Source organism: Dipteris shenzhenensis, chromosome 21 (genome assembly GCF_047967505.1).
Source record: "Dipteris shenzhenensis isolate YYH24624 ecotype China chromosome 21, Dip_SZ_1.0, whole genome shotgun sequence".
Lineage (NCBI taxonomy): Eukaryota > Viridiplantae > Streptophyta > Polypodiopsida > Gleicheniales > Dipteridaceae > Dipteris > Dipteris shenzhenensis.
Genome location: NC_141616.1, coordinates 44,806,032 through 44,878,120, shown reverse-complemented (window position 1 = coordinate 44,878,120; position 72,089 = coordinate 44,806,032). Strand labels below are relative to the sequence as shown.

At 40.9% G+C, this 72,089-nt stretch overlaps 1 protein-coding gene and 1 pseudogene across 1 annotated transcript; both read left to right on the top strand.

The window, feature by feature from the left end:
- The first annotated feature begins 39,653 nt into the window (after nucleotides 1-39,653).
- LOC147888919 (uncharacterized) lies at nucleotides 39,654-40,296 on the top strand (annotated as a pseudogene).
- Nucleotides 40,297-44,908: 4,612 nt separating this feature from the next.
- Nucleotides 44,909-48,752, top strand: LOC147888918 (uncharacterized). The gene is made up of 3 exons (XM_087392391.1): nucleotides 44,909-45,523; nucleotides 45,675-46,651; nucleotides 47,173-48,752. Exons 1-3 carry the CDS (start codon nucleotides 44,982-44,984, stop codon nucleotides 48,750-48,752), a joined length of 3,099 nt encoding a protein of 1,032 aa, XP_087248517.1. The 5' UTR covers nucleotides 44,909-44,981.
- The last annotated feature ends 23,337 nt before the right edge of the window (nucleotides 48,753-72,089 follow it).

The window sequence follows — 72,089 nt, the reverse complement described above, 5'->3', positions numbered from 1 at the left end:
CATACTTAGCTTACAAGCACTTGTATTACATGTTCCTTTGTGTTCTAGAGTTCCATAAGACTAAAGATAACACCTATTTCATTAATTTTGGACTTTTTGTGTTGTTTTTGGACGAAGCCCAAAAATCCTTCCCAAATGAAAACTTTACTTTGTGAAAATATCCTTCCCAAATCAAAATTTAACTTTCTGAAAATATTCTTCCCAAATCAAAAGTTCACTTTGTGGCACTATCATATTCACATAAAAATATGGTTTTTTCAATCTATACTTTTGCACCAACATGCAAAAATTTGAAATAATCCTATATTAGAAATTGTAGCTATATCTAAGTTATTTGTTAATTTAATTATTTTTAATATTTTTCCTTGACGTTTTTCCTTGACGTGATAAATTTATAAATCCATGAAAGGAGACTTAAATATTTCATGAAAATAACATTGTCACTCGCAATATGCACAAAATTTTTAAAACTTTTAATAAATAGAAAAAAGACATGATGCCATAAGACGTCCAAGTTTTGTATTGAACCAAAGAGGTATAATACCAATTATAGCTATTATTATATGATTACATTGAGAGACGTTGCTCTCAGCTAGAGTCTTTATATCCAAAATGATATAGATTGAACATATGTTTACAATTTAAATTGTTGCTCTTAAAGAGCCTCAATTTGTGCCATCTGCATAATTTGACTCCCCATTGTCTTATTGCTCAATGTCATGACAGTCCCTTGCCAGGTGCCATCTGCATAATTTGACTCCCACTTGTCTTGCCAAGCCTTGGCCCTTGGGTGCATTGACTCCCCATTGTCTTATTGCTCAATGTGATAGTCCCTTGCCAGGTGCCATCTGCATTAACTCCCTATTGTCTTGCCAAGCCTTGACCCTTGGGTGACATCCAGTGCAAAATACAGGTGCCATCTGTATTAACTCCCACAAGTTGTCTTGCCAAGCCTTGCCCCTTGGGTGCATTGACTTCCCATTGTCTTATTGCTCATGTGATAGTCCCTTGCCAGGTGCCATCTGTATTAACTCCCTATTGTCTTGGCAAGCAAGTACCCTTGGGTGACATCCAATGCATATTTTGACTCTCATTTGACATAGGAGGTGATGACTCTGATTACAATTGTCTTGGATTGGCTTCTTGCCTAGTACCCAAATAAAATCCGTCAATGGACTTCAATACAAAGCTTTAATCATGGACATTCTTCATTTGCGCTGTCTCCTTCTACTTCCTCCATGGCGAGCATCCTTAAAAATTCGTGTATATGCAAAATAGTTTGCTGTGGTATTTTTATTTTTCCTTCTACCTCATATCCCATGCGCTTCTTTGATTTCTTTGCCCTTGAATGCCAAGACACTATGATTGTCTCCGTCGAAACTTGAGAGACCGCTTCATCATTTGGGACCTTGGGGGGGTCACTCATCATATGTAACCCTATCACGTGAGTTCAACAGAAGGATTTTTTTTATTTCTAAAATTTACAGAAATAAATATACATAAGGAACTATTTAAAATAGTTTTGGGAAAAATTTACAGATTTGTATAGAAAAGGGGTACATTTTATTAATGAAATTTTTTATAGATAAGGGACTTTAAATATAGGCCTTGAATGCATGTGATATAGAGAGTTTATACATAGTGACCCCCCCGAGTTTGGGACCCACTCCTTCATTATACAATTAGTATACAATGTGTTGTTATCCATATTCTCCTTCCTACCCTTTGGCTCATACCATACCGCTGTAAATGTTGTAGCTCTCCCTTGGTCATCTCTTTGCACATCAACTACTTTTGCAACCCAAAACTTTACATTCTCATATTCATCATCCGATGGCCGAACCACAACAAAACAATCGACCTCTATATCTACTTGTGGCATAAACTCTCTCTTCTTCGGTCCACAACATGGATGTGGGAGTAATGATACAAATTTATATTCAAAGACTGGAGCTGGGCACAAATCGTTATGAACATTTGGCCAAAACATATTGCATTCTTCCTTGACATCCTTTGAGCCTCGCATTCTCTCAAGGTCCTTTATTAAATTTCGTGTCTTGTTAATTATAGTGGTAGTGTGTTCTCTCCAAGTAGGCTTCGAATCAGGATATCTCTAGAGCATTTCCTCTTTGTATGTAATAAATGCTTTTAATCCTTCTATTTCACAGTTAGACCTCTCATTGAATTCTTGTATAGGAGCCCATGTTGGATACCTTTCCTTGCTGGGAATTGAAGTTAAGAGACTGTAAGGTTCTTCAGGTTCCCATTTTGTATCATGAGAATACTATTGCCATTGCATTATAGGCTTTTCATCTTTTAAAAAAAAATGAAAGTAGTGTGGATTGGTATGACCTATCAATGCATCACCACCCACTTGTATGAAAGGTAGAATGAAGCTCTTCCAATCATACATTCTTTCGAGCCTCTCATATACTGTACTTTCCTTACGTCCACCAACTTGCCTGCCACATCTTCTTACCAAGTCATCTATTGTCTCCACATCCTTGCATTTAAACTCCCTTGAGACTGTGCTAAAAACCTGATCGATATCCTCATGTGTATGCCCAACATAAAAAAATCCACATTCAACCTCATTGAAGATTCGATGAGCAACTAGCTTGGAGCAGAATGCAAACATGAGTACATTCTTATTTTCTCGCCAGCAATTATCAGTTTGTATTCTCAAAGTCGGTGGTAGGCGACCTTTTTCTACATGTATATTGCAAATTGCCTTCATAATAGATGTTACAACTTGATTGCTATCATGTGGATGCAAGGAATCAATCCATATATCTGCAAAGAACTTAATTCCATGCACTAACACTCCACATATATGTGTCTTTAGAAAGTGCTTTCCTTGTAATTTAGGTGGAGTGGCAACAAAACGAGGCAATGTTTTGTATTCTGATCCATGCCATCTACAATAAGGCACATGTAGTCATCGGGATGCGAAATAGCTTGCTTCTTCCAAAATGCATATTTTTGTCTGGAATGTCGAATAAGGTCATGATGAGATTTTCAGTTTTTTTTGTATAATTCCCTTTGATTTGGATATGTTGCACTCTCAATCGCTCGCTCTAAATCATCACAGACATTGCACTTTGACATTTTTTGCCTCCTTGGGATTTTAACATATCCAAAGTTCTTCTTCCAAAGAGTATACAAAGTATGAGAAGAAGCTACGGCATCCCCTCTTTGCCTTTGCTTTTCTACAATAGAGTCAAATACTTTGAGCTTTGTCAAGCCCATTGGAAGGTGCATTTCAGTGATCGCGTCACCGTTAGGGAGTTTGTAGATATATGGGGTTGAGGTAAAGCATTTTCATGTATGAAGTCTTGCAAAATTGCTGCTACCCTGACAGTTGAGATTCTTGATTTGGACCTTCCTCTATTACCGTGAATGCTAAATTTGTTGCCGCCCTTTGCCTTGGTGACTAAATCCCAATATGTACCATGGGATAATCCAGTAATATTGCGATATGCCTTATTGCAAATCCTTTTTCCATTTACGAGAGGTTTTACCTTTTGTCTTGAACTTAGTCTTTTATTGCCATTCTAAAGAAAGCAAGAGACACTTGTGAGAAGGTATTCATTTCTTTCGCTTCCTCTTCTTTGCCACACGTGTCCTCTACATTCCCTGATGTTTGCAAGATCAATGAAGCGCATACATCTTTGCTTGCAACATAGATATCCCAATGCATTCAACATGTTATCCTCCTTCATTACTCTTTTCCTCTTTGGTTGCTTTTGTGGATCTGCCTAGATTCGCTTTCTCTCATACATATGTATGACCGTTTCGTGCACGTTCTTATATGTATTTATGCACTTCTTCTCCTCACATTTGTTTGTAACCAAGCATCCATGATTGGTCGTTGCATCCTTGTCCATATCACAATCAAAGTTAAATATTGAATAATCCTCTATTGATCTCATCCTCATTTTTAACATACTCTTAGGACCATTCAATGAATTCAATATTCTACGAGAGTATTGAGAACCTTGAAAATCTTCCACTCATGAGAGAACATCACTCATTGGGACATCTTGCATGGCTTTCACAAATCCACAAGCTTGATTGACACCAGGTTTGTTAATATGCATGAACTCATCCACACTTGACAAGACATCGCTATCGAAACCTTTGCCCTTCTCACTGTGCAAGAATTCATCTACCCCAGATAAGGCTTCGCTTCTAAAATCATTTTGTTTCTCGGAACCAATGAACTCATCCACTCCAGATAAGATGTCACTTCTATAATTGAGTATATTGAAATCATCCACATTTGAAGTGATAGAGCCTGGCACATGGGCACACTTTTTAGGTCCTTTGATATTGTAGTATACCTTGTCTTTATCATTGAAAACCACGTGCCTCTTTCTCATGTTTAAAAATTGCATGCTCCATCTCATATTCTTGCCTACCTCATAGTAGGGATCACATAAGGATGTTATGTTATCAACCATACCATCATCAATGACTTTTAGAATCCTCATCTGTGCAAATGACCATTGCTCCACTTGTTCAAATCCCAATACTTCACCTTCAGCTACAGTCTTATTTGCAAATGATCTCATTTGTAAAATGTCCCCTAGAGTAAAATCCAAGGTGGCGCACTTTGTATTCTTGATAATGTCTGTTGCATAAGTCTCATCTTTGTCCCATGTTATAAATGATTTGTTGGATGTATTGTAGGGCATAACATCTCCAAGTGTTTCCATATCTCCACATTTATACTTCAGCTCAACATGTGCGCTAAGAATCTTTGATACAGTAACTGCCACCTTATCTTCGCCAAGTTTTCGAAAGTGGCAAACTGAATTGGGATCACTATCATGGATTGTAGCAAATGAAACTACTCTTTTGCTACATAAAATCACATCCATCTCTGGAACAAAATCTATAGCCATCTCCTTTGTGAGAGTCCTTCACAAGCAAGCTGCAGTAGCAACAATTACATAAATATTAGTCTCTTTTTAATAATCTACTCATTTATTGTAAATTTTAATTAGTACTTAATTTATTGGTGAGAGAAGTTATCCGATCAAGTACTCATCAGATGGACACACCAAGTTATCCTTTGCATGGTCGATCGAGCATTAAATACTATTTTTGCTCTAGTGTCATGCACATCCATAAAAAAACACGAGCCTGCTAGGTATGTTATCCAATCAAGCACTTATGGGATGGGTGTGCCACTTTGCATGTAAGTTGATTCCACCTAGTTGAAGGTGTGTGCAAAGTATTGTGCCCATCGGATATGCTTTGCATTGTCGATCAAGCATAAAACACCGTTTTGGCCTTAGTGTCATGCACAACCATGAAAAAACACAGTCCTAAGAGTGTTAATCAAACAAGTACTTATTGGATGGGGGCTTCACTTTTCACGCAAGTCCGTTTCAACTAGGTTGAGATGCGTACAAAGTATTGTCACCATCGGATATGCTTTGCATGGTCGATTATGCATTATACAATGTTTTTCCCGTAGTGATATGCACATCTACAGAAAAACACGCCCTTAGGTATGTTATCTGACCAAGTACTTATCAGATGGGTGTGCCTCTTTGACAAAATTTCAATACCACCTAGGTTAAGGCATAGGAAAAGTATTATTCCCATCGGATATGCTTTGCATGGTCGATCAAGCATTAAATACTATTTTTGCTCTAGTGTCATGCACATCCATAAAAAAAATAGGCTACTAGGTGTGTTATCCGATCAAGTACTTATGCGATGGGAATGCCACTTTGCATGTAAGTCAATTCCAACTGGTTATAGGTATGTGTGCAAAGAATTGTGCCCATAGGATATGCTTTGCATTGTGGATCAAGCATAAAACACCGTTTTTGCCTTAGTGTCATGCACAACCATATAAAAACACTGCCCTAGGTGTGTTATTCAAACAAGTACTTATCAGATGGGGGCTCCACTTTGCACGCTAGTCTGTTTCAACTAAGTTGAGGTGGTGCAAAGTATTGTCACCATCGGATATGCTTTGCATGGTCGATCATGCATTATACACCACTTTTTCCCGAGTGATATGCACATCCGCAAAAAAACACGCCCTTAGGTGTGTTATCTAACCAAGTACTTATCCGATGGGTGTGCCTCTTTGAGAACATTCCAATACCACCTAGGTTGAAGCATACAAAAAGTGTTGTGCCCATCAGATATCCTTTGCATGATCGATCGAGCAATAAATACTACTTTTGCTCTAGTGTCATGCACATCCGTAAAAAAACACGCTGCTAGGTATGTTATCTGATCAAGCACTTATGGGATGGGAGTGCCACTTTACATGTAAGTCAATGCCATCTAGTTGAAGGTGTGTGCAAAGTATTGTGGTCATCGGATATGCTTTGCATTGTCGATCAAGCATAAAACCATGTTTTTGCCTTAGTGTCATGCACAACCATGAAAAAACACGGTCCTACGTGTGTTACTCAAATAAGTACTTATAGTATGGGGGCTCCACTTTGCACGCAAGTCCATTTCAACTACGAAAAGTGTTGTGCCCATTGGGTATCCTTTGCATGGTCGATCAAGCATTAAATACTATTTTTGCTCTAGTGTCATGCACATCTGTAAAAAAACACGCTGCTAGGTATGTTATCCGATCAAGCAATTATGGGATGGGCGTGCCACTTTGCATGTAAGTGAATTCCACCTAGTTAAAGGTGTGTGCAAAGTATAGTGTCATGCACATCTGTAAAAAAACACGCTGCTAGGTATGTTATCCGATCAAGCAATTATGGGATGGGCGTGCCACTTTGCATGTAAGTGAATTCCACCTAGTTAAAGGTGTGTGCAAAGTATTGTGCCCATCGGATATGCTTTGCATTGTCGATCAAGCATAAAACACCGTTTTTGCCTTAGTGTCATGCACAACCATGAAAAAACACGGTCTTAGGTATGTTATTCAAACAAGTACTTATTAGATGGGGGCTCCACTTTGCAAGAAAGTTTGTTTCAACTATGTTGAGGTGCGTGCAAAGTATTGTCACCATCGGATATGCTTTGCATGGTCAATCACGCCTTATACACCATTTTTTCTCTAGTGATATGCACATCCGCAAAAAAACACGCCCTTAGGTGTGTTATCTGACCAAGTACTTATCGGATGGGTGTGCCTCTTTGAGAACATTTCAATACCACCTAGGTTGAGGCATACAAAAAGTGTTGTGCCCATCGAATATCCTTTGCATGGTCGATCGAGCATTAAATACTATTTTTGCTCTAGTGTCATGCACATCCGTAAAAAACACGCTGCTAGGTATGTTATCCGATCAAGCACTTATGGGATGGGAGTGCCACTTTGCATGTAAGTCAATTCCACCTATTTGAAGGTGTGTACAAAGTATTGTGTCCATTGGATATGCTTTGCATTGTCGATCAAGCATAAAACACCGTTTTTTGCCTTGGTGTCATGCACAACCATGAAAAAACATGGTCCTAAGTGTGTTAATCAAACAAGTACTTATCGAATGGGGGCTCCACTTTGCATGTAAGTCCTTTTCAACTACATTGAGATGTGTGCAAAGTATTGTCACCATCGGATATGCTCTGCATGGTCAATTACACATTATACAACGTTTTTCCCGTAGTGATATGCCCATCCAAAAAAAAACATGCCCTTAGGTATGTTTTTTGACCAAGTACTTTTTGGATGGGTGTGCCTCTTTGAGAAAATTCCAATACCACCTAGGTTAAGGTATAGGAAAAGTATTGTGCCCATCAAATATGCTTTGCATGGTTGATCGGGCATTAAATACCATTTTTGCCTTAGTGTCATGCACATCCGGTCCTAGGTGTGTTATTCAAACAAGTACTTATCGAATGGGGTCTTCACTTTGCATGCAAGTCTATTTCAACTATGTTGAGGTGCGTGCAAAGTATTGTCACCATCGGATATGCTTTGCATGGTCAATCACACATTATACACCACTTTTTCCCTAGTGATATGCACATCCGTAAAAAAACACGCCCTTAGGTGTGTTATCTGACCAAGTACTTATTAGATGGGTATGCCTCTTTGAGAACATTTCAATACCACCTAGGTTGAGGCATACGAAAAGTGTTGTGCCCATCTTATATCCTTTGCATGGTCGATCGAGCATTAAATACTATTTTTGCTCTAGTGTCATGCACATCCGGAAAAAAACACGCTGCTAGGTATGTTATCCGATCAAGCACTTATGGGATGGGCATGCCACTTTGCATGTAATTCAATTCCACCTAGTTGAATTTGTGTGCAAATTATTGTGCCCATCGGATATGCTTTGCATTGTCGATCAAGCATAAAACACCGTTTTTGCCTTAGTGTCATGCACAACCATATAAAAACACGGTCCTAGGTGTGTTATTCAAATAAGTACTTATCGGATGGGAGCTCCACTTTGCACACAAGTCCATTTCAACTATGTTGAGGTTCATGCAAAGTATTGTCACCATCGGATATGCTTTGCATGGTCGATCATGCATTATACACCATTTTTTCCCTAGTGATATGCACATCCACAAAAAAACACCCCTTAGGTGTGTTATCTGACCAAGTACTTATCGGATGGGTGTGCCTCTTTGAGAACATTTCAATACCACCTTGGTTGAGGTTTACAAAAAGCGTTGTGCCCATCGGATATCCTTTGCATGGTCGATCGAGCATTAAATACTATTTTTGCTCTAGTGTCATGCACATCTGTAAAAAAACACGCTGCTAGGTATGTTATCTGATCAAGCACTTATGGGATGGGCGTGCCACTTTGCATGTAAGTAAATTTCAACTAGTTGAAGGTGTGTGCAAAGTATTGTGCCCATCGGATATGCTTTGCATTGTCGATCAAGCATAAAGCACCCTTTTTACCTTAGTGTCATGCACAACCATTAAAAAACACGGTCCTAGGTGTGTTATTCAAAGAAGTACTTATTTAATGGGGGCTCGACTTTGCACACTAGTCCGTTTCAACTACATTGAGGTGCATTCAAAATATTGTCACCATCGGATATGCTTTGCATGGTCGATCATGCACTATACACCATTTTTTCCCGAGTGATATGCACATCCGTAAAAAAACACGCCCTTAGGTGTGTTATCTAACCAAGTACTTATCGGATGGGTGTGCCTCTTTGAGAACATTCCAATACCACCTAGGTTGAGGCATACAAAAAGTGTTGTGCCCATCGAATATCCTTTACATGATCGATCGAGCAATAAATACTATTTTTGCTCTAGTGTCATGCACATCCGTAAAAAAACACGCTGCTAGGTATGTTATCCGATCAAGCACTTATGGGATGGGAGTGCCACTTTGCATGTAAGTCGATTCCATTTTTTTCCTAGTGATATGGACATCTGTAAAAAGACACGCCATTAGGTGTGTTATCTGACCAAGTACTTATTGCATGGGTGTGCCTCCTTGAGAAAATTTCAATACCACCTAAGTTGAGGCATACAAAAAGTGTTGTGCCCATCGGATATCCTTTGCATGGTCGATCGAGCATTAAATACTATTTTTGCTCTAGTGTCATGCACATCCGTAAAAAAACACGCTGCTAGGTATGTTATCTGATCAAGCACTTATGGGATGGGTGTGCCACTTTGCATGTAAGTCGATTCCACCTAGTTGAAGGTGTGTGCAAAGTATTGTGCCCATCGGATATGCTTTGCATTGTCGATCAAGCATAAAACACCGTTTTTGCCTTACTGTCATGTATAACCATGAAAAAACACGGTCCTAGGTGTGTTATTCAAACAAGTACTTATTAGATGGGAGCTCCACTTTGCACGCAAGTGTGTTTCAACTAGGTTGAGGTGCATGCAAAGTATTGTCACCATCGGATATGCTTTGCATGGTCGATCATGTATTCTACACCATTTTTTCCCAAGTGATATGCACATCTGCAAAAAAGCATGCCCTTAGGTGTGTTATCTGACCAAGTACTTATCGAATGGGTGTGCCTCTTTGAGAACATTTCAATACCACCTAGGTTGAGGCATACGAAATGTGTTGTGCCCATCGGATATCCTTTGCATGATCGATCGAGCAATAAATACTATTTTTGCTCTAGTGTCATGCACATCTGTAAAAAAACACGCTGCTAGGTATGTTATCCGATCAAGCACTTATGGGATGGGAGTGCCACTTTGCATGTAAGTCAATTCCACCTAGTTGAAGGTGTGTACAAAGTATTGTGCCCATCGGATATGCTTTGCATTGTCGATCAGGCATAAAACACCGTTTTTGCCTGTGTGTCATGCACAACCATGGAAAAACACGGTCCTAAGTGTGTTAATCAAACAAGTACTTATCGGATGGGGGCTCCAGTTTGCACGCAAGTCCGTTTCAACTATGTTGAGATGCGTGCAAAGTATTGTCACCATTGGATATGCTCTGCATGGTCGATTACACATTATACAACGTTTTTCCCATAGTGATATGCACATCCGCAAAAAAACATGCCCTTAGGTATGTTATCAGACCAAGTACTTATCGGATGGGTGTGCCTCTTTGAGAACATTTCAATACCACCTAGGTTCAGGTATAGGAAAATTATTATGCCCATCAGATATGCTTTTGCATGGTCGATCGAGCATTAAATACCATTTTTGCCTTAGTGTCATGCACATCCGTAAAAAAACACGCTGCTAGGTGTGTTATCCGATCAAGTACTTATGCGATGGGAATGTCACTTTGCATGTAAGTGAATTCCACCTAGTTAAAGGGTGTGTGCAAAGTATTGTGCCCATCGGATATGCTTTGCATTGTCGATCAAGCATAAAACACCGTTTTTGCCTTTGTGTCATGCACAACCATATAAAAACACGACCGTAAGCGTGTTATTTAAATATGTACCTATCGGATGGGGGCTCCACTTTGCACGCAAGTCTGTTTGAACTATGTTGAGGTGCATGCAAAGTATTGTCACCATCGGATATGCTTTGCATGGTCGATCAGGCATTGTACACCATTTTTTCCATAGTGATATGAACATCCATAAAAAAACATGCCCTTAGGTGTGTTATCTGACCAAGTACTTATCGGATGGGTGTGCCTCTTTGAGAACATTTCAATACCACCTAGGTTGAGGCGTACGAAAAGTGTTGTGCCCATCGAATATCCTTTGCATGGTCGATCGAGCATTAAATACTATTTTTGCTCTATTGTCACGCACATCCGTAAAAAAACACGCTGCTAGGTATGTTATCCGATCAAGCACTTATGGGATGGGCGTGCCACTTTACATGTAAGTCAATTCCACCTATTTTAAGGTGTGTGCAAAGTATTGTGCCCATCGAATATGCTTTGCATTGTTGAACAAGCATTAAACACTATTTTGGCCTTAGTGTCATGCACAATCGTCAAAAAACGCGGTCCTAGATGTGTTATTTGACTAAGTACTTATGGGATGGGCATGCCACTTTGCATGTAAGTCAATAATACCTTGGTTGAGATGTGTGCAAAGTAGTGTGATGATCGCATATGCTTTGCATTGTCGATTAAGCATAAATCAGCGTTTTTGCCTTAGTGTCATGGACAACAACCAATAAAAAATATGGTCCTAGGTGTGATATTCTAAAAAGTACTTATTGAATGGGCATTCCACTTTGCATGAAATACCATACCACCGCTTTTGAGGCACGTGCAAAGTATTGTGCCCATCGGATATGCTTTACATGGTAGATTGAGTATTAAATACCGTTTTTGGCCTTGGTATCATGTACAATGGTCAAAAAACACGATCCTAGGTGTATTTTTCAAACAAGTACTTATCGGATGGGGATGCCACTTTGCACACAAGTCAATACTGACTAGGTTGAGGAACGTGCAAAGTCTTGTGTCCATTGGATATGCTTTGCATAGTCGATCTCACATGATATACCATTTTGTTCCTAGTGTTATGCACTATCGTCATAAAATACGTTTGGAGGTGTGTTATCCGAACAAGTACTTATGGGATGGGTGCACCACTTTGTATGCAAGTCAATACGACCTAGGTTGAGGCGTGTACAAAGTTTTGTACCCATCGAAGAAATGTAGATGCGATAATATTAGAAAATTCTCGGTATGTGTATATGTGTGTGTGTGTGGCAAATAATTTTGATACAACAAAGTAAACACCTAGTGCACAAATTATGCACTTCATACGTTGAGTAAATAAGCTTGTTGATGAGGATAAATATGCCCTTGAATAAAAGCACAGTTGTTGTATGACCACAATAGGATCGCTTTGACACCTGTGATTTTGCCCACATGTAAGTTTGCAAATAGTATAAAAAATCATATAATAATAAATTAATAGTTTGCAAATGTGTATAGCAAGTGAGTAATGGGAAGTGGAAGTGGGAGTGTGGAGGGAGGAGTGGAATGGGAGAGGGAAGTAATAGGGGTGTATGATAATAAGTATAAAAAATAGTATAATAATATATTAATAGTTTTCAAATGGCAAGTGAGTAATGGGAAGTGGAAGTGAGAGTGGGGAGGGAAGAATGGAATGGGAGAAGGGAAGGTAATAGGGGAGTAGGATAATAAGGGAGTGAAATGAGTGAGGAAGTGAATAGGGGATGAAAAAGAGGAGGGTGAGATGGGGAAATATAGGATTTTGGGAAATGGGAGGAGTATGGGACGTGGTGGAAATGTGGGATGGGAGTGGTGGCAATGGGGAGGAAGAAGAAATGGATGGATGGGGGGAGGGCTAATGGAAGATTGGGATGAGGGATGGGGGTCCAATGGGAGAGGGGGAGTAATGGGAGCCAATGGGAGAGGGGATAAATGAAAAGCCAATAGGAGAGAGGGGAGGAATGGAAAGCCAATAGGAGACGAGGAGGGAAACCCAATTTTTCTTATATATAGTCTTCCTTCTTCATTCATTCTCCCCTCATTTCATTCATTGAAGCAAGAAAGCAAGGACGATCAAGAAAGCAAGGAAGGAAGAGCAAGAAAGAGCAAACTTACAAACTTTTTCTAGGTACTTGCAAATTTTTTTGATTAATTCTTTATCTAGATTTTTTTTAAAAAATTTGAAGAGAGAGGAACTAGAAAGAGAAAGGTTGAGGGGAGGAGAAAAAGATGGAGGGGCTGGAGGGAAGGTAGGAGGAAGGGAGGGAGAGGCGGGGGCGGAGTAGAGGGGGGAAAGGAGGAAGAAAGGGGGGCAGGGGGGGGAAGGGGGGGAAGGGGGGAAGGGGGGGGGGGGGCTGGCAGAAGGGGGAGAGGGGGGGGGGACGGGCGGGGGGGAAGGGGGGAGGGGGGGGAAGGGGGGGGGGGGCGAGGGTGAAGGGGGGGGAGGGGGAAGGGGGTGGGAGGGGCTGGCGGCCACGGCTGCCAACCCGAGGGAAGGGGGGGGGAAGGGGGGGTGGGGAAGAGGGGGGGGGAAGGGCTGAGAGGGGGGGGGGCTAGGGGGCTGGTGGTCGTAGCCGCCAGCCTAGGGGAAGGGGGGAGGGGGGGGAGAGGGGGCAAGGAGGGGGGGCGGGGGAAGGGGGGGGGAAGGGGGGGTGGGGAAGAGGGGGGGGGGAAGGGCTGAGAGGGGGGGGGGTGCGAGAGGGGGGGGAAGCACTGAGAGGGGGGGGTGCGAGGGGGTGAGAGAGGGGGGGAAGGGCTGGCAGCCGCAGTCACCAGCCCATGGAGGGGGGGGCGGGGGTGAAGGCGCGGGAGGGGGAAGGGGGTGTGAGGGGGTGGAAGGGGGTGCGAGGGGGGGGAAAGGGCTGGCAGCCGTTGAGGGGGGGGCGGGGGTGAAGGGGGGGGATGGGGAAGGGGGTGGGAGGGGCTAGCGGCTACGGCCGCCGGCCCAAGGAAAGGGGGGGGGAAGGGGGGGTGGGGAAGAGGGGGGGGAAGGGGCGGTGGGGAAGAGGGGTGGGAAGGAGGTGGGAGGGGGATGGGGAAGGGGGTGGGAGGGGATGGGGAAGGGGGTGGGATGGGAAGGGGGGGGATGGGGAAGGGGGTGGGAAGGGCTGGCGGCCGCGGCCGCCAGCCCGAGGGAAGGGGGGGGGAAGGGGGGGGGGAAGAGGGGGGGGAGGGCTGGCGGCCGCCAGCGCATGGAGGGGGGTGGGGAAGAGGGGGGGGGGGAGGGGGGGGGGGAGGGCTAAGAACGGGGGGGGGGCTGGGGGGCTGGCGGCTGCGGCCACTAGCCCGGGGGAAGGGGGGAGGGGGGGGGGAAGGGGGGGGTGGGGGGGAAGGGGGGGGAGGGGGAAGGGGGTGGGAGGGTTGGTGGCCGCAGGGAAGGGGGGGTTGGGGAAGGGGAGGGAGGGCTGGCAACCATGGCTGCCAGCGCGTGGAGGGGGGGGGGGAAGGGGGGGTGGGGAAGAGGGCTAAGAGGGGGGGGCTGGGGGGCTGGCGGCCCCGGGGGAAGGGGGGAGGGGGGGGAATGGAGGGGGGAGGGGGAAGGGGGTGGGAGGGGCTGGCGGCCGCAGTCGCCAGCCCGAGGGAAGGGGGAAGGGGGGGTGGGGAAGGGGGGGGGAGGGCTGGCGGCCACGACCACCAGCCCGGGGGAAGGGGGGGAAGAGGGGGGGAAGGGCTGCACGTGAAAGGGGGGGGAAAGGGCTGGGGAAGAGGGGGGGGAAGGGAGAAGAGTAGGGAGCGGGAGGGGAGGGGGGGGGGAGGGGCCGAGGGGGGGGCAGAGGGGGGGGGGGGTTCTGGCGGCAGAGGGAGGGGAGGGGAGGGCGGGGTCGAGGGGGGGAGGGAGGGGGGAGGGGAGCAGAATGAGAGAGAGGAGAGAGAGAGAGAGAGAGAGAGAGAGAGACAGAGAGAGACAGAGAGAGAGAGAGAGAGAGAGGGAGAGGAGAGGAGGGAGCCGAAGGAGAGAGAGGGGAGAGGAGGGAGGGGAGTGAGAGAGAAAGTGAGGGGAGGGAGAGAGAAAGAGAGACTTACTAGAAGAAAGTATCAAGAAGAATGTTGAACACAAATTTGAATTCTTACAACAAAGAGTAGAACTATCACGGGCAAGAGCGACAAATAAGATTCTTGCTCAAAAAATATTTGACTTACTATCACGAGCAAGAGCGACAAATAAGATTCTTGCTCAAATAAGATTACTATCACAAGCAAGACCGACAAATAAGATTTGACTTACTATCACGAGCAAGAGCGACAAATAAAATTTGACTTAGAAGAATGAAAGGGACTTACGAGAATAATGAAAGGGACTTACGAGAAGAAAGAAGAATGTTGAACACAAATTTGAATTCAAAAGGAACATACGAGAAGAAAGTATGAGAAGAATGTTGAACACAAATTTGAATTCAAATTTACAATGAATTCAAATTTCCCTCTCTTTTTTGAGAATTCAAATTTATGCGTAGGAGGAGTGGGCTAGTTTTTCTTATATGTACTCTTCTTTCCATTCATTCATTCTCACTCTCTCCTCATTTCATTGAAGCAACCAAGAGCTGAAGAGAAAGGATAAGCGGAGCCTTACTTTGTTCACTTTTTCCAGGTACTTGCATTCTTTTTCATTCGTCTTGTAATTCTTTTTCTTTACTTACAATTCTTTTTCAATTAGTTTCTTGTTAAAGTTTTTGAGTTCTATTTCTTAAAATTCGTCTTGTAATTCTTTTTCTTTACTTACAGTTCTTTTTCAATTAGTTTATTGTTAAAGTTTTTGAGGAGGGGGGTCTTTTAGAAGGCATTACAATTCTTTTTAAATTAGTTTCTTATTTGAGTTTTTGAGTTCTATTTTAATTAGTTTCTTATTTATATTTGAGTTTGTAAATTTGAGAAATGAGAGAATAGGGATGGAGAGAGAGAGAGGAGAGAGGAGAGAGGGAAAGAGAGAAATTAAGAGAGAGAAGAGGGGCTCTGAGCGGCCGTGGCCGCCAAAGGAAGAGAGAGAATGAGAAATGAGAGGAGTAGGGAGGGAGAGAAAGAGAGAGAGGAGAGAGGGAGAGAGAGACTCTTGGCAGCCGTGGCTGCCAAAGGGAGAGAGAGAATGAGAAATGTGAGGAGTAGGGAGGGAGAGAAAGAGAGAGAGAAGAGAGGGAGAGAGAGAGAGAGATTCACAGAGAGAAGAGAGGCTCCTTAAATGAGAGAGAAGAGTAGGGAGGGAAAGAAAGAGAGAGGAGAGAGGCAGAGAGAGATTAAGAGAGAGAAGAGGGTCTCCTGGCAGTCGTGGCTGCTTGAGGGAGGGAGAGAGTAGGGAGAGAGAGGGAGAGAGAGGGAGAGAGAGAGAGAAAGAGAGAGAGGGAGAGAGAGAGAAAGAGAGAGAAAGGGAAAGAGAGAGAGGGAGAGAGAGAGAAAGAGAGAGAGAGAGAGAGAGGGAGAGAGAGAGAGATGTTTATCAGAATGAAACGTGGCGAGAGGAGAGAGGGAAAGAGAGAAATTAAGAGAGAGAAGAGGGGCTCTTTGGGGCCGTGGCCGCCAAAGGGAGAGAGAGAATGAGAAATGAGAGAGAAGAGTAGGGAGGGAGAGAGACAAGAGATTAAGAGAGAGAAGAGGGGCTCCTTAAATGAGAGGTCACTTGTTGACATGTTAGCAAGTCCACATCATTAGTGCCACATCACCATCCATGTCATGAAAACACCACAACGGGGTCACATCAGCATACTACCACATGGCGTAGCCCTCGCTAGGCATAGTCACTCCTCTACAAGAACACTTTGAATGCTTCATGTGCACCTAGCTGCCACCTAGGCATAGTCCTCTTCACAAGCACACTTTTGCTCTCTACATGTGAATCCATCGGCCACATCATCATTTCTTCTTTTTTTTCACTCCACCTAGATCAAGCCGTATCTCTTCATCCAAGAAGAATTTGAGGGTGCTCCTCAATTTTTTGTGCTCTACACGCTGTTCACATCATGCACACATTTTGGCTCATGTATCACACAGTTTATAGCCTGGACATCAAATCCAATGCTTACACATGTTTCAACCTCTACATCGATGCATCTGACCCAACACGTAAAAGGAACAAAAGAAAAAGAAACTATTTGTTGCATTTCATTACTCGATGGTTGGTCTAGCTCTAGATCATATTATATTCGTTCATACATAGAGGAGAGAACTCCAAAGCAACCAATTGAAGCCATGCTTAAAAATTCCCGACTAGTTCCTACTTAGAGTTAGTCCTTATGCTCACATGCGGTTTCACATCATCACGTTCTGAAACTTGACCATCTACACATCAATGAGAGTAAATTCTAGAGTATTCAGAGGTATTGGGTAGATTGTTCACAGACAAAAGATTGCAAATCATTTCATTTTGCACTCACATGCCACCATTGTAAAGCCTTATAGGCTATTTTTCTGGCATTGTGCATGCTATTTTGAGCCTTGTAAAGCCTCTTGGCTATTCCCGACATAAGAATGATTTTGTGAGAAGTTATGTGATATTCTTTTCCTAGTAGATCTCCTTGCTTGGGACAAGTCTTTCATTTGCAATTACACATGTAGGACTTTCTTTATAGATAGAGGATTGAATCTGTAACCTTGCCAGCTCTCGTAAGATTCCAACTGATTGTAGGAAGTAAACAATTTATGTATTCAATGTTTTAATACTAGAAATCACCAAGAAAAACCTTTATAATTTAGAAGATGGAGGTGTCATGTATGTGCAAGTATGTCACAGCATCTACTCCTTACTTTGTGAGGGAGTCTAAGAGATTTAAACTCATATACATTTTTGCTCCGGAAAAGAGCTTACCCTATACCAATGTAGTGTTTGGCATAAGGATGGGGTTGTCACGACAGCCTCAATATTAGGATCCTTCATCTCTCTAAGCTCTATACTACACTCATCATCTTTGTGAGATTTCATTGCTATAGGCATTTCTACTGTTGTTTGGATTCCTCACTTCAAAGAGGGAAATTTTTTATATTGGCTCCTAACTATGCTTGCTCTGCTACTTCTAGTAATTTGTATTGATAGCAGTTGCAATAATTTTGACTCTTCCATTAGTCCTTTTGCATGCCATGAGTATAATTTGTTTTCTATATGCAAGGGATATTGATTTAGCAATACTAAGATTATGTTAATATCATGACAGAATGACTTGCCTTCCAATAGCTCCAAAAAGACTCATCCCTCCCATTAAATATTTTATCCCTTTGACTTGATTCCAATTCTCCAAATCTATATTGGATTTTTCTTTGGTAATGTTGCATCATGTTATGAAACATGGTGTTGATTGTCCTAATATATATCTTAGCTTCCATTACTGACTAGAGAATATGTGTTACCTTATTGTTTTATTGCATAGGATTCAGGATAAGACTTTTTATGCTTAATAATAAAGCATTAATTGCAAGTTGATGCCCCAAAATGAAAGGAAGACATGAATTATTTTTAGCTATAGGTTTTTTATGATAATGCTACCTAATATGCTACTTTTATTTGGCATTATTGTTGATAGGCCATTTTTTGCATATGGTCACTAACTAATAACTCCTTGATTGCTACTAAAGGAAATGGTTATGAGAATAACTACATAAATGCAAGCAAGATACAATTGATGATAGGCCCTGCAACTTTTATTCCTAAAATTTTGAGACAAGTATAATTGTCATGTTTGTTTAGAATGAATATGTGGTGATCTCATTATCCCATATTATTTTGTGATGTCTTTTTAAGGCATCAATCTGCTCTAAAAGTTAGCAAAGTATGTACTATGTAGTAATATGTCACTAAATGTAGGTGACTTCAGTATATTATAATTATCATAATGTCAAATAAATGCTTGGATTTTAACTCTAACATAGTCACCAATGTGATTCTAGGCTATTATGCAAGGTTTAATGGCAGTCCACTGTACTTCATTTAGCCAAAAATATGGTAGTGATTCATGCATGAGACATGGTGCTAGTTGTCCCTATATATGGTATCGTCTCTTACTAATTAATGAATGTTTTTTTACCATACTAATTTTTATTAAGATAGTATTTAGCATGGGGTATTTTTTACATGGCATTATACTTAATGAATGAAATATTAACTACAGGTTGATATCCAAAGTCATAGGATTGCATGAATTACTTCTTTAAGGCCTTTTTGGGGTTGGTATATTTACTTCTTTATGCTTGTTTGGGGCTCATATAATTTCTTCTCTGTGATTGTTTGGGGCTGATATCACTAGTACCATTAGCTCCTTTTACGATGCATATTACTTAGTTTTTGGGCCAAGAATCATTCTGTCAATATTACAGCAAAAAAACCATAATGTTTATAATTTTGTCGATATTAGCGTCTAGATTAGTGCTATCTGCTGGATTAGCATCGATATTTCATTCAAAAAATCCTCTAGAAAAAACACACATCGTCAAAAAAGGCGTCGATAGTCATCCTTGGTAAACCTTCCAAAATTCAAATCAAATTGAAATCTTTTCACATTGCAACATATATTAGATCAATGTTGTTCTCCGTTTATTAATCAATTGAAGCGCCATTGGAATCGCCATTGTGAGATTGATGCTCATCCTCTCAATCATCCGTGGCCAAGTCTCACACATCCTCAACATGTAAATCGAGGTCTCCCAAATCAGTATCTCTGAGAAACCCTCTAAGGTAGTGCTAGTGTTTGACCATCCATGAATCTCTTGTAAATTCAAGATCAAAAGAATGGAGGCAAGAATAGAATGGCTTGCCCCTTTGTACAACATGGTGCTTGCTGCATGTCGTGAGCTCTCCTCTTCAGGACTCATAATATCCTCCCTATTCACTTCACATCTTCATCTCTTTCATTTTGTGGTGAAGGAGCATCAAAGTAAGTGTTTATCATGTTGTGCATTATTTTATCCTCATTCAGGGCATCTTCCTCTTCACTAACTCTGTTATGTTTCTCTTCCAGCTCTCCATCTTTCCTTATAGTGTTTCGATATCCTTGGGTCAACATCGACTCATAAGGAAGATAAAGCATGACTTCTACCTCATCGTTCAACTATATCTCTGGTAAGGGTTAAAAGTGACCATATCTCTTTATGTGTGTTTTTAATATGTTGCATAATCTCCTTAATGATCATCACATAAATTTGGATGTTAAGTCACATAAATGCATTATGGTTGGCTACAGTGAAGAAATCAAAGCATACAAGCTGTATGATCCCATCAATCAAAAGGTCACAATGTTTAGAGATGTAACTTTTGATGAGGAATCAAAATCAAAGACATCAAGTACATAAGAGACTACCACACTAATAACTCAGCCGTCGAATGAAAAGGTTGATGAGGAGAAGAAAGAATTGCCAGAGTCACCCCAAGAAGAGCACCAACAACTCAAACTGTCTACCAAAGAAAGAAGACCACTAGCCAGATTGACATATGCTCAGAAAGGCAAAGAAATCTGAGATTGAAACCACCAATTATGCTCTTATGACTACCATCATGGCTATGGAAGAGCTAGGGCGCTTCGAAGATGCGATTAACAAGCCAGAATGGCAAATGGCTATGAATGAAGAAATGGAAGCTTTGTACAAAAACAAAACTTGGGATTTATGCGACCTTCCACCAGGAAAGAAGGCCATTGCAAACAAATGGGTTTACAAAGTGAAGTACAATCCACATGGAAGCATTGAAAGATGCAAAGCCAGTCTAGTTGTTACAAAAGGATTTGCCAACAATACATTCAAGATTATGATGAGACTTATGCTAAACGACAGTCAACAGCTATGTTGAACTAGGGAAAGAGCATCAGGTTTACCATCTCAAGTAAGTCTCTATGGCTTAAAGCAACACCTTGAAGTTGGTGGGCATTTATAATTTTTGAGCAAAACCATCTGAGCATTTGAGCAAATTGGATTAGAATGTAGGATTTTTGTGTCAAAGTTTATGAAAACAGTCCAAGTGTATGGACCCCTTTTGTGAATAAAGGGGTCATATTGCTTAAGAAATGAAATAGATATCCTAAACAAGTTTTCTACCTCTTGAAGTTCATGAAATGAGGCCATGATTATGAAACCGTTTTGTAAATGAAGGGTCCATATTGCTCAATAAAAGAAGTGGTTAACCTTGTAAACTAATAAACCATAACAACCAATAACCAAAAAACAAATCTTGAAGTTGCTAGACCCCTTTTTTGATTAAATGGGATGTATAGTCCACCAAAAAAAAGAAAGATTACGTTCGACCTTAGCAAAATCCAGTATTTAGCATCTTTGTTACACTAGCTCATAGTTTTCTAATTATTCTATATTGACAATTATAATATGTTTCCAACCTACATCACTACAAATGAAGATATGATTTATCACATAAAAGACAAGTTCAAAGTTTTGTGATTGTAAAATCATCCTACAAGGCGTCCCATCATAATTATCACAATTATCAAGTATCCAGTATAGAAATAGCCCAAAGTTTCCATAAGGAGTATTGAAAAAGACTCCAAAACATTATTTTGGTGGTTCAAAATCTCCATCGCAAAAAGTATTATTATAATAGTCCTTTCAAATTTTGTTCAACATCATGAAGGTGTGCAATGTGCAAAAACCAAGCCTTGAGGCATGCAAGATAATGTTGTGAAGATCTCTTTTGTACTCAAGTTAGCTTGGTGACCAAAAATATTATCTTTTCTATCCATATAAATAATATGTTTAATATAGCCCAAGTTTAAGTCAAATACACTCACAATATTTTCTATTTTGTTATTTGTTGTATATTCCAATACATGTTCATATTATTTCAAATAAGTTTTCAACCTATGCAAATGAAAATGAAGACATAATTTATCATAGAAGACATGTTCAAACTTTTGTGATGTAAAATCATGCTTCAAAATGTCCTACCACAATTATCAAATTACTCATGGAAAAAAGGATTTCTTATATCCAATCCAAGGTACAAAAGGAAATGTAACAAATATAGCCAAATTTTAAGTCAATATTTTACTCATAGTTTGGTATTTGGCTACTAGATGTGTTGAGTTCATGTTATTTCAAATAAGTTTTCTACAAAGCGTCCTGCCACAATTATCAACAAGTAGAGAAACAAACTAAAATTTTACACAAGGAGAAATGCAAAAGGCTCCAAAAACATTATTCTTGTGGTTCAAAATCTTCATGGAAAAAAGGATTATAGATATCTTTTCATTTTGTATTCAACATCATGAAGGTTCAGTCCTCAAAAAAATACCATTTTTGTGGTTCAAAATCCTCATGGAAAAAGGATTATTATAATAGCCCTTCCATTTTCTGTTGACCATCATGAAAGTACAGTCTCCAAAAACTAAACCTCAAGGCATGCGGGACAATGCATGGAATATCTCTTTTTTACTCAAGGTGGCTTGGTGAACAAACATTATTTCTACTATCCAATCCAAGGTATGAAAGGAAGATGTAATAAATATGTTTGCATGGAATATAGGCATCCAATTTGCATGATCGTCCAGTGAAGTCTTCACAATTGCAAGAAGGAAATGGAGAAATGTCAACCTTGTATTCAATACCTTTTTGCATTGATCCTTCTATAGAAACAATGAACTCAGCATGCTCCATGGCCTTCAGACTGTTGTATCCTTAACAATGCATTTCATGACCAATGACCTCTGAATTCTATCTTCCATTTCTTTGGAGATTTTGTTTCGCCATCTGATTGCTTTGCCATCTCGACGCCGAGGTCGATCTTCATGTAATACTATTGTTTCATCATGGGCTTGAATTGGTGAAGCACAAGTTGCATGCACCATCGGAGTTGACACTCCTAATATGACAAACCCCGAGCTTGTCAACCTGGCAATCTCTACACTTGTCAAGGATGTTCCTAATTGAACCTTCCACCTTCCTGGTGATGGTCCTGGAATACCTGTAATGCTAGTTGATGGCTTCCACGTGTGGGTTACATCATTTCCACAAAACCAAATCATTTGGGAGCGCACTCCAATTGGTGTTTGAATCCTCCCAAAGAATGATGGTGCAACAACTCCATGTCGATTTTCACGATCCTTTATATTGACAAGCTTGTTACATTTTCCTCCTTGTCCAAGCTAGGCCTGGCAACGGACTTGGCTTGTTACAGGAACTCTTCGTAATGCCCAATTTGCATCATGCACTTCATATTCTTGTACACTCTTGGAATCATCATCCTCAAAACTCTCTGTTGCAAATTTAGTACTAGATTTTGGAGACATGGAGTATCTTTTCTTATTTGCATAATTGTACTCAGGGCGGTGACTATCATCCTCACATATATTTGAAGGCATTGACTTTGGCCTTTTCCTTCGCATAGTCTTGTCATCTCCATCATTAAAACATACTTTAGATACAACACCCATTTCCTTTGCAACATTACTTGTTAGATCAACAACTGTTTTGGCACTAATGTCAATCCGTGATTTTGAAGATCTTTTTTTTAAGGTCTCTAGACTCGGCCCACTTCTGATAAACTGGCCCTTCAAAAAAGATGTGTATCTAGAGCTTTGTAAAATTGCATTTGAGAGGTCACTGATAGAGGCATTGTAGAGACCAACATATTTGACATGGTTCAATCCAGCCCTCCAACTACCATGAATAGACTCTGCTAGATTTGTTCGAGGTATCAAGTACTTCTCGTTATCTAGCATACTCTACAAACCAAGCATTGCAGAATATTGTAATGGCAAAATTACATTATAAACATGATAAAAAAAATTCAAGAGAAATACAAAACCAACCTCTATAATGTAGTGGCCCCAATGGGAAATCCTAGCATGCCACCATGTAAACCAAGTTTCAAGCCTTGGCAAGTCTGAATCACTTGCATGGCTTGCATTCCACCATGACCTTAGGCTTCTCATTTCGACTTCTGCAGCTTGCTCTATAGAGGCATCCTTCTAGCGTCTACATCGGATTTTAAATTCCTCTTGGCTGCCAACTTTTATACATACCTTTGCATGGGAATGAAGACTTTGCTCCCAATGGAAAAGGCAAGAACGCTCTTTCCCTTCCATTATATTGTCAGGGCCACCATTGAAAGTGGCACGTATAGCTCTCCAGTTGGCTTGGGCCTCATCTGCCATGAACCCTTTGAATTTAGCATTGTCAAACCCTTCTGAAACCATTACTTTGTTGAGAGTATCCCAAAATGGAATTTGTGCGTCAGTATCTTCCACCTTGAAGTCACAAGTTGCAATTGTTTGCAACTCTTGGATAAAAGGATTATACACATGGCAAGCCTTGGTAGTCCAATCTTTCATTCGCTTCACAAAGTTAAACAACACCCAACAATGACCCAATTCTCCTCTAGGTCTCATTTCATTTACCAAATCAACCCCTGAACTAGAACCTTGGGTAGACATTTTAAATACATGACACTTGTTGAATGAACTATGTTGCAATTGTCTAGGAAACACTACAATTTGGAAATAATTATATCTACGATGTCTTTTCAAGTATAAAAGTCCATCTAGCCCATCTGACACAGGTCGAGAGTCACGTCGACCCTCCTCGATCCACCATCTTGATAATCTATACATAGACATAAGGTTGGTCAATATTCATTATCAATAACATAATTTAATAAACCAATGCAATAACAAATATTATGGTAATTACCTTCTTTTGTCGAGCAAAAGTTCACATTATTTTAGCAAATCTTGTAGCTCAACATCTGACATCTTAATCCCATCTTGCACTTTTTTAGACAATAAAGTTTCCAGAATAATGTCTTGGACAATTATATTTTGTATCCCTCTAGGGCATACAGCACCACCAACCCTCACCATTTCAGAAACTTTGGTTTTAATGGCATCCTTTGTTCTTTTAGTCAAACCATCTCCAACGGGATGATTATGATGGCCATGGTGTATGACTGCACGAGTAAGATTCACACCATCTCTACATTCTGTCATGCAGAGTAACATTTCACAGTAACATCTCTCCAAGCAAATTGGTGGATGACCACAATGTATACATGATAAGGAGCCATATGATTCAATTGACACATTTTCTGGGGCCACTCTAATCAATCTCCCATCCCATTGTGTCTCATTCTCTATCCCAATTCTTTTTTTATAACCACAAGTTGCATTTATACAATGGAGGTGACCTCCACATTCCTTTCTATGAACCACACCAGGAAATACTATATTTGTTTTAATAGGATCACTCCAAACATGACCATCAAATTTTGACTCTGTACCTTTTGTGCGATGTTTCATTGAAGTAGCTGGTAGCTCACAGAAAACATCACCATCATAAGTAGAAGGCAACTCATCCACAGTGATGTGCATTTCAACCTTCTCATAGGCCTCACGCAATCTGTTCTTTATAGGTAGTTGCATAATAATCTCAATGACACTTTGTTGTTTGTCATTCTCAATGTTGCTAGCTGAATCATGTTTCCTTGCCTCATCATTTATGTTGCAAACAGAGTAGAAATCTTTTTCGTTTTCGTGCACTTGAGTCTTTTGAATTTCATTGTCATCAAGCTTGAATCTTTCTCCCTTCACGGTGAAAATATCACCAAACTGCACATCAAGGTGAAACATTTTGTATCCATCATCATGGACTTTGTATTGCAGCTCCATTGTCAAATCAGACCCATTATCACCAAAGTGCTAATGGACAGATATGGATCCAAGTGTGAATCGAAAATGGCTAGCAAGCACCATCTCTGACAACACTCCTCTACCTACGGAAGTGCGAACAAACATATGCAAAGATCTATCCTCATTCTGAATTGTGACAGATTCCATAAGAATGGAATGGTTGAGCTGTGCAACTCAATGAGATGAAGTCCAAAGGGCGAGATCAAGAGCAGAGTGTTTGTTTCAAGAACTCATTTGAAACAAGAGTCTGCGATAAGAAAAGTTCCTCACAAATGCTTTGCACACACTGCCCATTGTTTATACTCACAACTTTGTAAGATTGGTCTTGTGAAAGTCGGCACAAGTGTGACAATAGTACTGAACCATGATGTAAATTTTAGCCATCATTTGTTAACAACAATACTATAATACCATGGACTCTTAGACCTTTTAATCCCCAGCCTTTCTTTGACACGTATGGGAGTTATTGCAAGCCATTCTCGCTAGCAATGACATTTCATTATTGCTACATATTCATTCCGACAATTTGATATAAGTATTTTAAAGTTGATAGATAGATATAAATTATAATTGTGGTGAACAAGAAATGGTTGGTCAGCACATCTCTAACCTTTTGAATATAAATTATGATGTTAAAAATATGCCAAAAGACTGTTTCATCGATGAAAGGGGTCTATTGGACTCTATCTTTCATCAATTATTTATGAAAGATAGAGGCCCATAGACCCCTTTCGTTAAAAGACTGTTTTGTCGATGAAAGGGGTCTATTGGAATCTATTTTTCATCATTTATTAATGAAAGGTAGAGGCCAATAGACCCCTTTCATCGACGAAAGGGGTCTATGGGCCTCTATCTTTCATGAACCATTAATTAAATATAGAGGCTAATAGACCCCTTTCGTTGACGAAAGGGGTCTATTGGCCTCTATATTTAATTATTTTCTCCAAAAGGGGTCTAATTGCCTCTATCTTCCATTAACAATAAATAAAAATTATTTTCTTCAAAAGGGGTCTATTGGCCTCTATCATTAATTGAAAATTAATCAAAAAGATATTTAATTGTATGTCGACCTCACATAGTAAAATTATAAACCTCACAATTATGAAAAATTATCAACCTCACACAGTAATGATGTTTAATTAAATGATCACTCATTAGCAATCGAATTTGTATGATAATCATTATAAGCCATGATTCCTATTAACATCATAGTTTGGTAGCATTTCTATAGCCAATATGTCGTCCCGTCATGGTGAATAAAATAAACGCATTGATTGTAATGATTTGAAATAATAAAAACGAGTGCCAATGTTAAGTACTTGGGTCCGGTCGAGGCCATGTGGTGGTCCCTTGCCAGAAAAGGTGTTCTTTATCATGGAAGAGGGATGATTATTTTTACAAATATCAATGTGAAGTTTAATTTTAATTAGAGCACTTAAGAAAATTAAAGGCCAATAGACCCCTTTCGTCGATAAAAGGGGTCTATTGGCCTTTAATTTTCTTAAGGGCTTAAAAGGGCCATTCATTTTCATGAGAGCCCTTAAGCCCTTAAGAAAATGAAAGGCCAAAAGACCCCTTGTGTCAACGAAAGGGGTCTTTTGGCCTTTCATTTTCTTGAGGGCTTAAGAAAATAAAAGGCGCCCTTAAGAAAATAAAAGGCCAAAAGGGCTTAAGAAAATAAAAGGCCAAAAGACCCCTTTCATCGACGAAAGGGGTCTTTTGGCCTTTCATTTTGTTAAGGGCTTAAGAAAATTGGAGGGTGGGGCCTTTAATTTTCTCAAGCCCTTAAGAAAATAAAAGGCTAAAAGACCCCTTTCGTCGACAACAAGGGGTCTTTTGGCCTTTTTTTAAAAGGCCCTTAAGAAAATGAAAGGCCAAAAGACACCTTTCATCCACAACAACACAAAGCAACTATAGACGCGCTTGGTAGACGCGCAAAATAGCGGGCGCGTCTATAGGCGTTGCTCTAGTAGAGAAATTACGGGCGCGTCTATAGGCGCGGCTAAATGCTCATCTATTTGCGCGTCAATCACCGCGTTTATTTGCGCGTTAGACTTGAGAAAATACGGGCCCGTCTAGCATCCCGTTTATTAGCGCGTCTATATGCACGTGTATTTGCGCGTTTATTTGCGCGTTTACACTGAGAATCAGACGCGCATTTAGACGCGTTGTTAGATGCGCTCCAAAGAATATAGAAAGTGAGATTTTGGTGTACATCATTGCTTTCCAAACATTGCCCATGATTACCAAAGCACATAATTTTTTGCAAGCCCACATATACAAGAATTAAGGGAAATGAGGAGAATGAGACAATATGTAAAATAGTTTTGCCAATATCAATTGTGGGGCTACGGTTCAATCTCATCCTCAATGAGATCAACCCTTGCCAAACTATCTACTTCAAAATCCAAACAAGTGCTTAGATCTACAAATACATTCAACCCACTACTACTTGTGCCACTCATGTGCTCATCGAAATCAAGATCTCCAATGGTAGGCTCGTCCTCACGGGTAATGCCGGCCTCAATATCTATATCTCCTATCTCATGATCATCCTCCTCTCTTGTATCACGGTCATCATCACGTCCATGGCCATGATCATCCTCCATACGCTCCATATTAGTAAATGTACTATACATCACTTTGGAACGTGGCATAATAGGTATGACATGCCACCACCTATTATTATCCACCATTGGTTGATAGACAACCTAATTCAAACACAAATACAATCATGTTACTTTTCTTGCATCAAATATTTAAAAGCGAGTATTTTTATGTGTGTGCACAGTACCTGTTCACATTGTTGCGGTAGTATTAGTGTGTCCTTCCTACTTTGCCAAAACTTTGTGGAGTCAATAGTTACAAAGCCACTTGCATGGCATTTGATTGTTGCATTAGGGCCTCTTTCCACCACGTCCTTAAACCACTTTACATCCAAAACATACACAAAGAAGCGTCGAAAGTCAAGCATAATGATATCTTGGATTATGCCACAATAATCATCCATGGCTCCATTGGCTCCCTCAAAGCTAGCAATGACACCGCAATCTTGTGTGTTTCTCTTATCATCAATCCGTTGTGTTCGAAAATGCTTGCCCTCACACCATATAGCATTGAACATAGTGCACTACACCAAGAAAAAATCAATTAAATAAGCAATCTAAATTATAAAAACCTCCTAACTTATGCATAACATTCTATATACCGACCTTGCTCATGCATCCCCTAGCATACTCCCATTCTTCCATTGTGATATGCATCCCCTCGTCTTTCTCTGCTTTCTCCATTTCATCAAGTAGCCAATCTACATGAATATCCTTTGGAAGTGCTCTTAGACGCTGAGGGTATGGCACACGAGATCCGTGGTGTGTACGAAAGAGGGCCCTTTCTTCTTGTCTTCTTGCCTTTGCATCCTCGTATCTTGTCACCCATCTTTTCATCACATCACTATTAAGCACGCAAAAGAGGTTGATACTATTACGCAACTCCATGTCTATTACTTTGTTGCGTCCTTTTCCTTGAGGCACAATAGAGGTTATCCTTAGGTCTTCATCATCTCTCCATAGTCGTGGGAGAGAGCTATCCACATCAACAAGAAACTCAGAAATATATACAAGTGACTCTTGTACCAACCAACCCTCGGCCATGCTACCTTTGGGTCTTGCATTTTGTCTCATGAAGCCCTTCAACGTCTTCATGAAGCGCTCGAGGAAGAACAACCATCGTGCATGTGTAGTACTGCATATAGCAATCTCATCCACCAAATGTACTATGAGATGTAGTTGGCTTGTGAGAATAGAACATGGAAATGTCTCCTCCACTAAACAAACCGCCTCCACTGACATAACTCGAGCATTCTCAAGCGTGGTGGGATCTATTTCCTTTGAGCTCACATACCTCACAAGCTCGCCCATCTTGTAAATACAATCTTTCACGTCCTTTGATGCACTACGTGAAATGCTAGTAGGTAGTATGAACTGAACCCGTGAGGAGGTGGTTGATTAGTTGCTTATAGCTATTCACTCACAAATTTGAAAGGAAAAAGATATTATGCATATAAAATACTTACTTGGAGCATCTTGTGCCAATCATGAGATTTCAAGCCATATAATTGCTCTACACCTCTTTTCTTGCTCTTTGTAAAGGCTCCCTTCAAACACCTCATGCATCCAGTGGGAGTACGAATTGTAGTAATAGCGTGCTTCACCGTCGCCATCTCTAGCTTTGATAACATCCATGGTGCACGAGGTAAAAAAACACACCCATTTGGTCTCTCTTGAGGCCAAGCTTCACGCATCCTCCCTGTGGTACGTAGATCCTCCCTTATGCCTGCCGAATCTCGTGTCCCATTCAAATGCTCCCAAATGGTAGATGCCACATTCTTGAAGATATGCATGGGATCGAGCAGGTGATTGATCTTGAGGTGGGACCAATATGGTAAACGATAAAAGATGGAGTATCTAAACAAAATAAAGTGTTAGCGTGCAATCTTCACTTTCAACCAATATAGCCAATCTTTACTTCCAGCCAATAGTTACAAATCCTTACCGGCTCATGCCAAGTGGTGGAGGAGTCGTGGAACCGTCCCAAATTCTCATCCAATCTCCCGCGGTGAGTGATTGTGGGAGGACTTCATTCCAAGGGGCAACATATCTAGGATGATCAGGTGGGAGAAATCGATGGTGATTCTCATAGATGACCTTATTCAATGCGTCTGCCCGTGAGGCAACTAGCGAAGGACCACAAACAGGACATGCATGGTAACCCGATGTAGTGAGACCTAAAACAATAGATGCAATTAAGAGTGGAAGGTGGGTTTAGGGTGCCACATCCTTGCCTATTCATAATTAAAAAATGCAATGCTTACCTGAACACTCGCCATAGCCTGGGAAGTCATGCATCGTCCACATCAAGACTGCTTTGCAGTTGAAGTCTCGTGACGAGGGAGGCTTGCTCACATCATGCACCTCGATACCTCCCCAAAGTATCTCTAGCTCATCAATCAAAGGCTCCAAATAAACATCAGGGTTTTTGACTTTATGTTTCCCTGGAATTAGAAGGGACAGCATGACATGTCCTTTCTTAATAGCCATAGAGGGTGGAAGATTGTAATTCACCAAACCACTGGCCATACACTGTAAGACGTGCTTTTGAGACCAAATGGGTTCACACCGTCCATACCCAATCCAAGTCTCAAGCTCCTAGGTTCTTCCTTGAAGCTTGGCCATGTGTCTTCAATATGCTTCCATGCAGGAGAGTCCGCGGGAGTTCTCCACTTGCCATCGGTTGATCGATGGGAGGAATGCCATGACATGAGCTCTGCAATAGATTTGCACTTGAACATATGTTGGATGTGAGGGATTATGGAAAAATGTCGCAATACCTTACGAGGCACGTCCAAGGTTTTGAGATCTGCTCTATATCCTCGGGGGGTTCGCTATGTATAAACCCTCTATACCACGTGCGTTCAAGGCATATTTCTAAAATCCCTTATCTGTAAATTTTTCATTAATAAAATGTACCCCTTTTCTATACAAATCTGTTAATTTTTTCCAAAACTATTTAAAATAGTCCCTTATGTATATTTATTTCCGTAAATTTTAGAAATAAGAAATATCCTTCTGTTGAACTCACGTGATAGGGTTACATATGATGAGTGACCCCCCTGAGTCTATATCTTGCCTCTCCACAAGTAGGACACTCTCTTGCATCCTTATGTAGTCCACGAAACAAAACGCAATCGTTGACACATGCATGGATGCGCTTGTAATCTAATCCTCCAAGAGAGGTCACATGTTGCCTTGCCATATCTCTTGAGGTCGGTAATTTATTCTCCCTTGGAAGCATTTTACACAATAGCCTGCACGTGAAGACCATAAATGAGGAAAAGCATTCGAGTAATTGACCCACTAGCATAATTCACCATGTTTGCAAAATCGACTTTAAAGCTTACTTGAGTAATGCATTCAAACTTGCATTGCTCCATCCATAGATGGTTTGCAAGTTTAGTAACTCAAGGGAGGCACGTAGAACAGAGAATGTGCACCCCTCAAACAGTGGAGTCGATGCTGCGGTAAAAAGATCATCCTGCTCCATGCTATTATCCCTCCCTTGATGGACATATAAATCCCGCACCATATCATCAAACACCTCCTCCTCCACGGCTTCATGAGGTAATGGTGGAGGGCTACTATCACCATCACTCCATGCATCCGTAACGGTCCCTCCTGAAGATCCCACCTCATATCGCTGACGCTTCGCCTCCTCACGACGGGCATAGGGTAACATGTGCGGGTGTGGCACTGCATCCTGTATCAAATTAAAACGGGATCATTATAACTCAAACATATGAACACCCATAGGTATCTCAATCAACCTTAACTTACAAATCCTTACCCTGTTTACGGTCACATCCCATTCTCCATACTTTGAGATATGATTGAGCGTAATCCTGCGTGCACGATACATGTTTCCTCGACATCGATCACACAGACATTTGATTTTTTGCTCCAACCACATTTCGCGGTGGTGGATACGGAGGGATTCATCCTCATTGGAGCTGCTTGTTGAAGATGGAGACATCCTACAAACAAACAACCCACCAAATTTGCTCTTCTTCAAATGCTTAACTTAAAAACTCTGTGTTGCATCTATCGCCACGTCTATCGTCGCGTCTAATGTCGCGTCTAATTGCGCGTCTACTCTGTGTATTTAAACGTGCCCGTAGACGCGCTAATAGATGCGACTATAGACGCATCTACTCTGTGTATTCAGACGCGACTATAGACGCGACTATAGATGCGACTTTTAAACCTGCTTTTCGGCACGCCGCTCGCTTTGCTTCTCTTTTGACTACTTAAACTTCGCGAGCGGCTTTCTTCCTTCTTTATTAGTAGTTCTATCGATTCGAAGCTTAAGAGAGAGCCTCCCATACACAGTTCCAAGCTTTCACTCAAGACAAAGGGACCGTACCTACACAGCTTGCTTCCAAGCCTAAAGAAGAGGAGGAGTACGAACAAGGAGAAGAAACAAGTTTGGAAAAGAAAGATCCTTCCATACCTTTTTCCAAGTAAGTCCTTTTGAAGTTGTTCTTGCTTGCTCTTTCCAGTTTTGTACTTTCTCGCATCCACAAAACGCAGCATCTAGGTATGAGCGACACGTTCTTTTGTCGGGCAAAACGTCCTTTTTGACTTTTTAGTATTCTCGACTGTCGGAGCGTGTGTATAGAGGCGTCTAAGGGTGCGTCTAAACGCGCATCTACAGGCGCGTCTATATACGCGTCTGACTTGTTACAGACACACACAGATGCGTATGTAGACGCTCACACAGACGCTTTGTTAAACGGAGTTTTAAACGAATTGTTAGACGTGCTGTTAGACGGATGTTTGGACGGACTGTTAGATGCGGTGGTAGACATGCTTTTTAACGCCCTGTTAGACGGATTGATGAACGGACTGTTAGACGCGCTTTTACTTGAATTGTTAAACGCTCTGTTAGACGCGTTTATAGATGCGAAGATTAGACGGGTCTATAGACGCGCTCTGATAGAGCCTCTTTTTTTTTTTCCCCTTTCTTCTCAGCTCCCAAAGTAATAGATTTGTTTATTTTTTTCCAGTTTAACATGTGGGGAGGAAGTGCTTCTAGCTCACCTGATCCGCGGGAATCGATATGGAAGGATTTATATAACATTTTAGGGCACCCTCCTAGTCCTGCGGAGTTATACGGGTACATGATGGGTACCCTTAACACTCCTCAGGAGTCGGCACTACAGACTTCGAGCCACCCCACACCGCCTGAGATCACCCCAACGGAGTCCGCACAGCTGTCTTATGCCCCGTCTTATGCCCCTTCCCCCGTACCGTCTTATGCCCCTTCCCCCATGCTGTCTTATGTCCCTTCTGCCATCCCGTCTTATGCCCCTTCCCCCATGCCGTCAGGAGGTCCTTCTGCCTCGGCGAGCCGTCGACGTACTCCCCAGCCGTCGAGACTCGGTTCTCTAGCTACGAGTGGTTAGCATAGTCCCGTGCAGTTCCCAGCTACGAGTGGCCACCAGCGTACGAGCTCGACACGACAGGGTGGCAGGCGTACTAGCAGGGAGAGCGGTGGCGGATGCATGGCACAGTGCTTTGGGCCATGTGGCGGTGAGGAGGATGATGATTCAGATGATTTAGATGTGCCTTTGGGTGATGGTACGATTTATTATGACATCACTCAGACAGGAGGCATCTTGATGGATGCACGGGGGAAGGACATCATGGCCTTCATGCGCTCTGTAATTGCTAACAATTACAGAGATTGCTTTATCCACTATAAAGACCACCCAAAGAGGTTGGCTGATGAGACCCTCGCTACTGTTCGCTCTAGGTATCCTAGCCCCCCCAATCGCCAGTTCACAGATAAATGGGGGAAGTCAAAGATTGTTACGATACTTAGCAATAAAAGATCTTCCCTTAAGAGGCAGGCACTAGCGGAGCTTGCTAGACTTGAGGCAGGTCAACCTCCAAGGGGCCCGCCCCACACCGCTCAGAAGCGTGAGTGGAAGAAGGCAATGAAGTCAGCGAGGGAGGAGCCCAGTCTGCAGCACGTGGAGGCACGGAGGATCCAGATGGAGGAGTATGGGAGCGCGCATTTTGGAGCAGGGGGTGTTGAATCATGGGAGGCCCAATTTGTAAGTATCGATCTCAAATTATATTGCTTATGTAGTTTATTAGGAGGTTGGTTGTTTCTTTGTACTAATCTCTCCACAAAGTGTATCGCGGTCATGCAGCTTGAGATCGTGGGCAGATACCCTACTCCAGTGGAGATAGCCTACCACCGCCACCATCGCAAAGGAGATACATGGAGGCACTTCTATGATGACGGGTTGATTACTGAGGAGCAGTATACCTGAGCTACTGGACAGGCCCCCCAGGTATTTGAAAGTAATTAAATAATGCCAAAATTATAAGTAAAGATTTAATTTTTCATACATTGATATATGTTGTCCCTTGTTTACAGGCCGCCCCTACACAAGACGACGAGGAAGACGAGGAAGGAGGTGCAGAAGGGAGCGCAGAAGGCAGCGCAGAAGGGAGCGTGGAAGGCAGCGAGGATTAGTCGTAGAAGTAGTGCTACTATTCTTTTTTGTACTTAAAGCCATTGGCTTGGCTTCGTGCCTCTTGTATATAGACTCCTCTTATTTTTTGTACTTGAAGCCACATGACATGGCTTAGCTTCCTTATTTTTTGTACTTGGAGCCACATGACGTGGCTTAGCTTCGTGCTATATGTATATACAAGCACTTTTTGAGCTTTCAATTTTATTGCGTTTTGGAGTTATAATATTTTATTTGGAATTGTAATTAAAATGCGGTTGGTTGTAAGAATTGAATTACAGAATGTGGATATGGGATTCTTATAACTATATAGCATACACAACATACACAATATTCTGTAAATTTTTTTTTAAAAAAAAAGGCGCGTCTATCAGTGCGTTTAAAAACGCGTTTATATTCGCGTCTGTCTGTTCGACTTGCATCTATACGTGCGTCTATCAAAGAGTTTATAAGCGCATCTATTTACGTGTGTCTGTGCGCGTCTATACGCGCGTAAGTCTGATATATAGACGCGCAATTAGACACGGGTCTCCTGACGCGCAAATAGACGTGCCCGTAAGTTTTTTATTTAGTTCATGAAACGCGTCTGTGCGCACGTCTATGGGTGCTTTGTCTTGTTGTGGTCGACAAAAGGGGTCTTTTGCCCCTTCAGTTTCAAATTTTTTCAAGGGCCCTTACGAAAATTTTTTTAAAGGCCATTTTCCTCCCTACTAGGACCTTACATCAACCCCTACTAACACCTTCTTCTTGCTAACTTACACCTTAGATTTTAGAAAATGAAAGGCCAAAAGACCCCTTTCGTCGACGAAAGTGGTCTTTAGGCCTTTCATTTTCTAAATTGGACAAAGGCCCTTAAGAAAATTTGATTTTTTAAAAGGCCATTTTCCCTCCCTGCCTTTTGTCACAGAGGCTAGCTCTCCCAAGCTCTCCTTGCCTTTTGTCGCTCTCCTCCCCCGCTCTTGCTCTCCTCCCTCCCTTTCATCGCTCTCCCCGCTCTCCCTCCTGCTCTCCTCCCTCGCTCTCCCCGCTCTCCCTCCCCTGCTCTCCCTCCTCGCTCTCCCTGCTCTCCCTCCCCGCTCTCCCTGCTCTCCCTCCCCCGCTCTCCCTGCTCCCGCTCTCCCCGCTCTCCCCACTCTCCCTCCCCCACTCTCCCTGCTCTCCCTCCCCGCTCTCCCTGCTCTCCCTGCTCCCGCTCTCCCTGCTCCCGCTCTCCCCGCTCTCCTCCCCCGCTCTCCCCGCTCTCCCTCCCTCGCTCTCCTTCCCCGCTCTCCCCGCTCTCCCCGCTCTCCCTCCCCTGCTCTCCCTGCTCTCCCCCCTACTCTCCTCCCCCGCTCTCCCTCTCACTGTGCTCTTCGGCAGAGGATTGGCTAAGAGAGAACTGCTTGCTAGAAGAATAAATGACAAAATTCCTTACTTGGAGGAGTATCAGATGATTCACTGATTCAAGAGCAGGCCCTCTATCCCTGCTCCTCGTAGCCCACTGACCACGCTGCAAACCTTGGAGTCTACATACTCCTTTTAGCTCCCATTGCCGTTGTTGTGCTGCTGCCCAGTCCTACAAACTCCTGCTACAGAAGCGTTGGTTTTGCTTGGCCTTCGAGGCTCTTGCTCCTTGGACTCACAGCTTCCATTACGTTCACTAGTCACCTCTGTACTGGGCTTTGACTACCTTGTTTACTCCTTCTACATCCAAGGCTTCCAAGCCCTCCCTCTCAGGTTTTGAGCCACATGCCGCGCCATTTTCACAAGTCATAGGTGCTTTATCTCTTTCTTAAAAGGCAACGTAACTACTCATCTTTTCCTCTGTGTTCTTGTACTCTCTTTGAATTCTTGTAGTGTACCCATCAACCTTTGGATCTACAAAGCTAGTCTCTTCAAGCCCCATCATCTCATCAAGTGTAGCTTCAATTAGCAGCATCACGACCAAGCTTCAGGTATTTTCTCTTTTGAAGCCTCTTGGGCTTTCTTTGTATGCTATTGAAGTAACACTGGGACTTAATTGACCTTGTAAGTCTACTCTATGCCATGCGATGACTTCTTTTTTTAAATGCATTTGTGTCACATTGGCAGGACGGTAAAAATAAGAACTTCTGAGAGGAGGGAGAGAGGTGGAAGAGGAGAACGAGGAGGTAGGAGAGGTGGAAGGACAAGTAGCAAGAGAAGTTTGCAAGTGGAATCTACACCTAATTTAGAGTTTCAAAAAGAGGTTGAAATTGGAGTTGAAGAGGATAAGGAGATGGAAGACTTTGAAGACACTACTATAATTGTGGAGGAATCTTCTAAGAAGAGAAAGAAAGAGGATAAACAACTGGATGAGGAGTTTGAGCAAGAGTTTTTTGCTACACTTGATATTGGTAAGGGGAAGGATGTTATTGAATCTCTTGCAATCAATCCTGGAAAGATTGCTCCCTTGATCCCATTATGTTGTTGTGTTGTAAAGACAAGAGTGAGAGGCCTACGAACTGATATGGATAGCTAAAGCAAGCTCTAGAGGCAGAAAAATATATTCAACAGAAACGAATATTTATTTTATCTATAACACTTCCAGATGGTGTTTCACAAGAGGTGACAGATGAAATTAAGCAATCATGAGATTCTTGTTGGAGGGATGTAAATGCAGAATTTGAGGCACAGATTGTTGATGATGCTGATTGGTCATTTTTATCTCGAAAGATGTTTTTTGTGTGGGAGGGGAATCAATGGACTGTTGCATGGATGTCTCTAATCGAAGAGAAATTCAAGACATCAAAGGCATGGCAGATTCGAGTTTTAGCAAGTTTTATTACTCCAGAGAAAGAAACAGAAATGAAGCTAATAGCTGCTCTTCAAAGGTTCAATTTGTAAGTGCGAGTTCTTGCTCATATGTGTTACTTTTTTTTGAGCTTTGAAGGGTTTTGTGAACAATTCTTAATATGTTTGAAGCTATATATTTTTTAATTTTCAGCCTTAATGAAACATCAATTATTAAAACAAATCTCAAGGATTATTTGTACAACACGAAGACAATGTGTTCGTGTGATGAGAATGAGTACTTATCACTTTTTTCTGAGGAAGAAAAAAAGACACTTGAAAAGCATAGGGCAAATGAAAGCAGTAAAGGATCAAGCACTTGGTATCCTTTGACATCTCTGATGCTAGTGAGAATGGTATTTGCATTAAGTTTCATACCATTTGTCATGGATGTCTTTTGAATTAGAACTAACTACTTCATTGTACTCATTCATTACTTTGGAATATATTTTAGCCACTACACAAGCAAGATTATAAGGCAAAGCTAAAGGAACTTCAGTGAAATTTGAGTGTTGTTGATATGAAGAAAGCACTTAAAAGTATTCGAAAGGATGTGAATCTCAAGTACAGTCGAAAAATGATCAAGGTATGGTTAATTTAATGATTCTTAACATAAAGTTGAATTTTTAAAGTGTTCAAGTGTTTTTTGAGATTGAGAAAGAACATTAAAAAAGGATGTAAATATGATGTTTGTTTAGAAAATGATCAAGGTATGGGATATGCATGTATTGTATGATCAGAAAATACACTTGAGTGTGACGATTGCATGTATTGTTTATATGTAGATTCTGTCTATTGTCAAACCAACAAATGGTGAAGATTGGTTTAATATCTTGTGGAGCCTCCCATTTGATGATAAATCCTCCATTGTCACATTGGAAAAATTGTATAACATCTCCATTGCAAAGGTCTCCAAGGAGACACAACTAGCAACCCTCAGAATCTTAGGGTCAGATTCAAATTTGAGAACAAGTTATGGGATGCCAAAAGCTGATAGAGAATTCATAAAGTGGATGGCGAAAGAGGCATGGATGGATCAGTTGCTTTGTGAATCTGAGAGGTTACTCTCTCAGGTCTTGGTTGCTAGTTAACAAGCTAGCTTTGTGCTTCCTCAAGATCCTATGTTGAGAGAGTATTTTGGGGAGATACAAGCAATGAACAAACTTGAACTTTATGAAGATTTAAAGGATTCAATGACTGTTGCTACAGCTGCAACAGGAAAAATGGAGATGATGAGGGCATCTCGATGATTGGTATTTAGGTAAGCAATATATGTTTTTTCCTTTTCAATTAAAAATCCATCCTTAAGTATTTCGCTTTTGTACTAAGACTCTTATTGTATGTAGATTGTTGCAATCCTTAAAAGCTATTGGTAAGATTGAAAAATTGTTGCCCATATGTCGAGTATGGACAAAAATTCAGGACTTAAAATTTTGTATGTACTCTCCAAACATGATAGAAAAAGAAGGGAAGCAAGTGCTCTCTGAGTGGGAGAGAAAGAACTGCCCGTGGTGGCTCGATATGAAAAAAGGATGTTGCATCGAGGAGGAGGTAGAGCTGTACACACAACATAAAAAGGGAGAGATGGGTTCATCAAGCTCAAATTCAGTCCACGAGGATGATGCAGTCATTGAGATTCAAAAAGCACTTGAGAAGATGACTAAAAAGGACAAATGGAAAGATAGGTCTATCCACTTTTTGTACATTCCATTGGCCTCTCTAACTTTGAATCGGAGTGGCACATGTGATGCTTCACATTGCAAGGTTTGGTGCTATGATTATGTCGAGTTTGGGAAGCAATTGTTTGTCTCAAACTTCACACAAGCCTATATAGACATGAAGGAATACTTTGCAGGTCTTGGAGGTGAAAGAAAAACAAGAAATGGTAAGAGTGTTGGTTGGGCTGCAGATTTTGTCATTCTTGACCTGCCTACATAGCTAGAAGCTCCTGGAGTAGAGGATTCCACATCTCCATCTTGGAATTTATTAACAGAGGACCATGTACGCTACTCCTTGCTAGTAGTGGCCACAGTTGTTTTAGATTCTGGCTGGATCCTAGTTATGTGTGTCCCTCATGTTCTTCATTTGGTTGAGCGTTATGCTAGGATCAGCAGATTGGAGTTTGCATGTCAAAAGTACATGCAATACTTGGATGCATATTGTACAATCAAAGTTGGTGGTATTGATCATAAGGTGAGACAATTGTCTTACAATGACCTGTTGAAAGAATTTATGCTCTTGTATAATGAAATGGCTTGTACTAAGCATAAGTTTAATTCTTTTCTTGTCTTTAGGTGGATGTTGTGGTTTTATGCCTTCTTCATCGGGGCTGGTATGTCTTGTGTTTGTAATCCTGGAAATGCTTCCGTGGTTGGTACCAAATTGGGCATTGCTTTTGGAAGTAGCTTGTTTCATCATTATTTACCAACAAGTGAGCAGACTATAAAACATGGAGAGAGTATTCCATGGAGAGGTGCATTGGAGAAGGCTCCATGCATGATGTTGTACTTCTTGGAGTTGTTGTGTCCAATTTCTGGACATGTGGTGGACTTAGGTGCTGGGACTGGTTCTATGCAAAAAGCATGTGTGCATTCTGGGAGAGCATGCTTATCTATTGAGAATGATCTTGACATTTGCTATTCTATATTGCAACCATTTTTGGATGGACAGAAAGGAAAGGGAAATGTGTTAAGCAACTATGGGACTCTAAATGATTCCAAAGATGTGGAAATGGTTGTTAATCTTCCAGATGACTAGTATGTTACTCTTTTGTTTTATCTTTTCAAACCTATTTGTTGGAGAATATTATTATCAATGAGGCATTGATATTGATTGATCTATTTTAGCTTTTTGCCTTCTTATGCAGGTGCTATGGCTGAGATGATGTGTAATGAATGACATTGCATTCAATGCCCCCATCAAAGAGAGAAGGCATCATCGCAATATCTATGTCGATGACATCAGTAAAGATGATTAAGTCTAGTGATTTGACATGAGTTTTTCCCTTCAAGCAATTCATTTTGCTTGTGATGCCCTAGATTTGAACATGCATAACTTTTGTGGTGTCTTGCACCTATTTCATTTTCTAGAGATGTAGAAATCATATTGAAGAACTATTAGTACATCATGTGGGTACCCATGAATATTAATCTCAATATCACATATTCAATTTTGAGCATGTTGGTTTCATAAAACTTTTTCTATTTGCTAGAGATGTGACAATTATGTCATATCTTACTTAAGGTTTGCATGTCAAAACTACGAGTTGTGTACAAATGATCATCATGGTGAATTGAATCTTAAAGTATCTCCTTGATGCAACTAATAAATGTTTCGGCATAGATGCATGCAAATTTGCACCCTAAATTCTTCACCATGTGACTTGCAATCATTTCATCGATAAATCACTATCTATCATGATAGTATGAATGATGGATGATATAAGTGGAGGGTGTTGAAATGAAGTAGACATAAAAAGTAGTTTTGTGAATAAAGGGATTTTATAAACCCTAAATACTATTGGAAAGAAATGTAATTAAATGTATATAGCATCTTTGTGGGGTAGTTTTATGACTAAAGGGTGTGTGATGTTAGTGGCATCTTTGTGGGGTAGAAATGTATATAGTATCTTCCTGGGGTAGTTTTATGACTAAATGGTGTGTGATGTTATGATAAAATTGTCTACAAAATCACAATATAGGCCATGCTCAGAAAAATGTGCTCAGACCGAGACACTTAGAGAAAAGACATACCCGAAGTTGGTATAGGATAATTGATAAGTATTTTGCTAATCTAGGATACATGACATCTAATGCATATCATACTCTCTACTACAAAGTTCAAGGGGAAGACATTACTATTGCACTTTTGTATGTAAATAATCTAATTGTGACAAGAAGCAATGATAGCTTCATCAACAAGCTGAAACAAGGCTAATCTATAGAGTTCAACATGAAAGGTCTTGGAATTATGCACTATTGTCTTGGAATTGAGTTCTGGAGAGACTCAAACAACACCTTCATGAGACAGCATAAATATGGGGATAGTTTCCTAAAGAAGTTTTATATGGCAGATTGTGAGATTGCAGCCACTCCGATGGACCAGATTCTGAAACTTACCAAATATCTAGAAAAGCCTATGGTCAATGACAAGTACTATCAACAGCTCATCGGGATCTCTTATATATCTGACTATCACAAGGCCAAATACTTGTTATGCAGTAAGTTCACTTGCACAATTTAAGGCAAATTCAAAATAGTCTCATTGGAATATAGCCAAGAGAGTCTTGAGATACATCAGAGGTAATAAGACAGTTTGGAATAGAAGACAGAGGAAGTCATCCAAAGTTGCATGGATATTGTGACACCGTGACTATGGAGGAGATCATGAGACTAAGATATCCATATAAGGACATTATGAATTTTTCCTTGGTCAAGGTGTTATATCATGGTTGTCAATCAAGTAGCCAATTGGTTCTTTGTCTTCAACAAAAGCAGAATATAGGGCACTCACATCAAGTGCATGTGAGGCTATATGGTTCTAAAGACTATTGTCAGAAATAGATTACTTTGATGAGTCAAAGCCAACAACAATATGCTACATGATTATCAATCGGCTCAAGCATTAGCCAAGAATCAAGTATCTCAGTCCATGACAAAGCACATTGATGTCAGAAAGCACTTCATTAGAGAAAGAGGATTACTTGGTGACATCACATTGCAACATTGTCACAGTAAAGATAATATTGTAGACATCTTTACCAAACCACTTGGGAAAGAGCTTTTCGAGAAGCACCGACAAGCTCTTGGTTTGACTTAGAGGAAGGACATTTCCATTAAAGGAGTGTAATGGAATGTAATATCAGTCCTTTTTCGAGTCCCCATAATCATCATCTTGAGGGAACGCCTACTTCATGATGTTGATCTTGAGGGAAAATGTTGAGGATTCATCTCAACATCATGTGATCGTATGTGCATAGCACTAACACAAAAGAGTGCTAAAAAGAATAGGGTTGAAAACCCTAACCCTAACCCTAACCCTAAAGGGGTTTTTATATATTTTATAATTTCCAACTAAATCTAGCGTACAATTATTCATTTGTTGTGTGCTCTCTAGCTGTGCCCTCTCTCTTCATCTCCAGTCTTCTCCTCTCATCCCTTCATATTTGTTCAAGGGAAATAAGCATAATGTAATCTATTCAAACCTCAACTAACACTAATCCACCCAACCATGCCTATGACTACCACAAATAAAAAATCTTTGGAAATACCAACCAACATTATGTGGCCCCCACCATCAATAATAATAAATTGCATTTAGGATCTATTCTCCATTGAACAAATCAATAAAAAATAGTCAGCAGAAATTGGGCAGACATGGAGAGGAGTAGTTTAAGGGGCAACATGACAACAAGGATGAGACATGAAAGGAGGACACAACCGAGATGACAATGGCTCTAGTAGCAAGTAGCAAGGATGGCAAGCTAGTCGGTGGAGCCTTTTTGGAGTTGGGTAGCATATAGCTACTAGTAGGCTAGGCTGGCTTGTCCTCAGCTATTTTTTGCATGAAAGTTTAACAATGTGCCTTTGAGCGATCCTTGTACACACACACACAAATAGTTTTAGGGCAACTTGGGGCTATTTTAGATCTAACCTTCCCTTATGCGAAAGAGGGGGGGGGTCACTTAAGAAATTATGTAGCTTTCACATGAGTTCAACATAAGGACATTTTTGAATTATTTTTAAACAAAATAATATTCATAGAGGGACTCATATAAGAAATTCTGAAAACAACTTACAGATTTATAATGAAAAAGGTATCTCTTGATCATACAATATTCACTGTTAAGGAATTTTATAAAATTAAGCCCTAGATGCACGTGATACATAGGGTTTACATTAGTGAGCCTCCCAAGCTATAGCTGTAAAAAGAGTTTTTACAGTAACAACATCAATATAACTATCTATATAAGCATCGATATATTAATATATTGATGATTTTTAAATACTTCCTTAATAACACTTATATTGATGCTTTTGCTTTTTATTTTTAATAAAATGCAAGGTTTTATTGAACCATCCATCACAAATTATGAAAATGTTTGTAGTGATAAGGTTATCTATTTGATGACATCAAATTCCTTCCCATTTAAAGGGCCATTCCATGTCAATTTTTGCATCATTATCCACACATAAGCATCTTGCATTTATGATTGTGCCAATTGGTATTAAAGCCAAATCATCTGCCTATGTAGACCCACCATGTGGAGGCTCTTCTAGACATTGACATTAGTGTGACATCATTGAAGGCAGCAAAAAGGATCAACGAGCTCCTTGTTTTCCTATTTCCTTGTGTTAATTCTAGTTTTTTTAAGAGAGAACACACACACACACACACACACACACACACACACTTTTTTTTTTGTAAAATAAAATTTGCATTATGAAAGCATTTACATTCATTGCTATCCTAGAGTAGGCAACTACTACTCATAACTAAAACAGCAATAAAAAACATCCAGCTAGGCTTGAGGAAGGTCTCGAAAGCAATGATTATCCTAAAGAGAGCAAAGCAAAGAAGCTCAAAAGTATGGGAAGATAGACACTAAAGAAACAGATCGCACATGTGCACACATGCACACACACACACATAGGGGAGCTTAATATAGGGCAAGAAGACATACTGCATTGGTGATTGATGAAAATACCAACATAAATTTTGAAAAAATGCCAATGGCTTCTTTAACTCATGAGTTTTGAAAGCACATCAAGTATTCTTCAATTCTTCCTCCTACTTCTCTTCATAGGGCTAGTGCACATGCATAAGAAATGCAAAGTTTGTGAATAACCTTCGTTTTGTTCACATGGCTAATTGCAAAATTATGTCAAGAATTGAATAGAGCATTTAATATAGGTTTGAGTACTTGCGGAGAGCTCTAGCTGTGGGAGCTAGAAGTTTTTGAATGGCTTACCCACCCAAGTTTGTACCTTTTTCAAAGCGTTGAAAGTAGTTCACCTCAGCACTAGTGCTACATGTCAATTTCCTATTGGTTGATGAGGCAATGGCGCCCTGGTGCTTAACATGACACCTTCAAAATGTGAGATAATAATTTGGACATCAAGGGCGCTTCGCTTTGATCTCAATTTTTATGCTAGCCTCAAAAGATAGCCACCAATGCTACAATTTGGGCACCATGTGTATTGAGCCTTGGAAGATTGTGGATGGAGACTTCTCTTTTTTTATATGTAACTTTTCTTTATTGTTCATTATTTTATGCACCAACCTCTTGTGCTATTTCCCTTGTCCTTTGACATTATTTCATCCAGCAAACGGATGTGACACGTCCCCTACCATTGAGAACACATGGATGTGGATTCTAGAGAGCTGGCACATCCCCTACCATTGAGAACACATGGATCTCTCATTGATGTAACGAGTACTCTCTAGGTTGTCCTTACGACATTATTTCATGCACTTTTGACATAGTCTCATGCACCTAACCTTGTTGGTAATTCCCTTACCCTTCAGAATCATGGATGAAGGGAGTCTTATGCTCTTCGAGGAGAACATGATCCAAATAAACATCCTCTTTCGCTGGGTGTTTGTGGGAGTGAAACACAATTTCTCTTGCCCTTTCTCCCTTAGCTTCTATAGTGCCACAAAATGGCAATGGCAAGTTCTTCTACCTGCAAGCCTAAATCAGCCCAGCCTATTGGCACGCATGCGGTGTTCATTAACCATCGTGGCCTGCGGATCAAGCGTGGATTTGCCAATCATCTCTACATGAGTCTCAAGCAACGTGGGATCACCGCATTTTTTGACGCCGTGGAGCTTCCCAAGGGAGTTAACGTTCGTCCTCAAATGCTGGAAGCCGCTCGTGCAGCAACTGTTTTTGTGGCCATATTGACTGAAGATTATAGTGCTTCTCATTGGTGTCTGGACGAGCTTGTGGAAGCCGTGGGAAGATGCACGTCCTCCAACGACCAGGTGATTATCCCGGTGTTTTTTGACGTGAAACCCGAAGATCTGCGCAGTGTCTCAGCAAAAGACCTGCAGAACGAAAATGGACCTCTTGCAATGGCGTTCAAGGCTCACGTAGATATTGATTGCAAAGGCAAGCACAGCCAAGATAGCATCGATCGGTGGAAACAAGCCTTGAGCTACGTCTCTTGGCTAGAAGGCTTCCGGCTCGAGACCTACAATGGGTAACAACTAATTCGTCGACTCTCATCCTATAATTATATGGTGGTCATTTCAAGTTTTCGTTTTGATCCATCAAACGCAACGCCAGATACAATCGAACTCATCGACTTGCTGGGTGTCAGAATTCGATAATGATATCGTGCTCATGTGCAGTTTCGAGGGCAACTTGCTGGAAGAGCTCGTAGCAACGATAGTACAAGAGATAGACGCCAGGTCCTGGACGTGGAACGATGTCGTGCCCCACCCAGTTGGTCTGGAAAGAAGGGTCCAACGAGTGGTCCGGCTGTTGTGTCTGGACGAAAAGAGAACTGTAAAGTTTGTTCTAATGTATGGTATGAGCGGCGTTGGCAAGACCGTCATTGCTCGAGCTGTTCACCAGACCCTTGCCAAGGAGTTTGATGGAGTAAGCTTTGTGAAAGATTGCGGGGACAAGGAATTGAGCCACATACAGCGTTCTTTGCGGCACGATTTGTTGCTGGACAAAGATCAAGACCCGAGGGACGACATTGAAAGAGGAAGAGCGCTCTTGCGAGTTCGCTTGAGGGAGAAGAAGGTTATGATTGTATTGGATGACGTAAAGGAGTTCACAGACATCACACAAACTATAGATCCAAAAGCCCTTTGTTTAGGTAGCCGCATCTTGGTCACAGCAAGGGATCGAGCAGTGTGTCCTCATGAGAAATACGTCTGTGATGCGTTCAAATGCGATTCGTATCATGTTGAACGGATGGATCCCCATGAGTCCCACCGGCTCTTTTGTCTACATGCTTTCGAACACTCTGGTCCACTAACCGATTTTGAGGAGCATGGTCTCGTGGCAGCGGTTGTTGAAGAGTGCGATGGGCTCCCTCTTTCCCTGGTCGTGCTCGGAACTCACTTAGGCCATGTTACTTGTCCTGCGGAGAAGGGTGGCAAGCAAACGCAGTTAAAAATCTGGCAAGAGACAATCCAGAAGCTAAGGGATAGTGAATACACAGAAGGAAAGATAGCAGGCAGACTCAAGATTAGTTATGATGCCCTGGAAGAAAATGAGAAAGAGATGTTTCTGGATGTGGCTTGCTTGATGATTGGAGAAGAACTGAGTTGTGCGCAATATTTCTGGGAAAGTTTGAAAATTTACCCTTCTAGTGGTATGAAGAAGTTGATGCGACGTTGTCTAGTAGAGGTTGACGAAGGTTGCGGGACAATGACAATGCATAATCAGCTGAGAGATTTGGGCAGGGCAATTGTGAGGAGGGAATTCAAAGAGAGAGGCGAATGGAGTCGGATTTGGGCTGATGACGACTTGAAAAACTTAGCTACAAGTGGAAAGGTATGTAAGTAGTATAATGGAGTTCTTCTCTTGCCATTCGCACATCTAGACTGCTGCTTACGAGTAACGTGCTTTCTACAGATTGCGACTTACCTGTTGCTAGCACTACGTTAATGTGTGATGAGGGTATATTGTGATGAAATGTGGTTTTTTTGGCCGGTTGGTAATGGTTGCAGAGCCTTGCGAAAGTACGTGGGATTTCCACTTCCTTGCCTAAGCTGGATGCAGATCTCCTTTCTCGTATGGAGTCCTTACAACTGCTCTTCTTGAAGGGAACGCTCTTAGAGGGGAATCCTAACGGACTAACCGAGCTGCAAATTAGGTGGCTGAAATGGTCAGGCTTCCCGTCCAATCCTCTACCTAAACTGCAATTTCTTACGGTGCTGCAAATTCGCAACAGCAAATCCAAGTTTTGCAGCACAAGTGCAACAACTGGTCTAACAAGTCGTAGCGTTCCAGTAGCCATCCAACAATCAGGCCGGAAGCGAAAGCGGGGTGTTTTGACGTGGTTCTCGGAAGGGTGGGAATTTTTCACAGATTTGGGCTGGCTCCAACGTGACTTTATGCTAGTGAAGCCGCTTCCAAGGAGCTTGGGTTGTGCCACTCTGTTGAAGCACTTGACGTGTCCTGCGTTGGGCGGCTTACCACCATCTTTTGGAAATCTTCGAGCACTAGAGCATTTGCATCTCACCGATTGCAGTAGCCTCTCGCGACTGCCCTCAAGCTTTGGGAACCTGCAAGCCCTCGTTTACTTGCGAATGGATAATTGCACGCGCCTCTCTCAATTGCCCTCAACGTTTGGGGATTTGCAAGCCCTTAAAAGCTTGCATATGGGTAATTGCAAACGCCTCTCGGAGCTCCCGTTAACCTTTGGGAATCTGCAAGCCCTTATGTGCTTGCGTATGGACAATTGCACTAGCCTCTCCCAGCTGCCGTCAACCTTTGGGAATCTTCAAGCCCTTTGGGACTTGCAAATGGGTACCTGCACGCGTCTCTCCGTGTTGCCATCAACCTTTGGGAATTTGCAAGCCCTTGAGAGCCTGATTATGGATAGTTGCACAAGCCTCTCGCATTTACCGTCAGCCTTCACGAATCTACAAGCCCTTGAGATATTGTGTATGGATAATTGCGCAAGCCTCTCGGAACTCCCATCGAACTTTGCGAACCTACAAGCCCTTGCATACTTGTCTATGGATAATTGCACAAGCCTCTCGCAACTTCTGTCGACCTTTGGTAATCTACAAGCCCTTCGGCGCTTGTCTATGGCTAATTGCACAAGTCTCTTGCCACTTCCATCAACCTTTGGGAATTTGAAAGCCCTCCAACGTTTCCGTCTAGATAATTGGACAAGCCTCTCACAGCTGCCGTCAACGTTTGGGAATCTACAAGCCCTTGAGCACTTGCATATGGATAATTGCACAAGCCTCTCGGAGTTGCCCTTGACCTTTGGGAATTTGCAAGCCCTTGCTCACTTGGAAATGGATTATTGCCTAGGTCTCTTGCAACTACCCGCAACCTTCACAAATCTACAAGCCCTTCAGGACTTGCATATGGATAATTGCATTGGTATCTCACAATTGCCTACAAACTTTGGAAATCTCCAAGCCCTTCAACGCTTATATATGAGTAATTGCACAAGCCTCATGCAACTACCATCAACCTTTGGGAATCTCCAAGCTCTTCAGCACTTATACATGAGTAATTGCACAAGCCTCACACAACTCCCATCAACTTTTGGGAATCTGCAAGCCCTTAAGTACTTGCATATGGATAATTGCACAAGTCTTATGGAACTCCCGTCAACCTTTGGGAATTTGCAAGCCCTTCAAGAGTTGAGGATGGATGGTTGTATAGGCCTCTCGAAACTTCCATCGACCTTTGGAAATCTGCATGTGCTTGGGATTTTAAAATACGGATAGTTCGCCTTGCCTCTCCAAGTTTTTGCATCTCGTCAAGATGAATGTACATCGCAAAGGTAGGGACTAAAATAAATACTATTGCCTTCTAGTATTGTGCATAATAGGGAGATGCCGCAAGAGTCAAATTTGTTTAAAAAAGACAGAAAGATTAGCCATTTTTCTACTTGAGTTGGAAATTAGTCACTAGAATGTGGTACTTTTTAAGACACCTACTTTGACATAACAGCTAAAGAATTTGATTTTTTTCCAAGTTTGCAAATGTCGATACTCTACTATCTTTTTAAGAAATACACCTTTTTTTAGTATTTAATGATTCAAAAATTATAGATATTTCATTTTGTAATGACACCTTATCTTTACTAGTAGTCAAGTGGTAGCTTGGTGACATTTACTTTATTTTTCATTTTCAAAGATACTATAAGGGATTCAGGAGGGATTCAAAGGATCAATGGAATGGATCATTATGTAAATACCATGTGTATCAATTGTAAATACCTTGGTATTGGGTGAGAATTGATTTGAAACATGAGGTGAAATTATAGATACTAGGGAGGATGAGTCATATACACGTCCATGCAGGTTATGTTGAACCAGGAAAGGAGAACAAGGTTTGCCATCTCAAGAAAAGTCTTTACGGCTTAAAACAAGCACCCAGAAGTTGGTACAGCAGAATTGACAAGTATTTTGCTGATCTGGGATACATGAAGTCCAATGCAGATCATACTCTCTACTACAAAGTTCAAGGGGAAGATATCACTATTGCACTTTTGTACGTAGATGATCTGATTGTGACAGGAAGCAAGGATAGCTTCATCAGAAAATTAAAACAAGACTTATCTGCAGAGTTCGACATGAAAGATCTTGGACTTATGCACTATTGTCTTGGAATTGAGTTCTGGAGAGATTCGGATAGCACATTCATGAGTCAGCTCAAGTATGTTGATAGTCTCCTGAAGAAGTTTCATATGGCAGATTGCAAGATTGCAGCCACTCCCATGGAACAGAGTTTGAAACTTACTAAAGATTCAGAAAAGCCTACAGTCAATGACAGATACTACAGGCAACTCATTGGATCTCTTATATATTTGACAATAACACGGCCAGATATTTGTTATGCAGTAAGCTCACTAGCACAGTTTATGGCAAATCCAAAACAGTCTCACTGGAATGCAGCCAAAAGAGTCTTGAGCTACATCAGAGGTACAAGACAGTTTGGGATAGAATACAGAGGAAGTCATCCACGGTTGCATGGATACTTTGACAGTGACTATGCTGGAGATCATGAGACCAGGAGATCGACACAGGGATATGCATTTTTCCTTGGTCAAGGTGCTATATCATGGTTGTCAACAAACAAACAACCAACTGTTTCTTTGTCTTCGACTAAAGCAGAATATAGAGCACTCACTACAGGTGCATGTGAGGCTATATGGCTCAGAAGACTATTGTCAGAAACAGATTACTTTGATGAGTCAAAGCCAACAACAATATACTGTGATAATCAATCGGCTCAAGCATTGGCCAAAAATCTAGTATATCACTCCAGGACAAAGCACATTGATGTCAGAGAGCACTTCATCAGAGAAAGAGTGTTACTTGGTGACATCACACTGCAGCATTGTGATAGCAAAGAGAATGTTGCAGACATCTTTACCAAACCACTCGGTAAAGAGCTATTCGAGAAACACTGACTAGCTCTTGTTTTGATGCAGAGGAAGGACATTCCCATTAAAGGGGTGTGTGGAATGTAATGCTCAGTCCTTCTTCGATTCCCCAGAATCATCATCTTGAGGGAAGGCCTACTTCATGATGTTGATCTTGAGGGAAGGTGTTGAGAGTTCACGCTCAACATCATGTGATCATGTGTGCATAGCACCATCACGTGATCATATGTGCATAGCACTAACCTTATAGAGTGCTATAAAGGAAAGGGTTAGATCCCCTAACCCTAACCCTAAAAGGGTTTGTATATATTCTATTTTTTCAACTAATTCTAGTGTACAGTTAGTCATTTGTGGTGTTCTCTCTAGCTGTGCCCTCTCTCCTCATCGCCACTCTTCTCCTCTCCCCTCTTCATATTTTGTCACTAGGCACATGAGATCTTGTAGAATAACTATTGCACATGGGTTTTTAATTCTTACCCACATAAATAAGAGGTGAGGGGCATCTTCCCCCATAAATTGAAGGAAGTCCTCAATATTCAATCTCTTCCTTAAAAACTCCCCTCCCTGTTCCCTCGTTGCTTTGCCACCCATTTTTTGCTAGTTAATATATTTTTAAATTCTCTTTAGTTGGGGTCTAGTCAAGTAGCTCAAAATAAGATAGCATTGAGAGGCTTACCCTAGAGATGACAAAATGTCAACAAGATGGTCACCCATACCTTATGAGCACATAATGTAAATTTTAGGATGTAGAAAACATGCTTTGCCTCATAATATCTAATGGAGGAGAAGAGAAATCATCTCCATTATGGATCCAATAATTATTGTGCATCAACATTTGTAGCTAAATTAGCACTCTATTATTTTTGTTATTTGAATGCTTGTAATGCTATGCCCGTCACTTTCTTAATAAATATGCTTTTCTTTGAAAAAATAAAAAATATTAAGAGAGGTTCATGAGGTGGTAATGTGCCCATAATGTGTTAACAACCATGCTCTTGTAGCTGAGCATCAATCAAGTGTTTAATAACACACATGGAGGGGCATTAATATCCATCATTATGTATTAGCACTATCTCCTTAGAGGAAGTACTCCATCAAGTGTTTAATAACACACATGGAGGGGCATTAGTATTCAACATTATGTATTAGCACTCTCCTTAGAGGGAGTATTCAAATGGAGAGTTGGATTTTCCTTTTGTGAATTTCCAATCTTATTTTATTTTTTAAAGGTAAACCAAGCTTCATCTTATTCATCTTTCACCTTCAAACCGAAACTTCCTTTTAATAGCCTAGCCCACCAAAAACTCACTTGCTTTCTACCTTACATCCAAAAGGGCCCACCTATCAACTAAAAATTCAAGGATACTCTTCACAAATGGGTTCTCTCTAAGCATTTTGCAGAAAAGATTAGAATTGTGTTCTCTGTCCAACTATTGAAGGTAAAATTTTAAAAGGTAGGCGGGCATCATGTATGTGAGGTGGATTCTCTGTGGAAAGGTCGTTGATTGTCACAACCACCAAGTTCGATCTAGAACAAGAAGGGATTCACTATTTTTTGTGGATGGCAAGTTTCTTTATGTGGACCATGGCTTTGTTCAGTAGTGTCTCAAGCACGAATCAAGTTTGACTATACATTGAGGACCCTATAATGCATACTGTGTAGAGACTTAAATTTGAGGTCTTTTTTGAAATGGTAGGGATATGGAACATTGTCAAGCAAGTTGCACCACGTTTTGCAATAAGATCACAACCATGTATGTTCAAGTGAGCAATTAGTAGATTAGCCCATTTTTAAAAACATGAGAGGGAATAGAAATCTACAAGAGTTCACATAGGAGCTCAACACCCTAAGAGATTTGGAGGGGCTCTAAGGGATAGATGGAGAAAGACTTCAATGTTTTCTTTCCCCTGTTTGAACTCCTATTGACAAACAAATAGCCACAAGCTGCTTATTATTGAAACAAAAATTGCAATAGTACTAATCATATCTTCTTATCTTTAGCATTTCTTTTGTGTGAATGTTTTGTTTAAGTTTTTTAGATTATTAATTGTGTATTTATTTAATTGCTCTCCTCTTGCATTTATGATTCAAGTCACAAAGTTGCTATGTAATTCCGAGGATCAGCAAAAATATTTGAATGCAATAGGCTTAATGAGTCTCATTCAAAATTCCTAGAAGGAAATAATGTGTCGAATTCAACGAAAAATTTGTTACATCTTGATGCTTTGAAGCTGATATGTGTGCCTTACCCTGCATCCACAGTGGTCACAAGAAAGTCAAGTGGCAAATAGTTCTTCATTAGCAGGTTGCTTTACCCACCATGCTTGCAAGTCGTCTATGACTTCAATCAACAATTTCATGCATTGATTGATCCAGAAGTTTAGTACCTCCAATGATCACTTATGGTATGTTACACTTGGGGGGTTCACTATACACAAATCCTCTGTATCATTTGCATTCAAAGCTCCTTATTTGGGAATTTTTGATGAATAAAACATGCTCTTTTTATATTCAACATGTGAATACTCCCTTTAAATGGTTCTATGTAAAAAAGTTAAAAAATAGGAAATAAAAAACTCCTTCAATGAACCGCACGTGCTACGCTTACATATTGTGAGTGGCCCCTCGAGATGTTACACCATGAGGCTCTGTCTGATCTCATCTTGCAAACGAGAATGCTCTCAACGGAAGCAAGAATGGAAGAGGGAGAGAGAGAAACAGAGAGCCACACAAGTTTTGGTGGGTGCAGAACCACCCTAATCTTCTTTTTCATTCATTTATATATGTGTTTGAGTATTGTACATAACCGAGGTTAAGGCACAGTGACCTTTAACCCCACAACCTCCCACTTAAAGGACAATGTGCCTTTAAGGGAGAACAACCAATGAGCATAAGTACTATCCAATGCCCATCAATACACAACAATACTCAAACCGCTGACTAGGTAGACTCTTCGTCAGCATATCTGCAGGGTTATCATCTGTATGAATCTTGACAAGCTCTATGCGCTTGTCCTCAAGTACCTCCCTGATGAAATGGTACCTGACCTCAATGTGTTTGGTCTTTGCATGAAAGAACGGATTTCGTGCTAGCTGAATAGCACTCATGGAATCACTATGCAATGTCGGTACACCTGTATGAATCCCCAAATCTCCCACTAGCCGATCAAGCCATATAGCCTCCTTGCAACCCTCTGTGGCTGCAATATACTCAGCCTCTGTGGTAGACAAAGCAACGCACTTCTATGCGCAAGACATCCACGACACTGCACCACCTGCAAAGGTGAACACATAACCAAAAGTGGATCTCCTACTATCCACATGCCCTGCATAGTCTGAATCTGTGTACCCAAGTACATGCATGTCTCCTTTACCAAAGCAGATGCACATCTCCTTGGTACCCTTCATGTACCTCATGATGCACTTAACTGCCTCCCAATGCCTCTTTCCTGGATTAGCCATATATTGGCTAACAACTCCCACTGCAAATGCAATGTTTGGTCTAGTAGCTATCATAGCATACATAAGACTCCCAGCCGCTGATGCATAAGGAACCTTGGCCATCATGGCCCTCTCCTCTTCTGATTTGGGACTATCTATATGACTCAGTTTCATATATGGAGGCAATGGAGTACTCACTGCCTTCCCCCCCTCCATATTGAAACGCTACTATACTTTTGTAACATACTCTTTTTGTGAAAGCCAAAGGAGTTTCCTACTCTGATCACGCGTGATGCGCATACCAAGAATATGACCTGCAAGTCCCAAATCCTTCATATCAAAGGCCTCATGCAACTTGGCCTCTAATGCATCCAGCTCATAAGTATTCTTACTAGCCAATAGCATATCATCCACATATAGTGCCAGGATTATCAGGCTACTATCCTTAGCCCTTTTAGTGTAGAGGCAGTGATCGATTTCACTCCTTCTAAAACCCTGGGACTGAATGAAAGCATCAAACTTCTGATACCATTCTCTAGGCGCTTGCTTAAGACCATAGAGACTCTTCTTCAGCTTGCAAACTAAATGCTCTTTGCCCTTTTCTTCAAAGCCTTCCGGCTGCACCATGTAAATTTCCTCATGCAAATCCCCATGCAAGAAAGCTGTCTTGACATACATACATTTGCAAATCCCCATATCCTCTGATGCCACTAGTCCAAGCATGCATCTAAGTGTGGTCATCTTCACAACCGGAGAGAATATCTCATCAAAGTCCACACCCTTCTCTTGCTTTCAAGAACCCTTTAGCAACCAAACGGGCCTTGTACCTAGGCACGTCATCACCTATGACCTTCATTTTGTAGACCCATTTACATGGCAATGCTTTCTTTCCATGTGGCAAAGAAACCATGTCCCAAGTCTTATTCTTCATAAGTGAACTCATCTCTAATCACATAGCATACTCCCACTTGCGTTGATCCTCATGCATCATAGCCTCTCTGTAGCAAGAAGGCTCCCCGCAATCAGTAAGCATCACATAGTCTACCCCTGGAACAAACCTATCAGGCGGTCTAGACACTCTGGATGATCTTCTCAAAGGCATTTCAGCTTGCTGTCCCATTTGCATATCAGCCACATTTGGCTCATTATTTCCACCAATAGATGATTCATCATCTACCCTTGATTGTATACCTATGGGAGTACTTGGTGGTACCATTTCTTGCACATTTGGTGCATGGACAGCTTGCTGTCTATCAACATATGCAGGTGGATTCACATCCTGGAAAGTGATTCTCCTCATTTCCACATCCCTCATGGGTGCCTTATGCATCTTCTTCTCATTGAAGACCACGTCATGGCTGCGTATGATCTTCTTTGCTTCTGGATCCCAGGGACGATAGCCCATCTCTCCACTTTCACCATAACCCAGAAAGATGCCTTTCCTAGACTTAGGATCTAGCTTCTTTCGAAGCTCTTTTGGCACATGTGCATATGCCTCACACCCAAATATACGCAAATGAGAGTAAGAGGGCTTCTTGCCACTCCATGCCTCTTCAGGATTACCACCATCCAAACTCTTACTAGGTGATCTATTGATCACATGCACTGCAGTCTTCATTGCCTCAGCCCAAAAACCACCAAAAAGACTTGCATTGGAAAGCATGCATTGCAACCTTTCTTGAATGGTATGGTTCATCTTTTCTGCAACTGGATTTTGCTTTGGAGTATAAGGGGATGTGAGCTCCCTCTTAATCCCACGTGTATCACAGACATGCTGAAAGTCATGAGAGAGATACTCTCCACCATTGTCAGTCCGTAGGCATTTAAGCGTTCTACCTGACTGATTCTCAACCAACGCCAGCCATTTTTGAAATATCTGGAACACATCACTCTTCCGAGCTATAGCATAAGCCCACACTTTCCTAGTTGCATCATCAATGAATGTCACATAGTATTCAGCCCCACCTGATGACCGTGTAGGCATGGGACCACATACGTCTGAATGCACCAAATCAAGCATTTCAAACTCTTTCTTTCCCCTTATTTTATGGGCTGATTTAGTCTGCTTCCCATAGAGACAATGCTCACAAAATTCAAAATCAGAGAAACTCAAATGCGGTACATAATCCAAACGGGATAAGAGTTTCATTCCATTCTAGCTCATGTGCCCCAACCTGCAATGCCACAAAGAAGTGCTTGGCTGCTCAGTTATTGCAACAACATGATCCAATACCCCTAATACATGTAAGGGATACAAAGTCCCACACTTGGCACCCCTGGCCAAAAGCATAGAGCCCTTCTGAATTTTCCAACTCTGAAAGCCAAAAGTGGTGTGAAAACCAGCATCATCTAGCTAACCCACTGAAATAAGACTCTTGGTCAGCTTAGGTACATGTCTCACATGTTTCAAAACAAATGCAGACCCATTTGCAAAAGAAAACTTTATGTCACCTACTCCCACTATGTCACATGCATAGTCATTTCCAAGATGCACACAACTGTCTTTCCACTGTCATAAGTGGAGAACCATTCCCTATGGGGAGTAACATGGAATGAAGCACCAGAATCCAAAATCCAATCTTGGGAATATGCATCATCTGAAGTGGTAAGCAACTCTGCAGATAAACTAGACATGAAGAGAACGTCATTGTCATTATCATGTGTGACTGCATTGATCTCCTCGATCTTCACTTTTCCTTTGTCCTCCCTTGGACTCTCTTCCTTTTGATTTGCACCCCAATTTGCATTCTTTTTCTTATCCTTTTGCTCTCTTTTCAGCTTGTAGCAATCCTTTTTCATATGGCCCTTCTTGCCACAGTGGTAACACTCAATGTTCCGTGCCCTAGATTTGCTACATGACTTCCCTCTTTCTTGGGACTTCCCCTTGAACTGTGATCTGCCCCTTTGCACATTTAAGGCTGCATCCTGCTTGTTGCCATCCATAGACTTCCGTCTAATCTCCTCGGCCAACAAGCTACCCATAACATCATCAAATTTCAGTACTCCACCAGGTGCAGAGTTACTGACAGCTGTACGGAAGGTATCCCATGAGGATGGCAATGAACATAAGAGAAATATTGCCTTATTCTCTGCATCAAAATTCATTTTCTGAGCCTGAAGCTAGCTAAAAATAATATTCAATTCATTCAAGTGAGAAGCAATGGAGACCCCTTCCTTCATCTACAGCTCAAACAACCTCTTCATGAGGTAAACTTTATTAGAGGCAGTTTCCTTCTCATAAGTGGCACATAGTTTCTTCCACAAATCTTCCGTAGTCTGCTCATTTACTACTGTGAAATAAATTGACTCTGCAAGATGAAGTCTAATAGTAGACTTTGCTAATGCATCCAATCATCCTTAGACATATTTGCAGGCTTAGCTTCAATCCCTGCGAAGGGTTTAATCTGCTTCTTTTGAATAAGCACATCCCTTATCTATTCTTTCCACAAAGAAAAGTTTTTCCCATCAAACTTTTTAATGTTGAAAAACTCCTTTTCAGACATGGAAGAGGATGCCATGATGCAAATGAAACAAAATCCCAAATGCTAGTCCCTGCAAGAGAGAATCACACCAAATACCAGGTGCACCCAAATGTGTATGCCACAATAGAGTGAAATATCACCCAAACTCAAAGCTCAAAGCATCAAAAGATGCATCTGACTCATGTGCATATACTATGCATTGATATGAGCAAATCTAGCCCAAAAGAAAATGCCAATAAGTGCCAAATGACTCAAGCATAAACACCGTCCACTGGCATATGCATCAATAATATCTCATCCAAGAGAGCATAGCACTATCAATGCATCACTTGAAATGTGTCAAATCTGTCCCTCAGCATAAAATAGCATCCATGTGCAAAGCGTCCATAAAAAATAGCATCCCACAAGGCAATTTCAGCCTATCAGCACATCCAATAAGGACCGCAATGCATCCAAATGGCCTATAAATCATCCACTGCAACCTAATGCATATCACAAATGAGTGCACACTTCTCAAACTGCAACCAGAGTGATCTGCATAAGGTATGCTCAAGAAATCATGGTCCCACGGTAGTGACCGCTATTGAAAATAGAACCTGAGATGCCTCAAAACATGGGCGCCATTGCATAATCGGAATCAGCAAGAAAATCTACAAATATCTCTCTTCTGGCAGAACTCCAAAATCCCAACCGATGAGTGAGAAATGGGAGTCAACACTTATCCACTGCCATGTGGCATAAATCTAAGGTTTCAAAACCTTAGAATGAAAAATGCATAACAGAGAGACGAAATCGAATACACAGAGATCTATAACTCTGAAAATCCTCCACCGAATCGTGCAAGAACTGACAAGTAGGGGTTTTTGGGCGTCCGAAACGCAATGGGACAGAAGGTTTTGGAAACCGTGGTCTCAATCACTGGGTCCAACACACGGACTGAAAAACGTTTTTGGAAACAGAGTTGTTTGTAAACTCCATCGGAGTGCGAATGATGAGCAACATAGAAGTTTTAGGACCTCCTGAGTCCACTGGAACTGACAGATCTGCAAATGGTTGCTCCAAACTTGAGTTCCAACACCCGGGCAAAAAATAAAGAAACTGACACAGTGAGTTAGAAATCCAATGAAATGATCGCAGATTCAAGAATGAAGGTGTTTCCAAGCTCCTGAAGTGAAGTGGACACCAAAAGCAAGCAATAGTCGCCTCTACAAGTCAATACGGAGTCTCTGTCATCAAACGGAATAGAAAAAAGCTCAAAAAACGATTTTTTTTTTTTTGAAAACACTTAACAGGCTCTCAAAACCACTTCACAAAACCAAAGTGACTTTTCCAAAGGTTCCTTCAAGGTCTCTGCAAACTCAGATGCAAGTAAAGTCGCCCACAAAGCTTCCCATAGAGCTTCTCCTTCCTCCCATAGAGCTGTTGAGCTTCAAGCATTCACGCACGCTCAGCTAGATCACCCGGGCTCTGATACCAGTTGAGAGTGCTCTCAACTGAAGCAAGAACAGAAGAGGGAGAGAGAGAAACAAAGAGCCACACAAGTTTTGGTGGGTGCAAAACCACCCGAATCTTCTGTTTCATTCATTTATATATGTGTTTGAGTATTGTATTAAATGTTCATGGCCCGTGTATTGCATTAAATCTCTCTACTACTTACATGGTTGATGGAAAATGTAGTCGCCATTACCCACATCCATTCTCTCTATCTAGATACTACGGTGGTTAATGATGGCTACCCTATATACATGCATCGAGATGATGGTAGAAAGATACAAGTGAAAGTGAAAATCATTGGATGCCATTCAATCCTTTCCTATCCATGAAGTACAAGGCACACATCAATGTTGGAATTCGCTCCACAATTACTACAGTAGTTAAGTATTTATATAAGTATGTGTATAAGGGGCATGATAGAGAGACCATCAGGATGCATATAAATTGTGTGTTAGAGTTCGATTAGAGGAGAGGCTAATGGTGTTGAAGAAGGAGGGGCATAGAGAAGTGGAACGGGTTCTTTGGAAAATTTATCTTGAAAGAGGATGGGGTGGAGGGGTTTTAGACAAGGATTCCAAAATACTTACCTCTTATGAGAAATAGGGGGCTTTGAAAACCAAACCCAAACCTTCAACTGCTCACAATCCATCGACCACTTCAGACCCACTAGGCACACTTGTTAGCAACATCTGTGGTGATGGGCCTTCTAGCAAAGATACCTCTAGCCGTTCTATAACTCCTAAGCCTAACCTATGCCTTATCATGTAGAGATATGACTTGAGCTTACAATGAGCTTGGTTCTTCAAACATACATGCTCGATTCGCAAGTCAAAATTATTGTAGAACACCTCGAGCTAATTGATTTGCACCTTATCCTTGTATGTTGAAAGGATTTTGTTATATATTTCTCGAGATATAGCTGGTGATTTTCTTATATCATAAAATCTCTGACAAAAACCAAAAGAATGTTGTATCTTCTCATTGACAACCTTATTGATTGGATAGCCTTGAGACTGGTGGGAGGTCTTCATCTCAATGATTTTGTTGTAGTGTGCCAAAATTAGCACAGATTGTGTTTCAATGATACCAGTTAATTCAAGCTAGATTTTTTTTTTCTAACAACACTTATTGAGATGCGTGCACTCACTTGTTTTTGATGGCCATGATGTGTGTAGCTTTATTGTACATGTGAAGGAGCTCCCCATCAATTTTTGCACTCCATACATCCTAGCAAGAGAGGTTAACCTTAGCTTGTAGAGCATTCCTTTTAAGCATCTTCACCACGTCCGGAAGTTACTCGATTGAATGAGGGCTTGTAAGCTGTAAGGATAGCTTTTCTCATTTTTTCGATCTCTCGTCACATTTAAAAGGTATTGAGGCCATATTGAAAGCAAGGGAGGGAGTCACAATGAGAATCAGATTACAGTGAGTGATGGAAATCTATAGGCAAGCATAAGGAAGCAAGGAGCTAGAGTAAATAGAAATTGTAATATGAGGTACCAAACCAAGATGCTCCTTGCATGAAATAAGGGTCATCTCTCTTCACCTCCAAAAGGCATCAAGGACATATCGAAAGCAAAGGAGGGAGATACAATGAGATTTAGAGCATAGTGAGTGATGGAAAGTGTATAGATGAGCATAAGGAAATAAGGACCTAGATCAGATAGCAATTGTGTTATGAGGTATGAAACCAAGGTGCTCCTTGCATGTGGCTCATTGGAGAAGATGCACCACTAGATTTAGTGTACAATGTGATGCCCTGGTCAGAACAAACTCATTGTATATTGTATGATCAAGAGATACCTTTTTCATTATAAATCTGTAATATGAGTGCCTCTATGAATATTAGTTTGTTTAAAAATAATTCAAAAATGTCCTTATGTTGTACTCATGTGATAGCTACATAATTTCTTAAGTGACCCCCCCCCCCTCTTTCGCATAAGGGAAGGTTAGATCTAAAATAGCCCCAAGTTGCCCTAAAAGTATTTGTGTGTGTGTGTGTGTGTGTGTGTGTGTACAAGGATCGCTCGAAGGCACATTGTTAAACTTTCATGCAAAAAATATTTGAGGACAAGCTAGCCTAGCCTACTAGCGGCTATATGCTACCCAACTCTAAAAAGGCTCCACCAACTAGCTTGCCATCGTTGATACTTGCTACTAGAGCTGTCGTCATCTCCCCTTCCTCATTGTCCTTACCAAAGTCATCTCCCCCTTCCTCTTGTCCATGCTAGAGTCATTGCCTAATCTACAGGCTACTTCTAGGTCGGGTCCTCGTTTCATGTCTCATCCTTGTTGTCATGTTGCCCCTTAAACTACTCCTCTCCATGTCTGCCCAATTTTTGCTGACTAATTTTTATTGATTTGTTCAATGGAGAATAGATCCTAAATGCATTTTATTTATTTTGATGGTGGGGGCCACATAATGTTGGTTGGTTTTTCCAAAGATTTTTTATTTGTGGTAGTCATAGGCGTGGTTGGGTGGATCAATGTTAGTTGAGGTTTGAATAGATTACATTATGCTTAATTCCCTTGAACAAATATGGAGGTATGAGAGGAGAAGACTGGAGATGAAGAGAGAGGGCACAGCTAGAGAGCATACAACAAATGAATAATTATACGCTAGATTTAGTTGGAAATTATAAATATATACAAACCCCTTTAGGGTTAGGGTTAGGGTTTCTAACCCTTTTCTTTTTAGCACTCTTTTATGTTAGTGCTATGCACATATGATTACATGATGTTGAGATGAATCCTCAACACTTTCCCTCAAGATCAACATCATGAAGTAGGCGTTCCCTCAAGATGATGATTATAAGGACTCGAAAAAGGACTGATATTACATTCAAAAAAGGACTGATATTACATTCCATCACACTCCTTTAATGGGAATGTCCTTCCTCTGAGTCAAACCAAGAGCTTGTCAGTGCTTCTCGAAAAGCTCTTTCCCAAGGGATTTGGTAAAGATGTCTACAATATTATCTTTGCTATGATAATGTTACAATGTGATGTCACTAAGTAATCCTCTTTCTCTGATGAAGTGCTTTCTGACATCAATGTGCTTTGTCCTGGAGTGAGATACTTGATTCTTGGCTAATGCTTGAGCCGATTGATTATCATGTAGCATATTGTTGTTGGCTTTTACTCATCAAAGTAATCTATTTCTGACAATAGTCTTTAGAACCATATAGCCTCACATGCACTTGTTGTGAGTGCCCTATATTATGCTTTTGTTGAAGACAAAGAACCAATTGGCTGCTTGATTGACAACCATGATATAACACCTTGACCAAGGAAAAATTCATAATATCCTTGTATGGATATCTTAGTCTCATGATCTCCTACATAGTCACGGTGTCACAATATCCATGCAACTTTGGATGACTTCCTCTGTCTTCTATTCCAAACTATCTTATTACCTCTGATGTATCTCAAGACTCTCTTGGCTACATTGCAATGAGACTATTTTGGATTTAACTTAAATTGTGCAAGTGAACTTATTGCATAATAAGTATTTGGCCTTGTGATAGTCAGATATATAAGAGATCCGATGAGTTGCTGATAGTACTTGTCATTGACCATAGGCTTTTCTGGATATTTGGTAAGTTTCAAACTCTGGTCCATCGGAGTGGTTGCAATCTCACAATATGCCATATGAAACTTCTTTAGGAGACTATCCCCATATTTATGCTGTCTCATGAAGGTGTTGTCTGAGTCTCTCCAGAACTTAATTCCAAGACAATAATGCATAATTCCAAGACCTTTCATGTTGAACTCTGCAGATAAGCCTTGTTTCAACTTGTTGATGAAGCTATCATTGCTTCTTGTCACAATTAGATTATTTACATACAAAAGTGCAATAGTAATGTCTTCCCCTTGAGCTTTGTAGTAGAGAGTATGATATGCATTAGACTTCATGTATCCTAGATTAGCAAAATACTTGTCAATTATCCTATACCAACTTCAAGGTGTTGATTTAAGCCATAGAGACTTACTTGAGATGGCAAACCTGATGCTCTTTCCTTGGTTCAACATAACCTGTTGGTTGCTGCATGTAGACTCCCTCATCTAGGTAACCATTGAGAAAATCATTCTTGACATCTAGTTGGTACACATTCCATCTCCTAAGTGTTGCTAGTGATGTAAAAAATCATAAGTCTCATCATATCCTTGTATGCTCCTTGTATGGCTGTTGATTGTCGTTTAGCATAAGTCTCATCATAATCTTGAACATACTGTTGGCAAATCCTTTTGCAACAACTAGACTGGCTTTGCATCTTTCAATGCTTCCATGTGGATTGTACTTCACTTTGTAAACCCATTTGTTTGCAATGGCCTTCTTTCCTGGTGGAAGGTCGCATAAATCCCAAGTTTGGTTTTTGTACAGACCTTCCATTTCTTCATTCATAGCCGTTTGCCATTCTGGCTTGTCAATCGCATCTTTGAAGCACCCTGGCACTTCCACAGCCATGATGGTAGTCATAAGAGCATAATTGGTGGTTTCAATCTCAGATTTCTTTGCCTTTCTAAGCATATGTCAATCTGGCTATTGGTCTTCTTTCTTTGGTAGATAGTCTGAGTTGTTGGTGCTCTTCTTGGGGTGACTCTGGTAATTCTTTCTCCTCCTCATCAACCTTTTCATTAGGTGGCTGAGTAATTAGTGTGGTAGTCTCTTGTGTACTTGATGTCTTCAATTTTGATTACTCATCAAAAGTTACATCTCTAAACATTGTGACCTTTCGATTGATGAGATCATACAGCTTGTATGCTTTGATTTCTTCTCGATTTCTTCACTATAGCCAACCATGATGCATTTATGTGACTTAACATCCAAATTTATGTGATGATCATTAAGGAGATTATGCAACATATAAAAAACACACATAAAGAGATATGGTCACTTTTAACCCTTACCAAAGATATAGTTAAACGATGAGGTAGAAGTCATGCTTTATCTTCCTCATGAGTCGATGTTGACCCAAGGATATCAAAACACTTTAAGGAAATATGAAGAGTAGAAGAGAAACATAATAGATTTAGTGAAGAGGAAGATGCCCTAAATGAGGATAAAATAATGCGTAACATGATAAACACTTACTTTGATGCTCCTTCACCACAAAATGAAAGAGATGAAGATGTGAAGTGAATAGGGAGGATAACATGAGTCCTGAAGAGGACAGCTCATGACATGAAGCAAGCACCATGTTGTACAAAGGGGCAAGCCATTCTATTCTTGCCTCCATTCTTTTGATCTTGAATTTACAAGAAATTTATGGATGGTCAAACACTAGCGTTATGTCCCTCCTTTGGTAAGAGTTTTGATGTGGTCTAAACTATAGTTTAATGCATGACTCCAAATTGTTGCTTCAATCAATGTCCCACGTTACTCCAAACACTACTTCCAAAAGGAAATACAAAGCTTGACACAAAAAAGGATGCAAAGAAGATGTTGACATCATTAGGAATGGATTACATGTCAATTCATGCATGCCCCAATGATTGCATCCTTTATAGAGGAACATATGAGCACTCTATAAGCTATCCACAATGTGGTGCATCACGATATAGGCAAGACACACAAGGAGACAAGATTTTGGGAAACCATTAGGAAAAAAGGGAGCTCATTTTGGGGCCTTTTAGAAGAGAGAGAAAATAGGCTCTCAACCAATTAGGAGTGGGCCAACGTAACGTTGAAAATTCAACAAAAGAAGATGAAAATAAGAAAAAGAAATAGTACTATATGTTTGTAGAAGCATGTCACATTAATGAGGTGATCTGATTTGAATCTTTAAAAAGTTTATTTTCTGTGCAGAATTTGATGATTCTGACACCGTAGACGCGTCTGGAACGGCCCAAAACCCCAAGAACGGCATTGGAAACGCTGGAATCGGACATCCGGAGGCCCGAAAACGGCCAAAAAAGACCGAAAAGTGGGATTTGCAGCAAAATGCGATCTTTCAAAAGGTGCCAGATCGCATTTTTCTGCAAATCCCACTTTTCGGCCTTTTTTGGCCGTTTCCGGGCCTCCGGATGTTCGATTCCAGCGTTTCCAGTGCCGTTCTAGGGGTTTTGGGCCGTTTCGGACACGTCTGCGGTGTCAGAATCATCAAATTCTACAGAGAAAAGTGTTGCTCTTATATGAACATTGAATGTAAAGCATGTGAAAGAATATATTTATTCCTTTTCACACTGACATTTCTCACGCAAGTATCCATATTTTCTTGCTTTGGTAGAGAGAGAAAAGAGAAAATAGCGAATTTCTTACAGGGCCCCAAAATGAGCTCCCTTTTTTCCTAATGGTACTGTGACACATGTCGATCCTAACATGCATCACGCACTTGTTTCATTGTGGATTATTAGTTGGACTTATGGAGTGGCATTCTCGCAACCACTTAATGGATGGAATGTTGTGTGAGCCTTGTCATTTGCATCTTGGGTTGGTTGTGGATGGTGTTAATCCCTTTGGACATCAATACACATCGTGATCCATGTGGCTAGTAGTAGTCGTCACAATATACAATATTCCTCCTTGGATGGCCATAAAGAAGGGGCATTTGATAATGGCACTCATTGTGCCGAGCAAGCACAAGGTGAAAAACATGGATGTGTGTCTAGCCCCTTTGGTGGACGAGTTGCAAATATTATGGAATGGCATGCAAGTTTATGACATTTCAAAGCCTTTGGGTCAACATCATTTTCAATGGAAAGGCATTCTAATGTGGATCATGCATGATTATCCTAGGTTGCATGATTGCTCAGGTACCAAACTTCTATTCCTCTCAATTCTCTTTTGCCTATTAAAATGCAAGATGTAACTTCTGCCAATGCTCTTTGTCTCAATAATCTTTCACTTCTACAAGATGTAACTTGCGTCCTTGCATTTTAATAGTCTCCAAGTCTCTGAATACATTGCGTGTCCCTCTTGTGGAGACAATTTGTGCACTCGGTACTCAAAGATCTAAACAAGGTCGCATATGAGAGGCATATGTGATTTCTTCCTATGGACCATCTGTATTGTGTGGATCCATCTTTTCGGGGGCTAGAATTAGCTCGTACTCCTCCAATCATGAAGTTCTAGGATTGGGAGCGACTTTGGCATGATCCAAAAATCTAAACACCTCCACCTAGCATGTTGCATCTCTCCATATTTTATACTCTTCCTTACCGGAGACAACACAAAGTCACGTATTTGTTGGACCCAATGCACGCATTCAAAAATGTGTCTAAAAGTTTGTGAAAGAATTTGATTGGGGATAGAGACACCCCAAAGGCACGAGGTGACTTGAAAGTGATGAAAACAAAAGAGCCTTCTGGCCAAGAGAAAACCATGTCGGCAAGGTGATTTTACCAAAGGCACCATGGGTTTTGACAAAAGCAAAGGAGGAGACCTAGGAGGAGACCTAGTTGAAGAGCGTTATCGTGGGTATGAAAACCCCAACCAAATACATGCATAACTTAAAGGGTGCCTTTACTTCCTCTAAAAATCTAAGTGGTCTAAAGTCACATGATTGGAAAATTGATGTAAGGTCACTACAAGGCACAAGCCCTTTTCCAACGGAAATACTGACCTTTTTTACACAAAAGTTTTTTTTTGACGAGTGTAAAGGTCAGTATTTATGTCACTATTAGCATCGAAAAAGAACAGCCGCTATATAAGTGTCACTATATAGTGACACTGGTAAACGTCGCTATATAGTGACGATTAACAAAAGCTTTAAAAAAACATTAGTGGGGCTAAACAGGGCCACAACAAGCCTGTTTTGACCCACTAATGTTTTTTTTTTAGTAATTACAAAATAATGTTTTTTCTTACAAAATTTCCATTGTGAAAAGAGTGATACAAAATTGCTCAAACAAGCCAAGCACCAAAAGCATATACATGTCATTGTTTGTTACAAAATTACCCTTTCAAAAAGGGTGATACAAAATTGCTCAAACGAGCCGACATATAGAAGCATATACATGGCGAAGTATATGCAAATTACTACTAATACTACTACTACTACTGCTCATCCGAATCATCATCCTCGTCCTCATCCTCATCCTTGTCCTTGTCATGCTGGCCTGATCCGTGGCCCTGATCCCTGGCCCTCGTGAGTTGTGCCTAGTCCCTAGCCCTTATGAGCTACGCCTGGATCCTTGGCCCTCGTCGAAGTCGTGTAAGCCTAATCTCTCATCATCACCGCTCACCTCCACTGATGGGACATTCGAGCTTTGATTCTAAGCGTGAAACCATATTAATTGGAAATTAGATTGGAACTTAAAGAATAAAATAGTTTAAAAAGTGAGATTACAAGTAGGAGTAGACTTATACCTTGTGAGTAGCCACCTCAGCCCAATCAACCGTCGCTCCCAATGCCTCCTGCTCAATAAACCATGGCTTTGTTCCTTTGCAGAACCCGCATCTCATCTTTGTGTCTATGGGATGGTGGCCCATCACAGCTTGGTGTGGGCCCAATTTACGAGAGTTAGATAAAGTGCATGCAATATGTAGTAAAACAAGTAGAACAATACATTAAATGAGAAGAAGTAGACTTACCACGGTTGCCTCAAATGCCAACCGTCCGCCTACACCAAAGTGCAAAGTACCTATGGAGTCCAGCCGTCTCCTCACAACCCTCCTCTGACCGTCGAATAGTTTTGGATGGTCCCTGTACTGCTTCTTGAAAAACTTCCAGTCGGCTTTGTCTGCCAAGCTGGGTTTAGCCTTCTCCTTTGCGATGGAAGTACACAAGGTTGACCTACGATGCTTCAAGAGGACCCCCATGCACTCTTTCATGTAATCCGAATTGAACTCCCAATTTGGGGGGTTAGGGTATTATCTTTTTAATTCATCAATGACTGCCTACTTCTTTTGGTCATCTTGGTACCGCCACTCAGTAGCTATGCCGCTCCTGAAGTGGTGGCTCATCAATAGCCTCATGGTGGCCATCACTGCGGAGCCCTTTTTATTTTCTATAATCTCTCCAACAACTGTGATTTCATAGGGCAAGTCCTCAATCGAATAAGGAGGACTCATGGTAGTGGAAGAGTCAGAGCGAGTGGTGCTACTACGAGTGCTTACGGAGCAAGGAGTAGCAATGGGAGTAGGAGAGGGCAAGAGACCTGACTAGTACTGGGTCTGGGGACCAAGTGGAGACCTGTAGGGATGTGAGTGTGTTGACTTGTCTACATCTCTCGAGTCAGCACAATGTAAGCGACCCTTTTCACTCTGCCTTCCCTTATAATGGGCACGATGAGGTGATGACCCCTCATTCGAAGGGGCTAAAATGGATGGCTGGACAGTAGGTCCAGCCATTGGTGTAGGAGAGGGATTTGTTGAGGTCCTCTGGGATAGCAGAGAGAAGAATCTCACTGGCTCTGCATCAATCATCTGTGCGACAAACTCATCGGGACTCTCGATTAAGCCATGGGCTACTAGCAAAGGAGTTCCCTGAGGGGTAGTCATAGTGCTACATCCAAGAGAAGTCGGGCCAGCAGTAGTCATAGGGGTAGACCCCCGAGGTGTCGCTTGAGTGGATTCAAAGTCATATGGAGAGTAGAGATCATGATGTCTCCTCCTACGAGTGTTTCCATACTCGTCGGACACGCGACGTGATCCCATGTCTAATTTGGGAGGATTGGACAAACGTAGACACAAACACGAAGACAAAAGACAAAAAAAAAAAAACAAGAGCGGGTAAGAAGTGGATAGACAATTAATTACTTAAGACAATTATGAAATTCAAACTCAAGAAATTATGAAAAGGCAATTAATCACTTGTGAAAATTATGAAATGACATCAACGCATAAAGGATAAATATGAAAGGACAATTATTTACTTAAGACAATTATGAAAAGCCAGTTTTGAAATGATAAATATTTATGAAGGACAAGTGGAATGCAATAAGATTTTCATATATATATATATATGTATAAAATAGAGACCAAAAGTATGTCTCCAAAATTATGTATATAAAAAATATATGTCTCCAAAAGTATGCTTAAGCAAAATTTGTCTCCAATATAGGTCTACTACTCTGCATTACTGTCCGAGGTACTTTGCTCCTCCGCACTACTAGGCAGGTCACTGGAGACCTCATCCTCCACCTCTTCTAATATGCGGTCATGCTCTTCAACGATTATGTACTCGCAATCCACGAATGCCTCCAAACAATCCATTATGTCCTTTACACAATCATATTTGAGGCTCCACCGGTCATGGCAGTCTCTCCACAACCTACGGAGGAGAAGGAGAAGGAGACATATGCTTATGCTTATGCATGAGCATATGAGCATATGCTCATGCATAAGCATAAACATAGGCAAAGGCATATATGCTTATGAAAAGAAGATAAGGAAGAGGGAAAAAGAGCATAAGCATAAGAGAAGGAAGAGGGGAAAAGAGATTGAAAGAGGGGAAAAGAGCATAAGAGAAAAAGAAAAAAAGCATATGCTTATGCTTATGCATGAGCATATGAGCATAAGAGAAAAAGAGAAAAAGCATATGCTTGTGCTTATGCATGAGCATATGAACATATGCTCATGCATAAGCATAAGCATAGGCAAATACATATGCTTATGAAAAGAGGAGAAAAAGAGATTGAAGGAGAGGGGAAAAGAAGAGAAGCAAAGGAGAAGGAGAAGGAGAAGGAGACAAATGCTTATGCTTATGCATGAGCATATGAGCATAGGCATATGCTTATGAAAAGAAGATAAGGAAGAGGGGAAAAGAGAAGAGAGGGAAGAAAAAGAAGAGGGGAAAAGAGCATAAGAATAAAAGAAGGAAAAGCATAAGCATAAGCATAAGAGAAGGAAAGAGGAAAAGAGGGGAAGAAGAGGGAATAAGAGAAGAGAGGGAAAGAGAGGGTTCCTATGCCCATCACTGCAGCTAGCGCTTAAGGCATTAGCTGCAGGCCAATGCAAATAATGAAAAAAACAAAAGGGAAAAAGACGAAGCACACTCTTACCTGGAAAAGTCCCACTCGGTGTTTCGTGGACTGGCCCTACAAAAAAGAGGCCCACATATCATTTTTTTAGATAACTAGTTAGAGGAAGGAGGAGTTTGGAGAAGCAACTTTTCAAAGGGATTGGATTGAGGAGACAAGCATAAGCCTATAAATAAGGATAAAGAAAAGGAAGAGAAATACCAAAAAGAGAAGAAGGAAACATGGCACATGTCACAAGACCTTAAAATGGCAAACTGGATGTTTGGAGTGGAATTGAAATGCCAATGCAACATTCTTGTGCCTTTTTTGCATGCACTCACAACAAGTTTAAGTGACCCATGATATGAGTAATGGAAAACATGGAGGGAAAGGGGAAGGGAACAAATAAGAAAAGGAAACAACAATGCTAATTATCAAAATGTGATGAGTGATATGGTAGATGATGATGTTGAGAAATAGATGTACTGGAACAATGGAGTGATGGACTGTGAATAGGGTGTTGCACCCAATAGAGATAAAATCAACAAAAAATGGGATCAATTTTTAACATCCCATTACAAAGAGCACACTTTGATGTGTTGCATGTTGAGATGTGGCTCAATGAGAAGTCTCTTTACTTGCATATTGTATATGTATGGAACATGACACTAGAGAAGAGAGCAGGACATCATAAATTGCTCTTACACATGGGAATACATGGAGGAAACATGAAGGTATGCAAAGACATAGAACTATCAAAAAAATCAAGAAATATTTTGAGTAACATTAGAAAAAAAGGGAGCTCATTTTGGGGCCTTTTAGAAGAGAGAGAAAATAGGCTCTCAACCAATCAGGAGTGGGCCAACGTAACGTTGAAAATTCAACAAAAGAAGATGAAAATAAGAAAAAGAAATAGTACTATATGTTCGTAGAAGCATGTCACATTAATGAGGTGATCTAATTTGAATCTTTTAAAATTTTATTTTCTATGCAAAATTTGGTGATTCTGACACCGCATACGCGTCCAAAACGGCCCAAAAGCCCAAAAAACGGCACTGGAAACGCTGGAATCGGACATCCGGAGACCCGAAAATGGCCAAAAAAGGCCAAAAAGTGAGATTTGCAACAAAACGCGAATTGGCACCTTTTGACCGGGCCTCTGGATGTCCGATTCCAGTGTTTCCAGTGCCGTTTTTTGGGTTTTGGGCCGTTCCGGACGCGTATGCAGTGTCAGAATCACCAAATTTTGCACAGAAAAGTGTTGCTCTTATATGAACATTGAATGTAAAGCATGTGAAAGAATATATTTATTCCTTTTCACACTGACATTTCTCACGCAAGTATCCATATTTTCTTGCTTTTGTAGAGAGAGAAAAGAGAAAATAGTGAATTTCTTACAGGGCCCCAAAATGAGCTCCCTTTTTTCCTAATGAGTGTCTGAGGGGTTGAAAGGCACAAAGATTTTTGTCCACTCATGGCAAGAATCGATTAAACATGCAATGAAATTATTGGAAAGACTTGGGTGAGTGTACCATGAATTTGGAAGCTGACCCTAATTTGAGACATTAGAGGGCATGTGTTTGGATAAAGATATTGAGAAAGCCTTGCATAGGTGACGCGGATGTGGAACTATATGAAGTCATATTGAAAGATTTCACCAAAGCGATGGTGGATGGATGGGGAAAATCACACATTACTCATTACATGGATGTTTGTGCTCCAAAATTCTTTAATTTTAATTGCAGTTGAATTGATTTCTTTAGTATTTATCTCACAAATCTTTCCTATAGATGAAACACGATATTTTTCTCACAGTCCATGATACCTAAACAATATGGTTCATTGAACATTTGGAATGATCAAGTGATGGAGAAGTCACATTATAGAGCTTGAGGCACATAACTAAAAAGTATATGGCATGGAGGTGGGGTTAATGAAAGTAGTGCTCTTCATGAAATGTTTGAGTGGTTTAATCACATAATAATTTGTCCTCAAATGTGAGGGAGAGAGATTTGCAAATACAGTTAGCCAAAGCAACTCATTGAACTTGAATGAGTAAAAGAACACATTATGGAAAACTTTGAAAGCATGCCAAAAGCACAAAGGGTGGTTACCAACCAAAATCCAATTAAGAAAGCACTGGGTCACCAGAAAGAATGTCCATTGACGTCATTCGTTTGAACCATATTACAAATATCAATATTCTTAGTGGTTATTTTCTTAAATATAGTTAGCCAAAGATATTAATTCAAATTAAATGAGTAAAAGAACGCATTATGGAAAACTTTGAAAGCATCCCAAAAGCACAAAGGCCCGCTTTTAGCAACCAGAAGCCAGTGAGGAAAGCACTG

Coding starts and splice junctions, on each gene's coding strand:
- LOC147888918 (XM_087392391.1), top strand. CDS start 44,982: ATGGCAATGGCAAGTTCTTCTACCTGCAAGCCTAAATCAGCCCAGCCT. Junction 45,524..45,674: donor CGGCTCGAGACCTACAATGG/GTAACAACTAAT, acceptor GCTCATGTGCAG/TTTCGAGGGCAACTTGCTGG. Junction 46,652..47,172: donor GAAAATTTACCCTTCTAGTG/GTATGAAGAAGT, acceptor TGAAATGGTCAG/GCTTCCCGTCCAATCCTCTA.